Source organism: Equus asinus, chromosome 28 (genome assembly GCF_041296235.1).
Source record: "Equus asinus isolate D_3611 breed Donkey chromosome 28, EquAss-T2T_v2, whole genome shotgun sequence".
Taxonomy (NCBI): Eukaryota; Metazoa; Chordata; class Mammalia; order Perissodactyla; family Equidae; genus Equus; species Equus asinus.
Genome location: NC_091817.1, coordinates 31269967 through 31342055, shown reverse-complemented (window position 1 = coordinate 31342055; position 72089 = coordinate 31269967). Strand labels below are relative to the sequence as shown.

Below are 72089 nucleotides of genomic sequence, written 5' to 3'. Positions count from 1 at the left end.
CCAGAAAAAAATTTTAAAAATAGGATGACGTCAGAGGGGAAAGATCTTAGGCCAAAAAGGATAAAAGCGGCCACGCTGGAGTTTCTCTCTCTCACCTCTTACTCTTCCTGCTGCTTCTCTTTCTCTTTCTCTGAATGGAAGCCCTCTCCACCATCTCTATGCGGTCAGCATATTTTACAGTGTAGGCTCTTGGATCTGTCTGCTCTGAGTTCAAATCCTGACCTGACCTCTTATTAGCTGTGTGACCAAAGGCAAGTTCAGTTCTCCAAGTGTCAGTTTCTTCACCCTTCGAGTGGGGTTAATAACAACTGCCCCAGCTGGTTTTGTTTTAGAAGGATAATACGGTACCATAGGTGAAAGCCAGTGGAACACCAGGGTGGAGTAAGTGAGAATGTTCTGCCCTGAGTGCAGGGAATAGGAAGTATGTTGCTCATAGGGAATTTAAAAATAATAACACAACTGACCTTTTTTTTTTTTTTTTTTTTTTTTTTTTGCTGAGGAAGATTGGCCCTGAGCTAACAGCTGTGCCACTCTTCCTTTGTTTTGCCTGTGGATCGCTGCCACAGCATGACCTCCAACAAGTAGTGCAGGTCTGCACCTGGGAACCAAACCCAAGCTGCTGAAGCAGAGCAACCTGAACTTAACCACTAGGCCACAGAGCCGGCCCCACAACTGACTTTTTAAATTATGTCAGTGGTACAACATTTCCTCTCATCAGGGCAGATGGCTCCCACTGCCAACCCACCCTGCCTTGTATACAACAGGAGAAGACCCCCTCTATGTCTGTCTCTCTTGCATGTGAAATGCATGTGTTCTCTTTCTCTTTTTCTGTCTCACTCTCACACACACGCACGCACATTCACACACACACGCTTACACCTGTATCTTGAATTTAGTCATTTCAGGACAACTTAACCAGAGGTATTGCACATGACCGCACATCTTATTTCTTATTCATTTTACTCAGAAATTGCCAAACCTCACAGCTAAATTATATATGATAGAGAGTCATCATTTATTGTTGTTTTGCAAAAAGAAGGCCTATTGGTCTCTGGCTAGAGCCTTCCTCTTCTTTCCAAAATATCCTCAAATCCTCCAGCAGGTTCCAGGACTGCTTCCTACCAGAAGGCATCTTGCTATGAGTCAGGAGTCAAAATCTGCCAACAACTGACCACAGGAGAAGTGCGTGTGGCTGAGCCCATAGTCTGTATTGTTCCATACCCCTTTCTGAAGTGGTACCCAATCCCCTGGCATCTTTTTTTTTCCCTAAAGATTGGCACCTGAGCTAACAACTGTTGCCAACCTTTTTAACTTTTTTCTGCTTTTTTCTCCCCAAATCCCCCAAGTACATAGTTGTATATTGTAGTTGTGGGTCCTTCTAGTTGTGGCATGTGGGACACTTCCTCAACGTGGCCTGATGAGTGGTGCCATGTCCACGCCCAGGATCCAAACCAGCAAAACCCTGGGCTGCTGAAGCTGAGCGTGCAGGCTTAGCCACTCGGCCACGGGGCTGGCCCTCCTGGCATCTTTATATGAAGTAGCTGCTTATGTTATAGCCATACTATCTAAATAGCTATTTTATATCAACAGAAGAACTGAGAGTTGTTTAGTTGTGCTAAAAACAAAACAACAATAACAACAACAAACAGAATTCTGAATGGTACCTTTCCTTTTTCGAAGGGAGACATGTGTCTTCACACAATATTGAAAAGTCTAAACCCTTGGCATGAGTGATGAATCTTTTCCACAGACTATTCCATATTGGGATTTCACATAGGAACCTCTTCAGTCTAGATGGCCAACGATGAAAGAAATAGATGGTGGTGTGTGCTTGCACGGTGTGTCATGAAGTTATTAAAATGATAGCTATCATGGCCATTTAATAAAATAGAGGTATTTGATTATATCATAAGAACAGAAAGAAGCAAAATCTTATGTTATATAATATATGTTTAACAACCGACAAGAAAACAACACATCTAATTATGTCTGATAATGTTTAAAACTTAGCATACTCACACAGGAACGCCTTTGGAAAGAACCCTTTTGGGAGGTAGGCGGGTGTCAGATTCTCAAGCCTATATCCCACTAGTTTGGGCCTGATTTGAATTTTCCATAATTAACAGAACAGGTTGTATGGAACCTGGGGTTGAAGGGTGCGATCGAATTTAGGATTTAACAAAGGCAATCAACACACGGGTTAGCACGGTTGAACTCAATCTGAAATGAAAACTTTATGGAGCTATTTAGACACGTGGCATACCCATAATTCATGGGACCTTTAAATTTAACAAAGCAGGGCCTTAATAAAAAACTCCAATTTCTTCTTACCAAGACACGGTAAAATTCCTAGCTTGTTTTGACTAAGAGAACTGTCCATTTTTGCCCAGAATGCTCATTTTTGCCATCTGAGTTCTCTCTTCCCGCCATTCTGGACACATGTAGCTTTGCACCAAGGTAACATGTCTATGAGGCAGGCCTGTGATTGTGAGTTGCAGAATCTTCTAGGCTTCTGTTACTAAAATTGTTCAATTTGTAGCATGTGAGTAACAAAGTTATTATGAAGTCATGTTTCAGGGGCATTCTGCTTTCCTCCCACGTGGTCCGGCACACGCAGTCATTTCTCTCCTCGGGTCTGTGCAGCCTCTGATTTGTGCATCCTCATACGATCGAATTGTTTTGATGGCTGTGGGGTGGAGTTGTGGAGGGTTTTTGGTAGTAGCAATTATTTTTCAAAATGGGAAGATGCAAATAATAAAAGGAATATCTCAGCTGCCAGACTATAGATCCTGCAGCTCTTGCTAAATACCACGGTTCAATGCTCCCACTAGAGTTTGCCTCGTGAGTCACTTCACACCCACAGCCACAAGGCTCCACATTGAAAAAGAGGCCTGGAAGGAAATGTATTAAGATGTTAACGGTGACTGCATTTCAGTCTTGGGATTATGGGAATATTTTCTTCCCTTGTTCTCCAAATGTCCTTTGATGACTTTGGTGGAAAAAAAGAAAGTTTTTTCAAAAAACTATAATAATCATGCTACTTTTTAATGTGCATACCAAACCTCCTGACATCGTATGAGCTAATTCTGTTAATTTCAACATTTTTATCGTCACACCTGAGAAACTGAAATATTAAGATTTGGAGAGGACTAACAAAAAATTTCTCATTAAAATCATTACCATATGCTGGATGCTCGTAGGAATAATTTTTTAATTTAAAAATTTGAAAAACATTTATAAACTAAAATAAATAGAATAAATAGAAAGATATGAAGAATATTGCACATGATATTAAAAATATAAAGGTCTGGTTCAATCCATTCCAATTCATATTTAGTCACTCATTTATTCATTCAGCATTATGGGCTAGGTCATTGGATTCACTGGTGAGCTATGTACATAGTCTCTATCTTCAGGGAGCTTGTAGTCTAGGTTAATTTCCTATTAGAATAAAAATATTCTAGGATTAACAGATACTAATTTAAAAGTAAGTGGAGAAAAAGAAAATCAATAGATTGCAGAACTATATTTTGCATGCATGGGAATACGTAGGATGAAAATGTATTCTCCGCTTCACCCAATACACACACACATACACAAACAGTCACAGTGTCTCCCTGGCTCAGAGACCAGGATTTATCCCAATCATAAAAGTAGATAGTCATTTATTTAAAGCACTTGTTCTTGAAAGGGGCAGTTGACTTCCCCACATCTTGCTCCGTCCCATCGATATATATTCGTAGAAAATAAGAATGAGCATTGAGGGTGGGCAGGACCCCCTTATATCTCAAGGGCCACAGAACCCCTACAGGGAAAGGGCTGTGATGGAGTAAAGACAGGAAGTCCCTGGCAGCAGTGCATACAATAAAGGTGACTCCTGTGTTTCATTGAGTCGTTCATTTAGACTGTCAGAGAATCAAACAGATGGATTAGGAGATGCTCTTGCCTCGGTCCAGCAGTACCTGGATGGAAGAACACCTGTTACAGACTAGCAATTCCATATGGTACCATTTAAGAGTGTTCATCACAAAACACACGTCAGTGGGAGTGGGTAGGAACACTGTAGAACAAAGGGAAAATAGCATCACCCTCAAAATTATCTGAAATGGAGCTGAGAGATACAGGAAAAGGTTAAAAGGAAGCTAATAAGAGGTAAATGCTTAACTACTCACAGTGAAGACAGAAAAGATCAGAAAGTCAAATCAAAGCTGAGGAAGATAAACTCAAAATCACATCCACAAATGGGTCCCTCCTTCTCTCTCTCTCCCTCCGCACCCTCCCCTGCCTCCCCTTCCTTCTTTCTTTCTTTGTTTCAAGACACATTTATTGGGCATCCAATATGTGTCAGAGAAATACAAAGAAAAAGATGAGAAAAGAATAGAGAGACAGAATGGGTATAATACACATACGTTTTAGATATTTCTAAAGATTAAAAGCAAGTAATTGAAAGAAAACAATCATCAAGGGTATAATTAGACACAATTTTCTTAAGCTGAAAGGATCTAAATATGGAGATCAAAAATCCCCACTATATTGTAAGAAGAGATAATGAAAAAATGATTTACGCCTAGAAGAGTGTAGTAAATGCCAGAAAATGGAACTTTACAGCGTTTTCAGAGAAAAGTGTGTGACCCAAGAATGGTATAACTAGCCAAATGGCCATTCATGGGTAAAGGAAAAAAACAACACAGCACAAAACAAAAAACATATTAACTTTCAAAATATGTTACCCATAAAATCTTATTTGAGAGAAAAAGAACTTGAATATGATCTATACACAATTGAGAATTGACCTGAAATCGAAGACTCAAGAATGGGAAAACCACGGCATTAAGACTGACTGTGAGGGGCTGGCCCCGTGGCCGAGTGCTTAAGTTCACGTGCTCCACTTTGGTGGCCCAGGGTTTTGCCGGTTTGGATCCTGGGCGCGGACAAGGCACCGCTCATCGGGCCACGCTGAGGTGGCGTCCCAGATGCCACAACTAGAAGGTCCTACAACTGGAATATACAACTATGTACTGGGGGGCTTTGGGGAGAAGAAGGAAAAAAAAAAAAGATTGGCAACAGATGTTAGGTCAGGTGCCAATCTTTAAACAAAAGAAAAAGACTGTGAAACAAGAACACAAAAACTATGAATATCATTCCAATTTAATTCGGATACCAATATAGTTCTCAAAAGAGATGGTTCTCAATTATACAGTACTAATCTAATAGAAAATGGATTTAGAAAGGGGAGATGAAAAACGTAAACTCACTAAATTGTTCATCTTACAAAAGGGTGAGAGTTGACATTAAATCTTGTGGATCAGAGAAAAAATGATTCAAATATGTAGAAGTCAACCAAAGCAACATTTTTAAAAGAGTGAGTTTCTTCCAAACTACTGGGAAAAAATAAGCAAAAACAAGATGTAGACCAAAAAATAAGTAAAAATAAAGTTCAGGGGGGCAACGGTAAACCAGTATGAAAAACAGATCAAAAATGAGATGCAGGAGTCAGTCCATGATGTTAGCAAACTCTTGCCTGCGGTTCCTATCACTCAAGGGATCTATCTCAGAACCTTCTGGGTGCTTCGTCGCCTCATTAATCCTTTTTTACAGATGAGTAAACTGAGGCACAGATGTTTTAAGTACATCCAGAGTGCTGAGAGTAGATCTCTCTGCAGATAGCATTGACTCCTGCCATAACCCATAGCACTGTAGACGGGCCAAGTTCCTGTGTGAGCCTGCGTTGCATAGAGAATGCTATCTAAAATCTAGAATATGAGTTTCTCTGGTCTTTTGCAATTTTATTCTCCTACCAACACGACTCTGTTATGGCTCCACTGTTATGTTGACCGTACAGGAGAAGATGGCGGTGGGAAGAAAAATTCTTGGAGCAGAACCTGATAAATAATATTATTATGGCAAACGCTGAGATTTTACCTGGTAGTAACGTCTCATTTACGTCTCTCATTTTCCCAGTGTTCTCAGAGCGCTCAGCTGATGCTGCAGCCTCGAGGCAAACTTGCTTACCCAAGGCCTCCCAACCAGTAGCCAGGAGTGAAATGAGCAAGGGCTGACATTCACAGCTCTGCCTCCCCGAGGAAACCACACAGAGAGGGGCACAGGGGCTGCCAATGGAAGGTTTCTACCAGCAGTTTTTAGATCATTTTAAAAGATTCTATATCATTGACAATATTTTCCAAAAACTGAGAAGACCAAAATTCTCTTATTGTGTTCACCAGTAAATTCCCATTGGTGATGAGTAAAACTACAAGACAAAGAGAGTTGAAATAAAATTGATTAAAAAATATTACCAAGGAAATGCAAAAATGAAGACAGCAGGGCTGACAACATTAGTTGCCAGAAACTTTATTCCAGGCCAAACAATACTGGAGAAGACAAAGAGTATCATTTTACAACCCACAGTAAAGATAAAATAGTCATGAAAATTTATCTGGTGAATAACATAACATCAAAATATATAAAGCTAAAAATGTTAGAAATAAAATGCGAAATTTACAGAAACATGTTTGTTTTGGGAGACTGTAACATGCCTCTCTTACTCTTGGCAGATAAGATAGACTAAAAATAAGTAAGTAGTAGAAAAATTTAAATAAAATAATAGGAATATTCATATATTAAAATAAAAATGTTTTCTAAGCTTCCATGGAAGATTTATAAAGTTTTATCTTATTCTGAGGCACAGCGATAAGCATAATAAATTCCTTAAGGCAAATATTTTATAAGATCAACTCTCCAAATTTAATGTCAGATAAATACAAATTAAACATAAAACAAATAATAATGAAAATTAAAATTCCTCTGTAAATAATTTTGAGCTAAAGAATAATGGGATCTCAGTTACTAATTATTTAGAAATAAAATAAAAGCAAGAATATCTTATTGGAAATGCATGTTATACTAACAAATCTTTACTCCAAGGCAAATTCATAACAGTAAATCAATTTCTTATTCAATAAGAAGTAATAAAAGTAAACTGATCGGTCTCTTTTAAGATGTTAGACTAAGAAGGCAAAACCTAAAGAAACTAGGTAGATGCTGATGGTGAAGATAAGAATAGAAATAAATTGAAGTAGAAAATAATTAGAAGATAGAAGAAATAAATTATTCCAAAGTCTGTCTGTCTCTCTCTCTCCTCCTCTCTCTCCTTTATTGAAAGGAAGTAAAACCAGTCAACTAGATCAGCTTCTGGTAATCTTACTAAAGAAAAAAGCAGGAATCACCATTCATCTTTAAGGAAAATTAAAGAGAGACATGATAATTCCAAATACGGAGAAGGTTTAAAAATAAAAGAAACAATTAAAATTTGACTCTGGATTAATGCAGTGGTAAAATTATTGGTAAAATTTATTTAGAGAGGAAATAGAAATAACAGAAATTCGCTCAAAAAAACGCCCACTAATTCACTGAATAGACCAATTGCCGTGAAAGAAAATGAATGCCTACTGTCTAATATGGCAGGCAATTCCATGGATGGGTTCTCTCAAGCTATTGTAGATCAGATAATTTCTATGATTCATAAATTCTTCCCGAGCACAGGCAAAATGTGAATATGTACTTCTAAGTTAGTAATGCCACAGACTATACACATTTTGATATACCTTTCTATTAAAATACCTTTGATGAGGCAAAAAACTAAACTAGCAGAATAGCATAAATTTAAAAGAAGAGTGTAGGCCCATAGGCTGCTGGGTTTATGGAATGAATTGAGAAGCACATACTCAGAACTAAACAGGCCTTACAGCTCAAAGAACATATAGAAAAACAGTCTCTGAGTCTCTCTGTCAAGTTCTCTCTGGCACGCTCAACTCTCTCTTTTTTCCACCTATGTATTCCTATGCATATACGTATATACATGATCTCTCTCTCTTTCACACACACACACACACACACCCCTTTGAGACTGACCCTCCTTGTCTGATCTTAACTGGAAGTCCCAGTAGTTTCACTGGTGAGAACGACAGAAGACCATCCACAAACATTGTGAGAAATTCGTTATAAACCGAATAGTTCTGGAGCCCTGCTATTGCTTGAGTTTCAATTAACTTCTCTATTACCACTTTCTTTTAAAGACATGCAAACAATAACCCAGAGAGAGGCAGAAATAAAAGTGGTGGCAAGAGAAGTGTGTCATTCTGGATGATTTATTTGCATGAGAAAAAGTTGCATGAATAACGGCAGAGAACCCAGTCACTGGAGCAGGAGAAAATGAAACCTAAGCCCAGTGAATGAATGGCTGTGGCCAATATTCCAGGGAAACAGAGTGGTGACTATGGACGCTATTTACTCTTGTCCTAGAAAGCATAGGGCTTGGTTTTATTCCTCCCAATTTGGGATGAGGAAAACAAATAATTTAAAAAATGACCAAAGTGGGGAACTGTGTGTAAGAGAAAAGAAGCATTGCTCTGAAGACTTAAGAAAAGTGTATCTCTGAAAATTGTATTTTCTAAGCTAAGTTAAAATGTAATAAGTCTATGGCATGTCCTGGCCAGCTCTTATGGTCCAGTGGTTAAGATTTGGTGCTCTTATTGCTGCAGCTTGAGTTCATTTCTGGTCAGGGAACCACACCACCCATCTTCCGGTTGTCATCTTCTGGTTGTCATACTGTCATATGGGGGTTGTGTGTTGCTGTCATGCTAAAAGCAGTGCCACTGGTATTTCAATACCAGCAGGATCATCCGTGGTGGACAGGTTTCAGTGGAGCTTCTAGACTAACACAGACTTGGAAGAAGGACCTGGCCACCCACTTCTGAAAAAATTGACCATGAAAACTCTATGAATAGCAGCAGAGCATCGTCTGATATAGCGCCTGAAGGTGAGCGGATGGTGCAAAAAAGACCGGGCAGGGTTCTGCTCTGCTGTACACGGGGTTGCTAGGAGTCAGAATTGACGGGATGGCACTAACAACAACAAAAGGCATGTCCTGGAAACAATCAGCCTCCTTGAAACAGAATCAAGGTGGTGCAAGAGAGGCAAGAGGTTAAGATGAATGAAGAGATGTAAAGAGAGCCCCTTGGGATAAGAACAGAAGATGAGAAATCTCAAAATGCCATGGTGAAATTTTAAATTTGCATTGGAGGCAGCAAAGAACAGAACAGACTTCACAGAAACTGGAATCAACGATGTGGAGGAGGACTCCGAGAAATACACGTTGTCATCTTCCGTACTGTCTTACTAGAGGATTCGGGACACATTTCTATTTTATTTTTTGCCAATTTAGAATTCCCCTTTTAATTTCCCAGCTTTTCACTCTGCTCTAATATAACGATGCTTTTAGAAGCTGTTGAGCATATGTAGACTCCTGCTTCTGTGTGAAAGTATCTCAGTGTGCCGCACCGTTCTTGAGTCATTCCTGGTACGCATCTTCTTCATCCTCCTCTCACCCAGTGCTCCAACTCCTAGAATTTCTTTCTGAAGAGGGTATTCCATTCTTCCATCCCCTCCAAACTTTATCCTTTAAATGTACATCTTCTAAGCTCCTATGTACCACAAAAGCAACCAAACGATTTTATTAGAAGTATGTAAAAGATAATTCCTAATAGACATTGCATTTTTAAAATGGTGCTGCATGGGGCTATGAAGAATTCTTCTTTGAGAGTCAGTTAAGAGACATTAATGATCATTATTTTAACTCCTCAGGGTTTTTTTCCCCCTAGTTCTTCTATCTTTATTCACTTTCTTTCTAGATCGTAGATTGATTCAGTTATTTGGGTGTTTCTGTATGTAAAGTCATCTTTTTTTTTTCTCACTAATTTTTTTATTGTGGTCATAATAGCTTATAACATAGTCAGATTTCAGTTGTACATTATTGTTTGTCATACACCATATAAGTGTGCCCCTTGACCCCTTGTGCCCACCCTCCACCCCTCTTCCCCCCAGTAACCACTAATCTGTTCTCTTTGTAAGTTTGTTTATATTCCACATATAAGTGAAATCATATGGTGTTTGTCTTTCTCTGACTGGCTTCTTTTACTTAACACGATGCCCTCAAGGTCCATCCATGTGGTTGTGAATGGGATGATTTTGTCTTTTTTATGGCTGCATAGTATTCCATTGTGTATATACACCACATCTTCTTTACCCAGTCATCCATCGATGGGCACTTGGGTTGCTTCCATGTCTTGGCTATTGTATCTAATGCTGAAATGTACATAAGGGTGCATGAGTCTCTGAATTGTTGATTTCCAGTTCTTTGGGTAAATACCCAGTAGTGAGATAGCTGGGTCATATGGTATTTCTATTCTTAATTTTTTGAGAAATATCCATACTGTTTTCCACTGTGGCTGCACCAGTTTGCATTCTCATCAGCAGTGGATGAGGGTTCCCTTTTCTCCACAACCTCTCCAACATTTGCTGTTTTTTGTCTTGGTGATTATAACCATTCTGACAGGTGTAAGATGGTATCTAAGAGTAGTTTTGATTTGCATTTCCCTGATGATTAGTGATGCTGAGCATCTTTTCATGTGCCTGTTGCCCATCTGTATGTCTTCTTTGGAAAAATGTCTGTTCATATCTTCTGCTCACTTTTTGATTGAGTTGTTTGTTTTTTTGTAGTTCATTTGTGTGAGCTCTTTATATATTATGGAGATTAACCCCTTATCAGATATATGATTTGCAAATATTTTCTCCCAGTTGGTGGGTTGTTTTTTCATTTTGATCTTGGTTTACTTTGCCTTCCAGAAGCTCTTTAGTCTGATGAAGTCCTACTTGTTTATTTTTTCTTTCATTTCCCTTGTCTGAGTAGACATGGTATTCAAAGAGATCTAAAGTCATTGGAATGAATATTGATCAAGGCACATGTTTGTGCAACAGCCTTGGAGGTATCTGTAGAATGCTAATATGCTAAGGTCATTGGGTTTCTTCTAGAACAGTTGACAAAGATCGGGTGACTGTTGTGTTAACAGACGTAGTTACTATAGCAGTCTCTCCTTATCTATGGTTTCACTTTCCGTGGATTCAGTTACCCACAGTCAACTGCGGTCCAAAAATATTAAATGCAAAATTCCAGAAATAAACAATTCATAAGCTTTAAATTGTGTGCCATTCTGAGTAGCATGATGATATCTTGTACTGTCCCACTGTGTCCTGCCCAGGACGTGAATCATCCCTTTGTCTGGCATATCCACGCTGTACACACTATCCACTGGTTTGTGGCTTACTAGCCTCTCGGTTATCAGATCTACTGTCTGGTATTGAAGTGCTTATGTTCAAGCAACCCTTAGTTTACTTAATAATGGCTCCCAAGCACAAGAACAGTGATGCTGGCAATTTGGATATGCCAGAGAGAAGCAGTAAAGTGCTTCCTTTAAGTGAAAAAGTGAAAAGGTGAAAGTTTTTGACTGAATAAGGAAAGAAAAAAATCATATGCTGAGGATGCTAAGAGGTATGGTAACTTTTATTACAATATGTTGTTATAGTTGTTCTATTTTATTATTGTTGATCTCTTACTGTATCTAGTTTATAAATTAAATTTCATCATAGGTATGCACGTGTCAGAGAAAACATAGTATATATAAGCTTTGTTACTATCCACGGTTTCAGGCATCCACTGGGGGTCTGGAATGTATTGCCTGTGAATAAGGGGGGACTACTGTAGTGTCTCAATTGTAGGAATAGTTGAAAGGATTAGAGATGAGGATTCACTTAGGACATTTTCTTTAAGGTTCCTGGGAGCTGGGATGACCCTTCCACCCCCAGCCCCAGTTGTTCTCAAATTCAGGGAAAGCCTGACTTGTACCTTCTTCCAAGCTTCCTTCCTGAAGTGGAACACAACTTCAGGGGCACTGATGGCACCAAGTCTTTCCTCTGTTGTTTCCATGCCTTGAAATTTCATTTACGTAGTCATAGGGCCAGGAGGGGTAGGACGCCTGTGCATAGGAAGTGACGGGTGCCTCAGTGGAACCACCGCCTCGAGCCAGGTTATTTGACTCTGTTCCTATGTGGGGCTTCCTGACTTCATGTTTCAACTGTCTTGCTCTCTAAAACTGCACAGAGCAGGCTGGGGATCTGCCTGGGGGGCAATCAATCAACTTGCTCTCTGACAATCCAAAGACTAGAAGATCCTTGTATGGGCGTTTTTTGTAGTTCCCACTGAGATAGGTGAGAATTCTGAATTTTAAATAAAATAGTCTGAATTATTGGATAGCTGGAAAGTTGTTCTAGGAGCCTTGTATTTTAGCTCTTTTGTTTAGTGGTTTATTGGGTGATATCATCCACTTTGCAAAAAGAAGGGAAAAAAAAAGAAGGAAGAACGGGTTGGCCCACTGGCATCGTGGTTAAGTTCACGTGCTCTGCTTCGGCGGCCCAGGGTTCACACGTTTGGATTCCGGGCACAGACCTAGCACCGCTTTTCAAGCCATGCTGGGTCAGTGTCCTACGTACAAAATAGAGGATGGATTGCCACAGATGTCAGCTCAGTGACAATCTTTCTCAAGCAAAAAGAGGAAGATTGGCAATGGATGTTAGCTCAGGGCCAGTCTTCCTCACTAAAAAAAACCAAACAAACAAAAAGGAGGATGAAGAGAAGGAAGAGGAGGAAGAAGAAAGGGAAGAGGAGGAGGAAGAGGAGAAAGAGAAGAGAGAAGAAGAACCAAAATACGAGCATCACTTTTCTCTTGGGAGAACTTTGGCTCCGAGGCCCACCCTGACTCGGCATCCACCCTGAGTAATACGAAGAACTTTCGTTTCCACACCCCAGCTAAAGACTGAAGAGAAAATAAAACAAAGCAGACAAACAAACAGAACGAGTTTTTCTCCCTTCGGACTGTGAGGACTGGAAAGTCAACTCAACTCCCGAGCCATGAATCCTGACTCAAGGCATATGACACATGGAATTAGGATTTTAAACCAGGAGGGATTTTGGAAAATTTTGACTCCAACTCTCCACTCTGGAGAAAGACATATCCAAACCCTTCGACAATGAGTCTTTATGCAAATGGCTCTCAGTCTGACCCAGAGCAGAGTCAGAATGCACGGCCTGCCTCCGCTGGCTTCGGTCTTCTGTACTCCCCCAAACCCACAAAGGGCAACAGTGATTCCGTTCTAGCTTCTCGTTCTTCTCGTTTCCGCGTCTCTTTGTCACTCCTGGGAGCTGGGACAGACTCTAGAGAGCATATTGGTCCTGAGTGCAATTTGAGCGTGGGAGGATTCATGAAGTGGAATTGCTTGTAAGGCACTAGAGGACTAAGGTAAAGCGAACGCCCCAGGTGAGAGCGGGTTAAGAGAGACACGAGAAAATCAGTGTGGTGAGAGCAGGAAATGCAGGGCACGCTCCATGGCAGTCTTGGAGGAGAGTTTAACGAAGATGCTCATTATCAAGGTGTGAGTGGGGTATAGGGAGACCATAAGGGAGAGCGCAGTGCCCAGGGACTGGTAATAGTGCGGGGAAGCATTGTCATCCTCACGCCTAGCAGGGCAAAGAGAGAGAAGGTCACCAGTACCTGGAAGGAGAGATTGGCAAGGAGAGGGATCTGTGACGAGATTGGTGGCAGGACACAGTCAGCTTGAGGAAACTCTGCAGGAAGGGAGTCTGAGGCACAAGTACCCTGACTTCAGAGTTCCCTGCCCTCAGGGCCTCCCCACTGGCCACATCCAAAGAGATGCCAGAAGGCAAGTGAGTCTCTTGATGTAGTGCTAATAGGTCAGCCCTCCAGGAGAGAGGAGACGGAGGGGGGAACTTGGGGGATGCACAGCTCAAAAGTGGAGGTGCAGGGAGCCTGTCGAAGTCTTACCGCTTTGACCCAACTGCTGTCTTCCAGCATCCTCACAGCTCTCAGTCACAGGGACCATCAGTGTGAAAGGGAAGAGGTGGGAACCGAGTTCTCTATCTTGCTCTGCCCATTAGCCAGATGAGGAAAGACAAGGGTTGACCCCAACACCGTGATGCCTCCTATGGGACCAAACACTGATGCCCCACAGAAAGCGCTTTCCAGATACACACCATTCCGTGGACTAACAGATATCTCAGACTCAGGAAAACACAGACGCACATTTTGCAGGACCATTGATGGCCTGAGAGTCACAGCAACTCATGAAACCCCATCTGTTTCTGGTGCACGTGCCCGAGAGATTGTGGGGATCTCTTCCACCCTTTGGTTTCAGTGGAGCTGTTTTCAAACGGATGCAATCTGTCTTTCTCATGTCTGGGAAGAGTGGTTATTAACTATGGAGAAACTGTCTTCAACAAGAGGTCAATTAATTACTGCACTTTAAAACTGCTTCTTACAAAACAGCAATTAATTTCACTGCATTTCTGGGTATTTCTTCTCCAAACTGTATCCATTTGAAATCACTGCTATTCTGGGGCAGATGTGGAGACTTGATTATTTCTGAGAGCTTTACAGGAGATGATATTCCATTTTTTTTTTTTTAATGAATGAAGGGATAGAATTAGGTTTTAATTATCACTGGTACATTTTCACTATTGGAAATAGACTGAAAAAAGACAGAAAAATGGGAAGAGTTCACACTGAAAGGAGAGTTGATAATACTCAGAAAGACTATTTACCCAAACACATCTTCAAGTCAAAACGCTATCTGATAAGAAAAAAAGATGGAATCCAAACACAATATGGGGTGTTTCAGTTTACTTATTAATATTCCTTGCACTTTCCTGGTCTAACGGGTTAGGACTTCATAGGCTTTTTTCTGGGTGAGAAAAAATCAGAGGGACTATTTTCACCTGTTCCCTGACCTTTTACCTCAGCCTCAGCGGCGCTGTCTTCAATGGGTTGGACCTGCTGCCCTCCTAGTTGGTTTCCCAAGAAGCTACAGAGAACTTGACTGGCTTTTGTCAGAAGGACAGCGAGCAATAATTTTTCAGTGCCATATATTATCCGGTTGTGGGAACTGGCTCAATCTGGGTTTAGAGACTAAACCCAGTGAGTTGGGCATTTCACGCTGACCTTGCCAGACTTTCCTGTGAATGTCTGATTTTGAGCAATTCTTATAGGTCTAGACCAGCGCTTCTCAACCTCAGCACTTTTCACATTTTTGACTGGATAATTCTTTGAGGGGCTTGTGCATTCTAGAATGTTTAACAGCATCCCTGACTTCTACCTACTAGATACCAGTAGCAGCTCTTTTTCCCTCAGTTGTGATGACTACAGATGTCTCCAGACGTTGCCAAATGTCCCCTGGGGGCCAAAATCATCCATAATTGAGAACTACTGGTATAAATACAACTATTTATGTTTATAGAGATAGATAGATAGATAGACTATAGATAAATATACATGGGCATACATAACATAGCTCAATAATATAAGGGTTGTGGGTTTTGGAAAGATTTTGTGTATCACTCAGGATTCTCCAGAGAAACAGGAGAGAGAGAATGAATGAGTGAATTTATTATAGGATTTGGCTCATGCAATTATGGAGGCTGAGAAGGCCCACAGTCGACATCTGCACGGTGGAGCAACAGGAAAGCCGGTGGTGTAATTCAGAGTCTGAAGGCCTGAGAACCAGGAGCACCGATGTCTGAGGACAGGAGAAGATGGATGTCCCAGCTCAAGCAGAAAGCAAATTCCTCCTTCCTCCAGCTTTTTGCTCTGTTCAGACCCTTGACAGATTGGATGGTGCCCACCACATCTGTGAGGGCCATCTTCTTTACTCAGTCTACTGAGCCAAATGCTAATCTCTTTTAGAAACAACCTCACAGACACACCCAGAAATAATATTTACCAGCCATCTGGGCATCCCTCAGCCCAGTCAAGTTGACACATAAAATTATCCATCACACCTAGTGATGTGTCTTTAGGCACGTCTGGATTTCAGTCCAGGCTTTGTCAAAAACAAACTCTGAGATTCTTTCTCATCTCTAGAGCCTAACTGTTGACCTCATAGGTTTTGGTGGAGAACAGATGAGCGAACACTTGCAAAGTGCTCCCCACTGAGCCTGGTATACAGTCGGTGCTCCAGGAAAGCGATTTCCTCCCCACAGGCAGAAGCAGTTAGTGCTAAATAGACTGATAGCTGAACTGGAAGCAGAAGAGGCATTCCATTCACTGACAGATGTTTCTACGCTCCTTGCTCTGTGTCAGCTGAAAGACATGTCTGTCTTTGTTTCATGTCATAGACTAGCTCGTCGCTTCACAAAAAATTGCTTTGCTTTAAAAAACTATGTAAGCAACGTACAGACACATTCTCATTGCAAAACTTCAAACACCACAGATAAAGCTTGAGTCTTTCTTGACCTTTTACCCCAAGGCCACTCCCATCCACAGAGGCCACCACTGACATCCAATTTAGGCGTATCCTTCCAGACTTTCCCTACATTTTCATACCATTATCATCTTTTGTGTGTAAACATGCATGTTTTTGTCTTGTACATAGTGACATGTTCCCTTTTCTCTGCATAGACCGTTAGTATACGCAGACCTGGCTCATTTGTTTTAATTGTTATTCAACACTTCATAGTATGGCACCCAAATTTTGGAGCATTACAAACAATGCTGCAGTGGGCAGACTTACATCTCATTGTGCATGTATCTGCAACAGATACAAAGAAGCAAAATTGTTGAGACAGAGAGACTATGCAAATTTTAAGTTTTAATAGGAAGTGCCGGGTTGCCCTTCAAAGTGGCCAGAACATTCTATCTTATCAGCATCCAGAAGCATCAACTCTAATTTTTTTTTTTTGCCAGTGTCATGAAAAAAAATCAAACAAACAGAAATCTTGTTTTAATTTGCATTCCACTGATTACGGTCAAGATGAGAATATTCTCTTATGTTTGCTGGCCTTTTTTTCTTTTGAGCTTTGCTTCTTCCTTTCTTGTGCCTGCTTCGGTATTGGGCTGTTTGTCTTTTTCTTATTGATTCGGATGCTTGTTTTTTATATGTTCTGCATATTAATTCTTTACCTGTTACACATGTTGCACAAGAAGAGACTAAGATGCTGCACAGTGAGCATTTCAAAGGGCAGCAGGTTAAAAAGCTGCTGTCTGAGATAATTAGTGAGCTTTTTCTAGCTGTGAGGTGTCCCATCTCCTTGTCCCTGCTCTCCCAATTAGGGATCTGGGCATCCACTCCCAATTACACGTCCGATATTGTCTCTCATCAGCTGAAGGTGTCCCCCCCGACCTTCCGGATCTCCTGCATCCTGGGCAGTCCCCACCTCCCTGCCTCTGAGGTCAGAGGCCACGGCCTATGCCTGCTCAGGATAAGCATGACAGTGCCCCTTGCAAGAGGTCTTTTCCTCAGATTAGCAGTCCCAAATGGACAATGCAAAACACTGTCTATGGCATTTTAATAAACATTGTAGGCAAACAAGGTTCATGACACAAGCTTGCAAGACCCTTGGTGGAACAAAATTAAATAGCTTTTTTCGCTTTAGGCCATTTTTTTTCTCAGAGCCTTTCTTTGCCACCCCGCACTGTGACCCTCCCAGAGGGGAGCAGTTAGCAGCACTCCCTAGATGCATTTGACAAGACAGAACTTTGTTGCTATCACCTCTCTTAAGACCGCCTCACCATGGAAGATGGTGCTTTAGGGCATTTTGTTATGGTGCATGCAAGAAGGATGCGGTTTGACAGCTGTCACATGTTCTTTCCAGAATTTTATTTACTTGTTTTTTGTGGATTATTCTGTGTCTTATTTCCCTTACGCTCTGTGTGCACCTACCACATGCAGGGCATTGCAGGCAGTAGAAGTTCCATAATAGCAGCTAAATGATGGATCCTATCAGGATAAATGTGTGAAATCGGGGTGGGGCCTCCCAGGAGAGTGCTGTCTGCGAGTTTTCAGGCCAGGGTTTGTGGAGACTCTCTTCTGCCTCCGTGGGTGGTAGTTCACCACTCTACAGTGGGAATGATAATATCTGATTTTCATGAACTTTAGGGAAACTGGAATGAGATAATGGATGCACCGGCATAAAGCAGATGCTCAGATGTGTTGTTACGACCATAACGTGTGTCTGCGGTTTGAGTCTTGGCACAGAGTGAAGTGTCTGGGAAACCCAAAGTCTCATGTATTCTCTGATGCCCCCAATCCGTTCATTTTTAAGAGAGATAACAGCACTTAATATGGAAATAATTGGGGGTGAGAGAATACAGTGGCTCACGTCCTCTCTCATGGTTCTTCCTATGGGTGTCCTGTCAGTTTCCAGATCCTTCTTTGCCCTGGCAGGAGAAGCAGCTGATCACACCTGGCAGTTTTTCAAGACTTGCAGAACCTGTTCCACCACACCCCCTCGAGATAGCTGCCCCAGCCAGTGGGCATCATGTCCTTGGAGGTCTGCATCCCACCTCCATAGGCTCCCACCCCAGAGCCTCCTAATTCCAACCTCTTCCCTGTTTTCCCAGCCCGAGGGGCAGAAGCTAATCCTGCCCTTGGTTGAACTGTGATGCCCTTTGGTTCTCTTTTTACCCTTTCAGTTACATAGCTATCAACTTTACTCCTGGTGAACAAATCTTTACATTAAATTCTCTCTGTTCAAATAATTGGGTTGGTTTCTGCCTTCTGACTAGACCCTTACTGATAAAGGAAAGAAGGAAGAATGGAAGGAAAGAAGGAAAGGATGGACTAGAAGGAAGGACACAAGTCACCAGTCTTCTAAATCGACATGTTGCATTCATTCCTGGAACTCTCAGCGGCCAGCCAGTCAAGGAAGTCACCCTGCCATCTGATGGAAATCTGAACACTCAGTGCGTGATGCCTCCCCCTAGCACAGTAACCCACTTACCATAGGTTAGCTGGTTAATCATCATATGTGTCTTGTTTGCTCATGGGATTGGCTGCTCAAATGTGTTTTTCTTTAAGGGGATGGAAAGTCATCAGTAATTCCTTGAAATGTTCTGGTGATGTTGATTGCCGTTATAATGATTATTACGTTGTTGTGTTAGGTTATAGGTATTAACATTGTCTCTTTTATGGGAAACCGTTGATGAGCCACATACACTTCCAGAAGACACTATGAGCTCAGATGCAGACGGAGGACTTTTCTAGTGCTGGACTCAAGAGTGTGTGCTCTGGGATCAGACAACTTGGCTCTGCCTTCTCCTTGCTGTGGGGCCCTGGACGATTCACTTAGCTTTCCTATTCTCTGTGTCTCCAACTCTGAGTGAGGAATAATAATAAATAACAATAATAATAATAATAATATCTCCTCATAGGTTGTTGGCGGATTAAATAAGATAGTAGAGCTTAGCACATTATCTGGGGGTGCCCAATATGTATCATTACTTCTATGAACAGTTCCACGCACAACAACTGTGGAGCCCTGAAGCCCTTCTCTCTGTCCCAACCCCAATTTTTAGGCTGATCTTTCTCAGCAGGTACCCGTTAAAACAAAGAAGTGGATGGACTTCATCTTTGTGTGTCAGCGCCTGGCCCTCAGCAGGGACTTCGTAAATGCCCACTGAATGAATGAGTCTACTGCTAGGCCCCAGGCTTGGGGTCATAAAGACTGAGGCTGAGTCTACCTTCTGACTCTGCTTAAACTGGACAAGACATTGATTCTTCCTGGTCCTCAGTTTTCTCATCCGTCGCCAGGGATGATAAACACCCATCTTACTGTAGGAGTTCCCCAATGAGAATCCCTGGGAAACTTGTTCAGTGTGATGCATATTCCCAGGCCTATCCCCAGAGATGCTGAGTCAGTTGTCTGGGATGGGCTCTGATGCTTATGTTCCAACAAGCTCCCAGGGAGACTGGGGTGCCATGTGGGTACCCTGAGGACCATGCTCCAAGAAACGCTGCATTGCAATTCATTGTGAGGACTTCAAGTGGCTGCAGGCAGAATGCACCTGGCTGGGGATCAGTCCATTTTAACCTTCCCCTTTCATGGATTGGGAGATCCTTTGGGGTGGGGTGCCTGCTGGATTTCATGTCAAGACGTTTTGGCTTGAACTTCAGACTTGCTAACAAACAGCTGTGAGAGATGAGACAAGCTGCTTAACTTTTCTGGGCATCACTTTTTTTCCTCAGCTATATGTACAGATTCAAAGGCATCTTTTCAAGAGCATCACATGAGATACTGTAGGAGGAAAATGCTTTGCAAACCATAAACTGCCTTTCAAATGTTACTTTTTTCAGTTTATGGATTTATTTTCTTTTTTACGATGAACCCCTATGTCCATATCCTTAATCCTAAACAAGAAATGATTTTTTTTTCATGTAAAGAATTGTTTATAAGGTGAATTGGAATTAAGTTAGCTCAGGGGCCCACTGGTAATCCACAAAGACAGGGATGAAAGGGAGCATGGGTATCAATGGCCTGCTCAACCCCTTAGGTGCAGGGCCTGAGGACATTGCAGGGTGACTTGCCTGAGTCCCTGGAACCTGAGGTCTGGCCTTGTGACGCTGCCCAATGCTCCTCCTCCTGCCCCTGCGGAATGCTCCAGACTGGTCCACACCCCTCCCTCCCCATGCTCCACTCTCCATCTGTATACCTCTCTTCTCCTTCCCTGCGCTCCATAGGGTAGTGTCAGGGAGGGTGTCACACCTTCCCTGTCGTCACCTCCACATTTCTCATTATGATAAGAAAAGTCCACATTTCTGGAACACAGATCCTGGCAACTGTCTCTGATTTAACAAGAGCTGATGAAAGGGAGAGTCAACACATTTCTGAGTGAGACAGACTTCAACTCCAATCTGTGCCCTGTACGTTTTCTGTCCTTAATATACCCTTGCAGCCTCTGACCCTCCCTCTGTTCCTCACCTAGAAAATGGTGCTAAAGGTAAGTTCCTACCTTCATTGATGTGACAAATAAATGGGAATAAGGAGTGGAAGAAACAGGTGTTAATTAAGCACCTACTGTGTGCCTGACCCTTTGGCTATGTGATCCGCTATCTCCCAGGCCAATGGTGTCGGGTTATTACTGTCCCCATCCCACTAGAGCCAAGGGTCCTGTGTGCAGGAACGTCTGACCCTTTCCTTCGCTAGGGCATGCCAGCACCCAGAACATGGCAGATGTGCAGTGACGTTTTCTCCCTTCGGTAGGGAAGGGATTCTACCAGAAATGAGAATATCCGCAATCTGCCGAAGGTGGCACTGCCTGGAAACGACAGCGAGGGAGCTGGACTCCAGCTGTCCGGTTCTGGAGCCCTGACGCTTTCTGACTCACTCGTGCGCGTGGCCCAGCTCTCATGTCGGGACAAGCTGGGCATCACTGCGATGCTCTGGACCTGGGGGGACCTGCGTGCCGAGGGACTGCTCTTGTCTCCCTTGGCTCTTCTTCTTCCCCCTCACTATTTCCCAGACTTTCCAATCACCTCATTAAAATGCCATGGCGTGATTCATCAACATTGTAGGAGAGAGCAGAGAGATAAAATAAAGGGAAAAAATTAGTATTCACAAAGACAAATAATATCGAGCTTCCCACCTCATCAAGGGGCTAAATGCACCTGTGTTAAGCCGACCGCCTTGACCGCCAGAAATCCCCTGAGGGTGGAGTATTTTTTGTCTTTTCAGTCTCTTATATGATCCATGATCTTTACATTTTGCCCACAGTCATGAAAGCTAATGGCATCATTTTCATGCAGGGACACGGGCCTGCCACCTGACAGTGGTTACAATTCTTATTACAAATATATCTTCTAATTCCCGAGCCAGAATTGTAAAGATTTTCTATAGTGACACTGAACCAAAATACCGAAATTGCTCAAGCCTTTAAAGAAAGCAGCAGCGAAAGGTTGCGGACGGCCTTTTAAGTGATGCCGTGGGGCTCTCAGGAATACAGATAGGATTCTGCCTGAGCTTCCCTGTCACCTCAGATCAACCGCGAACTCTGGTTCAAAACTTCCAATGCCTTTCGCAGGAACTGAGCAGAGAAAGAGAGGGAAAAAAAGCGAGAGGGAGAGAGGGGTCTTTTTGAAAAGTAACTTCTGCACCGTTTTGATTGTTGCCACTCTGAACATGGAGAGCCCTCTTTGGCGGTTGCAATGGAAAGGATGAAACAGGGTGTGTATGTCAGATGCAACCTGTAGGCCTATTGCTCGAAGGCATTCACCTCCCCGTTCTGGGGCCACATCCACTTCAAGACACAATTCACTATTCATATTCCTAATGAGGGCACCCCTTCACTTCTTCCCTCCAGCCCCAGGTTGGCGAAGGGTGTCCCCTTGGGGCTCCCACTGTCTCCTGTTCTTCTTTCTATCACAGGAAAGTAAGTGTAGAAAATCGGGAAACATTCTGCTTTGAAGTTGGCGTGGGCTTCCATTTTGGGCATAAGATGTATGATTTAGTGCAAGACATCTAACCTCTCAAAACCTCACTTATTTCAGCTGTCAAATGTGTTAATGATATTCGCTTCAAGGAACTGTTTGTGGGTTAAGAGGATAGTGTTAGCATCAGCATGAAAGACGGGTGCTACTTGTATTTTTATGGCTTTCATCACGTGTGATTTTGGGTAGCTCTCTTCCTTAGGAGTTATGGCTCCTTGAGGCCCCAAGTGGATCCACAGCTCTAAGGATGTTGCTAGGACTCTGCCTCTCTTCCACTGTCTTAGCTCTGTCCATCTCTGTGTGTTGGCTCCTTCCTGCAGGCACACTCTCACTGTATGGTTAGGAAGATGGAAGATGGCAACCCTAATGTAGAATCTCGTCCTCACGATTTAGCATTCCGTGGGGGCAGGCTGCAGTGGAGTGGAGGAATCTTTTTCCCCTGTGATCCATATCTTAATCCCGAGGAAGACTGGCTGGCATGCTTGCGTCACATTTCCACCCACAGATCAGGCGTGGAAGATGGGAGAGTACATGCCAGAGTATGGGCTCCCACTGGCTCCCGCCCTGGTGTCCTGGAGCGGGGTGGGCAGTGTGGATCCACCCAGGACTGCGTGAAATGGTCAGGGACAGCTATCCGACGGAAACAGACTGCTGGCACCAGGAAACGAGAAGGCCTCCTGGGAAGTCCAAACCAACAGATGTACATTGCAGTCCAAACACTGCTTAATAAGAGGATTAATCAACAAATGAATGATGGTGGGTTTTTGTGCAAAGTGCCCTGGTTTGGGAACAGGGCGAATGAAGTTCAAGTCCCGATGCCTGTGTTAACTTGCGCCATTTTGAACATTTAGACCTTGCCTCTCTGGGCCTGGTGTCCTGGGCTCTAGAATTTTCTGGTTGGATTAGAAGATCTCCAAGGCCCTTTCCAACTTCACATGTCTATTATCTCAAGCTGCTGCTCGTTAAGAGAGAATTGTAAGTTAATTGAAACAGGGCTCGAGGCAGGCTCTGGAGAAAATCATATAGATATCTATAGGTTAAGGAGAAGAGAAGAAACGACAGGCTTTCCCTGGCTTAGGGGAAGAGTAATTCAGAAGATGAAAAATAAATAAGACTAGCCGTCCTATTTGGGGCAGTGCTGTGCTCTCTTCAGGGAAAAGCACAGACGGGAACAGACGTTCTGCAAATTGACCAAGGGAGGGTCAGCTTGTCCAGTGGGAGGGGTGAACTGGGGCCCTGGAGACAAGAATAGCACAGGAAAGCACATATTTGTTACCATTCTTAGGATTAAACACAATTTGGTGGGTGATTACTTAGTATTCCATTGAATAGATGAGGAAACAGGGGCTCAGAAAAGTGAAGGAACTTGGCCTTGTCACCCAGCCAGGTCTGGGTCAGAGGCCCTGTGCTCCACTCCTCGGGCCCCATGGAAAGGTCCCAGCAGCACATGCCATGTGCTCACCTTAGGTCGGGGATGGGGTGACTGTAAAATGGAGAGCCAGTGTCAGGCTACTCAACGTTCAAGGCCAGACGGGAGGGAGCAGAGGCCCGGGCAGCCCACCCTCACCAGCCGTCTGGGGACGAGGTGGGGGGGGTGGTGGAAGAGGTGAGGCGGGGTGGGGGGTGGTTGTTGTCTGGTGCCTAGAGCCTGGAGTTCACCTCTCCTTCCTACCTCCCAGCACACCCGACAGGGGACTCAGAATGCCATAGAGGAGCTGTGCTATCTAAGGGTTTGAGTAGAACTGAATCCAAGGGACAGCAGCTGTTGGTGGCCCAGACTGGAGTGGGAGGGCTGAGGGCTCAAGGCCCTGGGGAAGGCTGGGCCCTGTGCCTGCAGGTGCTGAGGCCCAGCTGGCTTTCTCAGACCAGCCTTCCTGACTACTGGTCATTTTCTTCTCTTTCTGCTTCCTCTTGTCTATGTCTGCCCCTCTCTGAGATTTTTTTCTTTGATTTCATTTATCCCTTATGACTCCATTTGCTTTTTTTGGTAAAGATTGGCACCTGAGCTAACAAATGTTGCCAATCTTCTTTTTTTGTTTTTTCTCCCCAAATCCCCCAGTACGTAGTTGTATATTCTAGTTGTGGGTCCTTCTAGTTGTTCCATTTGCTTTTGAGTTTCTCTTTCTCTTCTACCTCTCTATTCATTTCCCTTCCCATCTGCTGCCCCTTCCTCTTTCCTGCCTTGCCGTGTCTTCCTCTGCCTTGACTCCCTCTCTGTGCCTCTCTCCTACCCTCTCGGTTGCCCTCACTGGCTCCTGCCCTCTTGCCTTCTTCCTGAGCATGGCCCGCTGGCCTCACGCAGAGCCCAGCTCCCTTTCCAGCTCAGGCCTGTCCCACCCTGGATCTGTAAGTACTGGGTAGCTCTTGCCTGATGGCCCAGGCCTGGCACCTGATGGAGGACCTCCCCCTCTGGGCCTGGCCACTTGTCCTCAACCCCTCTGAGGTCCTCTCAGCCTGGAAGTGTTGGTGAAGTGCCCCCTTCCCCCCAGATGGGGGCCTGGCTCTCTGGAGAGTGGAGGGGGCTGCAGGGCAAGAAGCCAAGATGTGAGGCCCCAACCCCAGCTCTGCTCTCCACCTGGGCCAGCAAAGCTCCCCTCTGTCTGCAGGCCACCCCTTCCAGAGGATTCCACCTGCCCTCACCTACCACCTCTGACAGTGCGTGTGAGGGGCCTCGGGGAGCCAGCTACCTGCATAGTGTTCCCTGTGTCCCCAGCCATCTTCCTGTTGTATTCCAGGGGCAGCCCTTTACCTCTCTGGTCTAAGACCATTCATTCATTCCTCATTCCATGAGCATTTGTTGAGTCCCTACTATGTGCCTGGTATTGTGCTCGGGGCTGTCCTGACACCTATATAGTGGGGAACAAGCTGGCATGGCCCCTTTGAGCCCAGGGCTCATGTTTCATGGGCAAAACTCAGACAATCAAAGGAGAACTGATGATGCCAGGGGGCGAGGGCTCTGATGGGGGAAGCGCAAGACACTGTGGGCCCCGGGGGCGGCGGGGAGGGGGTGGTGGGTGGAGAATCTGCCTGGGCTGAGACTGGAGGATGTATTGGATTTTCCTGGTAAAGCTGTGGGTGTATTTGATGGTTGTTGGAGGGGCTGGAAATTGTCCAGGTAGAAGAAACAGCCACCGGGAAGGCGAAGATGTCAAGGAGAACAGCTCTCCCCTTACTTTATTCCCCAGGAGAACACACCTGCATCCTTCAAGACTCAGCCCCTTCTGGAACCTCCGTCCTCCTGAGCCCCTCCCCCATTCCTTCAGAGAGCCTTGTGTAACGATGTGACAGTGAGCCAGGTCCGCTCAATGGACGGGTGTCATCTCTGACATCCCAGAGCCTGGTACCAAACCTAGAATGTAGTCAATTGTCGGTGTTGTTGAGTTCTGATATATGAATGGATGGATGAGTGGATGCATTAAAAAAAAAAAATGAGCTCTAGGCGTGATCTGAACTCTGACACTGCCAAAGCTTGCTCCATCTGCCCGAAGTCCCTGCAGAAACACCATTTCTTTCCAGTGTCCTGGGAATTTTGAAAAGGCTGACCCATCATTATCTCAGGCTGCCAAGAGCTCCTTTTTCTCCAAGAAATCAAACTAACCCCCAAATGGTGGGTGTGTTTGTGTGTGTTTCCTGCAAGCTGAGGCCTGGCTTTCGAGAAGTAATCAATTCCAATTGATTGGCAAAATCTGACTTGCGTTCCCCGGGCCTGTTTTGGATGGTAAAGTTCATTAAAAGCGGGCCTCTGGCAAGCCGACACCCCTCAGCGCTACCGTAATAAGGGCTTATTATGCCAAGCAGCGGGATCTGCCCTAAAGAGGCCCTGGCACGGCTTCGTGGGGACTTGCCCATCTGCAGCAATGTTTTTTGTAAGTGAGTAATTTGACCATGATAAAAACCCATGAGGAGTTTTTCTGAGCTTGGCGGGTGAAGGGCTTGGAGAGAGCTTGATGGAGAGGAGAGGGAGCTGTTTGCCTGCGGTGGCGTGGAAACCCCTTCCATCCCTCCCTGTCCTTCCTGCTCTGAACCCCACTGCTCAGACAGAGATTTTTTTTGGCACCACCGTCAGGAAAGTGGTTTGGTCCCTAGAAGACGAAGATGCTGCTTTTGAGCCCTGCGGCCCTTCCAAGAGGTGGGGGACATGTCTGTCCCATACTTGTTTGCTTTCAGAGGCTCCAAGGGCTGGAGCTTGGAAGATATAAATTTTCTGAACACGCACAGGGCAGCAACTTCTGGAAGTCATCAACTCTGAGAGCAACTGGCACAGGGCCCCCTGAGCGGGCGTTCCAATCCCAGAGGAGGAGTTTGCTTTTTGCTAATATTTATGGGGTGCCCGTCATGTGCCAAGCTCTGAGTTGCGCTCATTCACACGCATCGCCACCTTCACATTCTTGACAGCAACCACCAGGGCTGGACATCATTGACGCTCTGATTTGAAAGCAAAGCATGGTTTCTTTCTTTTCCATTTTAAAATGTTCGTGTGGAAGTTCTAAAATGTTATGTGAAAGAAGTGTGAAATTTTTTTTGAGAAATGGGGCTAGGGGATTAGGAGAAAGCTTGGAATTTTCACTTTACATCCTAAATATAGTATTCATAAATTTAAGAAGCAGTTATTAAAAGACTTGTTATAGAAAATTTGGAAAATATTAGAAAAGTAGGAAAGAAAACTATGCCACCTGTTAGATATGTAAACTAAGCCTCAAACGAACCCAAGTTCACATAGGTAAATGATGAGCCAGGGTTTGGCTTAAATTTGATAGTGGTTTCTGCCTTATTGGGGTTTCTGTAGTGTTTTCTCCCTAACCCTTGGTCCTAGGAGAGTGTCTGTTAGAGAAAATGGAAGAATGCACACTCAGATGAGACTGGGATACGGATGGTTGATTCACAGTCAATTTGCTTATAGTGTTTACTTGCTTATTAAAGGCTCTGAGAAGTCCTGCAAACTTATGAGTGAAGAACCCTCACCCCCTCCAACTCCTGTAAGCCTCCCATGGAATCTACATTCCACCAAACTAACTTGGGAAAATGCACGCTCCTTCTTGCCCCTGCCCGTCCAATCCCCTCCTTCCACAAGAGTCTTTGGAGTCTGTGTGGGCAGGTGGGGAGACCATGGTAAAGGCAAGAGAGAAGAAACCTCAGAAAGTCACTGCTGGGAGGAGCAGTGGGAAACTTACTGGCTGAGCCATTTTTTTCTTTTTAACAGATGAGGAAACTGAGGCAGAGAAATGAGGGTGCCTCCCCCAAGGTCACAGAGGAAGTCAATGACAGGATTGGGATTTGAACCCAAGCCTCATGAGCAGGACCTGGGGTCCCTAGCAGGTGTGGCCCCCCAGCATAGCCCTGAGGCTCAGGCCAGGTTCTGGTATGAGGCAGGGCCTGGCTGGCCTGGCTGTGGAGCGGTGAGAGTCTCCAGCAGAACAGGATCATGAACTCCAACAGTCAGCACCAGAAACGTGCCGCCCTGCCTGACTGCTGTTACTCTTTTTGCTACAGAGTAGATGTCATCTGTGGGCCTTGAGGATATACGGCACAGCTTCTGTCTGCTTTTCTTAGCAGCCCCACCTTTCTTTCCCGTGGCACATCAAATTGGGCCACAACAGAGACGGAACTTGTCCTGGGGCCTCCTGGGGCCTGGGTCCCGTGCCCAGAGCTTTATCCAGCTCCCTCAGTCTGCCCGATGCTCCCGTGGGGCGGGCAATCCCACCACTCTCACACTCCAGAGAGGGCTGGGGCTGCGTTTTCACAGCTGAGAGCCAGGGCCCAGAACGCACTCCCCGTCTCCACGAGACCCTCACTGACCAATAGCTTTGAACGCGCAGCCGCTTCCGCTGCCTCCTGGGGTTAGAGATCCCCAACCCGCCCACTCACGGATTTGCTTTGCCATCTTTCATTGAGCATGAACCAGAGGCCAGAAACCATCTAGGCACAAGAATCCAAAGATAGTCAGACATCTACTGGGGACAGTAGGACCACTGATCACGCTAAGTTCCAGGTGCAGGGAAGTTCAGGTGGCACCCCCGTGGAAGGGACAGCTGAGACGGATATTGAAGGACGAGGCAGGCTCAACACCATGGAGGCAAGAGATTGGCTTTCTTTTCGGTGGAAACAGCTTAGCTAAAGGGGTGGGGGTGTGAACAGCACATCTGGAGCCCAGAAAAACAGGAGCCCAGGAACAGTGTGGATCTGGAGGGAAGGGAATACATGCAGCCTGAGTGGTGGGCAGGGGTCAGAGTGTAAAAGACCCCTCAAAGGTCAAATGGGTGGAATGGCATGAATACATGCACCTCTAGACAAGCTCTTCCCTCTGCATTGTGGGAGGATGGATTGGAGGGCCTCAGGGAATGAGAGAGAACCAGGAAGCAGACAACTGCGCCCTCCTGGTGAGGCCTGGACAGTGGAGTGGCACGGAGACCGTCGTGGGAGGGGGGCATGCCTGAAGGCAGGAGCCAGGGAGGGTCAGCTCAGGTGTGGGGCTGAGGATGGAGGCTCCCAGTCAACTTCCATGTCTCCAACCAGCTTGGCTGCAGAAAGCAGACCGTGGTCTCAATTCCACAGGATTTTATTCTTTCCACCGAGAATGAGCCATTAAATGCATAACTAAATATGATTTGATAGGTAGATCTTTGGAAGTCTTTTCCCAAATGATAAATCACCAGTCACTGTTTTAGGTGAGGTCTCAAACAGTAGCACACCAAGGGCAGGACGAGGGGGATGGCCCGCACTGGGTGTGGGTAATGACAGTGCTTTGTCGGCAGAGAGTTCAATAAAAATCGGGCGACTTTCTGCTCTCAGCGTGTGCTGGCAATTCTAAACACTGTCAGGGATACACTACCCCTCCCCAGCAGGTGGACTTCTCCCGCCACTGACTGGCTTTAATTTTGGGGTTTGGACATTCGGCCACCAAATTTCCCGGCTGGTTTAAGCTAATGTCATTTAGAGAGCCTTGCATTTTTCGAGCCCTGGAAATGGCTCCATTTAGCAGGCTACTAAGTCTAGATTTGATGGCTTTTCAGCCCCTTCCCCAAGAATATTTTTAAGGTCCTCACTATCCTTCTCTCTCCTCCCCTTTCGACTCCAGAACAAATTGCCTTGAAGCGCCAGGAGAGCTTCTGAGCTTCTTGTCAGCAAATCTTCGGGCACGTTAGTGACCAGGGCCTCTCCCAGCCCGTCTCCAGGGCCCTAAATAAACCTCATAAGTCATGCAAACGTTCCCCGAAGGAACCTGAAATGTTTGGCCTTTCTCTGGGGGCAGCAAAAATGATTCACAAGGAATATACAAAGTCTTACCCGTGGTGGGTGCTGTGGCAGGGCCTCTGGGTATTAAGGCTCTAAATAAAGCTGTGAGGTGAGTGGAGTGCGACTGGGGGAGCAGCTGCGATGACCTTCTGGAAAGGATCTTTGGGGCACCTCCTGAGAGGCCAGAACCCGGCAGCTGGCCCGGAGGAGGGCCGAGATCAAGGCTCTTCCCAGGCAGGGCTCGAAGGCCTGGTTGTAGATTGCCCAAGCTTGGGTGGGCCCGAGGGAGCAGCCAGCAGCGTCCTCAGCAGTTCCTTGAGCTGAGGGTCTCTTGCCTGTCTGCCTTAAGTTTTCAGGAGCAGATTCTGGGGGTCTGAGTTTGGAGCGGGGATGGTGGTGGGGTGAGGATGGGCCAGGAATCCCTGGACATGGCACCTGGACACAGGGACACGGCACCCTCCAGGAACGATATTTCATATGTTCCCCCTCGACCAATGTTACTGCTCCAGAGAAAAGTCAAGCTCCTGCCTTGACTCTAGGCCCTGGTGCCTCAGCTTGAGGCTGGAGTGCTGGGCCACGCCCATCTCTCCGGTGTGTGACTCTAGTCCTTGCCACCTAGGCCCAGGTTAGAAGCTGCAAATGCAACAGTTGTCACCTGCAGGTGTGAGATTTGCATTTGATGGTTATGGGCAAACTCCTGGGTGAAGCTGCTCCGCTGGTGTTCCTTGCGACAGCTCAGCTCAAGCGAGACCCGGTCCCTTGCCTTCACCCAAACTCCATGTTGATACACAACTGCTTGACCTCTCATAACCCTTTGGGTGAAAATGGCACCTTACCGTGGCTTCAATTTTTGCTTCCTGGTTACTAGTGAGGACAAATACTCTTTGATGCGCGTTGGCGGCTGGTACTTCTGTTTCCGTGAATTGCCAACTCAAATCCTTAGGTCATTTTCTGTTGGTTTGTTGCATCTTTTCCCTATTGATTTGTAGACATTTTTATACATTCTCATCATTAATCTTTTTTATCATTAATATTGTGTCTGTTATATACTTGGAAAATATTTTTTACTCAACTTTGTAATCCAGGGTTGTGTTCCCTTCACTGCATTTGTGTTTAGAAGGCTTGACTTACCCCAATGTTATAAATACATTTCTCTGTGTTGTCTCCTAATTATTTGATATTTTTATTTGTTCAATGCTTGACAATTGAATTCTGGAACTTCTTTTTGTGAATGATGTTAGGTAGGGAGTAGGTTGGAATCTATTTGGTCCCTTATGTCAAATGAATAGCCCAATTGTTCTCACGCCATTTACTGAGCTGCCCAACGTTTCTCAATTGTTTTGAAATATTTCCTTTGTCATGGAGCATGTTCCTATGCATGTGTGTTTTTATATACATAGGTGTGGACGTGCATTACATACACATATGTATATATCTGTATATCTGGATTCTCTACATTTATATAATTTTAATGGAAAACTTGGGGAGGGTAAAGGACGCATTGTGGCTCTGGTGCCATTTTTGAGGGCATTGATCAACAGCAGTATAACAAATCTTTGCTAAGTCTATATGGCCTAGTACATATTTAGCAAATTGCTCAGCTTGTGGCTGAACATAAAGATCTACGTTTCCTGGCATCCTTGCCTTCTGGAAACTCTCATGGCCTCATCAGTGGGCAGACGTTGGACATGTTTTCAAGGTTGAGAGACTTACAAATAATTAAATTGGCGTCTAAAATCCTAGATTGGATCCTGGAACAGACAAAGACATTAGTAAAAAACTGTTGATATCCAAGTAAAACCTGTAGTTTAGTTAATAGTCTTGTACCAATGTGAATGCTTTAGTGTTGACAAACCTCCATGATGATGGAAGACATCAGCATGAGGGGAAGCTGGATGAAGGGCATATGGGAACTCCCCATCTTACCTTTTCAACTTTTCAGTAATCTGAAATTCTTCAAAGAGAAAAAAGTTTGTGTAAGTATTTTTTAAAAATTAGCATGTAAAGTTAACGCAACAGTGGATGTGCCATCACCAGCTTCTCCCGGGCAGTCAGTGAGTGTGTCCCCAAAGGCAGAAGTGTGTGGCTTCCCAAGGAATCTTCACCCATCTGGAATTTAGTTCTCGTTCTTCTCATCCATGAAACGGAGGAAAGGTGTGGGATGATCTCCAAAGCATCTTCCACATTTCGGAGATAGGGTTATTTGCTCTTTTAGGAAGTCCCTCAACTTAGACTTCTTCACACATGGGCAAATTTCGCACTTGATAGATGCCTAATCACTCTTGTCTCCAAGCAGGCATAGGTCATCAAGTTGTAACTGAAAAAGCAGGATCTCAGGTCAGAAGAAAATAGTTTGAATTGCAGGTCAACAAAATGACCAGCTGTTGTCCTTTGTTGTGGCAATTAAGTTCTTAGAGTCTCGCTTTGCTTGTCTTTAAAATGGGGACTAAAATTCTGAAGCCACCGGGTTGGCCCGATGGTGTGTAGTCATTATGTTCGTGTGCTTTGCTTCTGTGGCCCCACCCAGGGTTCGCAGGTTTGGATCCCTGGCGTGGACCTAGCACCACCCGTCAAGCCATGCTGTGGCAGCCTCCCACACAAAATAGAGGAAGATTGACACAGATGTTAGCTCAGTGACGATCTTCCTCACACATGCATAAAAAAGCAAAACAAAAAAACTGAAGCCTCCCAGAGCTGCAGTGACAACAGAACGTGGTATGCATGTGTATGGAAAGCACACCTCTCAGTCCCCGGGGTGTTGTCAGTGCTCAATGAACACAGCTCGCTCCTTCCTTCCGTCACCATTGCAGCATTTTCACTCCCATTCAGATTAATACAGCCTCAAAGGAACCTTGGTTAACAGCCAAAATCCCATTTAGAGTTCTTCACTGGCATCTCTAAACTGTCATATCACTCAGTGCTTATGTTTCTTTCCCAGTGCTGGGGACAATCAAGCAGGCAAGATGCTTTCTCAGGAATGCAAAATGTGATATGTTGCATGGGGAAGACATCTGAGTTGAAAGGAATTTTTGTAGGCTCACTGTCACCAATGGGATAACAGGAAACAAAACAAGTAAGACTCAGGCAGTACACGGGTGGTGTCAAATTTCTTAAAAAGTAGGCACATAGACCTGGCAGAGGTCTAAATATCAGCCCTGTCCTGGGGCACAAAGCAAAGAGGTAAAAGTGGGAGCTTTGGCAGGGCCCCACTGCATCCCATAGCAGGGGACGGAAGGCCTGCTTCCTATATTCTGCCCACAAATGGCGCCTCCTGGAGCTGTGCCACTTGCCGCCTCCAGAGGGCGCTAGGCAGTCCTGGGGCCACACCCTGGCTCCCTGCCCTGGGGAGCCAGCTGAGCCAAAATCGCTTAATCCCTTTAGGCTTGACATCTGTTTGTAGAATGGGGGCGGGATTAAATGAATCAATAGGATCTATATCACCCACTGTAATACAATTTTTTTTTTCTAGATGTCATTAAAATTAGTTGCATAGAATACATCGCTAGGTCAAATTCCCCTTTGCTTGGCATTACTGAGACTGTCTGAAAAAATAGGGGATAATGGGCAAAAAGCAGAGTGTATGAGGCCATGCATGGTATGATGTCATCTTTGCAAAGCACATAAATAAGAAAAACTAAACAGTATAGTACTAAGTGATACCTAGGTACGTAATGATGTGTGCATATATATGATGCATGTCTATATGTCATATCTAGACAAGCCATCTGGTGATCTAGGATTGCACAGTTCAGGATGAGACTCCCTCTGGCAGGGAGAAGGTGGAGGTGGGCCAAGAGAGGAGGCCTCAGTGCTTTAGTAACCACGCTGTTTCCCAGGCCCCGTGGGTGCACCGTGGGAATGGGTTTTATGATTTTGCGTTATATCTTGTGTATACCTAATGTATATTTCGTTATGTCTCGATTATTACATAGTTTAAAGAAACCCAAGGCAACCACTCTGAAAGCAAGTTTACTTTAAAAGGTTTATCAAAGGGGAAAAAAAATCCAAAGCACATTATCAGCCACCAGATGTAGAGAGATCAGCTTGACACCGACACTCCATACGACGTCAAGCTTCCAGGCCCGTTCTGTTCATCTCTCCCTTTCCTTCTCAGGCACACAGGCCGTACGTGGAAATCTGCATCCACCTCTCCCTGCTTTGCCCGGGCCATCATTGACTTTCTGCTCTGTCTGTCTTCTCCCTGGAGCTCTGGCCCTGCGGCAGGAGGTGGAGGGTGTTATTTTCACAGGAGGTTCGTTGTCTGCTTTTCTTTCTTCTCACTTTTTCCATCTAAGGAGGAGGAGCAACACACCCTGTCCGGAGGGTCTTTCCGCACACTGAACCCCCATGCCTCCCCTCTCTGTTATCTGCTCCTACTAGATACGGTTACCTGTATAACATCCCAGCATTGGGCACTCAGCAAATACTTATCTCCTCTTCCCCTTCCTTGACATGCTCACTCTCAGTGTCTCCATCCCTAAAATGGGGACAACAATACCTACTTCAGATGGTCATTGTGACAATCCTGGAAGAAAGTCATTGTGGTCACCCCCAGCATGGGACCTGGAAGAGAGGAGACAGTCTAGAAACAGATTCTTTTCCCAGCCGACTTTGGTGTGAGCAGGCCAGTTTGCCTTTTTCGGCCTTAGTATTCCTGTCTATCGAGTGGGGATATCCATTTCTGCCTGTTTGTGGGGCTCATAGGCAGTGATGGAAGGGGAAGCGCTTGGACAGATTAGAAGCATCCTCCGGAAGTTCCAGTAGAGGAGTGTAAGTGTCACCAGAGATTTGGAGCATCTGTCCAGGCAGCTATCTGACGGTCCAGGTGTCCCTCATTGGTCAAGGAGACTTTGGTCGCGACAGCAGCAGTTTCACGTGGTTCGGGGCCCTCATGGCCCAGCCACACTCCTTTGCCTTCCCTTCTGCTCGCCTGCTTGGCTTCTAGTTGAAGGCCCTGCTCGCAGGCATGGGACCCGACAAGATGAAGGCACTCTGCAGGAATCTGTCATCCCTGGGCCATGGGTCACAGGAAGGTCCTGGCCTCTTCCTCCTGTTTCCTCTCAGAGCTGAGGGCAGCTTCTCTGGCTTCCATGACCTGCCCCGCAGTCTGGTCAGCTTTAGCTGGGGACTTCGCCTTGCACCACAGCTGTGACACTTGACATGATTTGCAACATATGGAAATCAGCCCCTGGCCACCTGGCCTGTGAGTGGTTTTCTGGTTTCAGGCCCCAGAAGGGGTTGGGATGCAGACAGGTCTCTCTCCTGCCCCAGAAAGCAGACGGTGTTCACAAAATGGCTTTTGAATGACTTGTCAAAATTGGGCAAGAGAGGACAGCAAGGGGCTTGTGGCCGCAGAATTCAGGGATGGGCAATGGGCCTCAGCCTTTGGGGTGAGAGAGCCAGGTGCTCTTTCAACCCTCTTGTTCCTGCTCGAGGGACCCCTTGCTCACTAGGCTGCATTCCCTGCGGCCCGTCATGGTCCTTTTGTTTTCTCATTCCACCTTGGCCAGGTTTTAGCTGCACGACCTTAGACAAGTGACATAACCACCCCAAACCACAATGTCATCTTCTGTAAAAAGGAGAAATGATGCCTTGCTGACTTATTGGGAAGATTAGAGCTAATGCATGTGGAATCCCCAGCAACCTCCCAAAGGCCCAGAACATTCTACTTACTCTGGAAGTTCTTGCTCTGTAGCATTGTTGTATCGTTAGCACATAAAGCCTGCCTTGGGGCACAATGTGCGTATTTCATGACTGTCCGATTATTGTTTGCATAAATTCTAAAATCTTAAAATGGGAAGCTGGAAGGAGTAGAAGTTTTTAGCTGAAGTCTCTTTGTTCTTTTTCAGTTTGAGAAACATTTGCTCATTTTTTTTTTTTAGATTTTACTTTTTTCCTTTTTCTCCCCAAAGCCCCCTGGTACATAGTTGTATATTCTTCGTTGTGGGTCCTTCTAGTTGTGACATGTGGGACGCTGCCTCAGCGTGGCTTGATGAGCAGTGCCATGTCCGCGCCCAGGTTTTGAACCAACGAAACACTGGGCCGCCTGCAGCGGAGCGCGCGAACTTAACCACTCAGTCACGGGGCTAGCCCCCAACATTTGCTCATTTTTAAGATTCATGGCATTGAGTGAATTTATTTCTTCCCTCTCATCATGGAGGTCGTCCCACATCTGCTTGCCTAGTGGCCTCTGAAGGCTGCGTCTCCTTTTCTTTGTTCATCTCCTCATTGGGGGTTCATCTCAAACTCACCCACGGCTCCTTGGGTCCCGGTCCTTTGGACAAGCTGGATGCAAACAGCCTAACACCCAGTCAAGGCTGTGTTCCTGCCTCTGACAGATGAGGTCAGGCTGCACTTGGCATATTTAAAATGTGTTTTTCCTAACTTGCTGCCTCATAACAAAGGAAAAGCCAAATCACACCCTCATTAGCTTCAAAGAGAAATACTGATGTTTGTTTTTTCCTCTTTCTTGCATTGGCAAGAGATTTAGTTTTGCTTAAAGGAAACACAGATGACGCTAATGAGACCGCAGTGTCTTAATTTGCATATTAGATGAGATAAATATTGAGCTAATTAACACCTAGGATGAATTTTCATTGCCTGGGACAATTGTTCAATGGTGAGAGGGGTTCTCTGTTACTTACCCAGGAACGGAACCATTTGAAGGGAGAATCTCATCCCCAGAAATACTTCAGGCCAACCCAAAAATCCTCCCAGAAATGCCATCCAGGATCCTTATTCTAATTTGTAATAAATCCCAGATCCCCTTTCGAGTTAACCCTGATCCTGTTGGCCAGAGACACGACACAGACAGGTCTGCCTGGGGCCAGCCCGGTGGCCCAGCGGTTAAGTGTGCACGGTCTGCTTCTCGGCGGCCTGGGGTTCACTGGTTCGGATCCCAGGTGCGGACATGGCACCGCTTGGCAAGCCATGCTGTGGCAGGCGTCCCACATAGAAAGTAGAGGAGGATGGGCATGGATATTAGCTCAGGGCCAGTCTTACTCAGCAAAAAGAGGAGGATCAGCAGATGTTAGCTCAGGGCTAATCTTCCTCGAGGAGGGGGAAGAAAAAGTTCTGCTTGACAGACCAAAGAAGAGCTGTGTGGGGTTTGGAGGAGCTGGGGGCAGGAGAAGTTGGTCTGTCCCCTCCAGGGTTCTGGAAAAGGGCGTGGAAAGGACAGCTTGGGTTGGACAGTCATTTATTCTAGTAGGAGGACTGGCTGCGTAATTTGCTGGGCGCAGTGCAACATGCAAATGCAGGATCCCTTGTTCAGAAATTAATGAATTCAAGACGGCAATAGTAGAACATCAAACGTGGTAGAACATCAAATAGTAGAACCAAATGTGGCCCTTCTAAGCGGGGGACCTGTCCTACTGGGCAGCTCCCATGTTCGTGAAGCCCGCCCAGTCTGCTGAGCGTAAGCTTTATAGAGAAAAAAGAAAGAGGAAACAAATTTTTAAAGGAAATATTTCTCCTCTAGCTCATTTCAATGAATTAGACAAATTTAAATGATTATAAATAAAATTAAATGAAAAAAGAATGCTCAGCCCAAGGCCTGCCCTGGTTCTGGAGCCCCTCCCCTCCCCCTCTCCTCTTTGCATCTGTGTGCATTTGTGATTTCGCTGAAGAGGGCTCTTGATTCTTGCTCCTCCTCCCACGCTCTCCAGAATTGCTCCCCAACCTTCAACAATGCTTGCTCAACTTCCACTTCCAAGTGGTAAGCTTTGCTCTGCCTATTGTATTTTAATTGCTTTCTCTTTTGCTTTTAATGAGCAATCAGGGCTATTTCTTTATTGAGGACCTGCTGGCCAATTTCAAGCAGAGTGTGTGCCTATGAAAGGAACAGGTGAAATCCCCCTTCTAGGGCGGGAGTAGCTGTGGGGAGGCCTGGAATAGTCATCTATCTAAGGAAAAATGTCCACTTAACTTGCAGCCTTAATTCAAAGGAAATGTCAAGTGCTCAACCAACTATATGCTTTGTGGCAATTGCAGAGAAGCTGGGAGGGAGGGTGGGAGAGAATAACAGTGACTCCAGCCACTGTGGGGGAAATTAGCTTAGGTAGGTGTGCGGGCCTTTGTGGTGGTGCGCCCCTCCGTTTAATGCCCAGTGTTGCCCATCAGAATTAACTCCCTAGCAACAAGTAGGCAGGAAATAAATGCCAGAGTATTGTGGGCTAAATAAGAGAGGCATAAACTCCTCATTATAGGGTAAGGAGCTGTATTGTGTAGGGCACACTACATTTTGGGATTGCCCAGAAGGAATGGTCCTTTTAGCCCCAAGTCTTCTTTCCTTTAGTGATTCATAATGTTGCCAGTGGGGTATTTGTTTCTTCGAATTTTGCATTTTTCTACAGCCACCTTGGTGCCCTGTGCTCAGCTGGCTGCCAATACAAGCCTGTTGATTGACTGACAGAGATGTAGGAAGCCATGAAATGAGTCTTCTTCCTGAAGAAGTGGAAACCACATGCCCTCAATTACTGCCTTTCCTCTTGGCTGGAACTCTTCAGTATGACAAAGGCATCAGGTTACAAAGGGATGTGGGGAATTGTCCTAGCAGTACCACAGATGTCACATGCATCCCAAACTCTCGGAGACAGCTGAGCTCAATGATAGGAAACGTGGCTGTGCATCTGTGTCCTTCTCGTGGGGCTCCCTCATGCCTTGCAGGGTAAACTTTCCAGGTTAGACCTTTAACAGCCTTTGCCCCAAATGGGAGCAGGATCTTCACACCTGCCAATTTGATGACTTAGGTCAAACTGAGCAAGTATTTTGTGTGAGTTAATTTTTTTTTAAACTAAACCATTCAAATGACAAATTATAACACTTTATAAAGGCAAGCTCCCACCCCTGACTACCCCAAAACTATTGAAAAATGATTTGCTTCTTTCAAAAGGGAAGACTGGACATTTGGAAGGTTTGAGCATTCATTCCATGATATCAGCCATCAATGTGGCTGAGTGAACACGTCATATGTTGTCGTATGTCTTTGCATTTGTGCCGGTGTCCTGCCGTGGGCTTGCTGGTTTTCAGATTGATGCACTCCTTGGCAATATGAGATATCTCAGATTATGTTATTATTATATTATATTTCATATATGACTGTGGACCATTGTGTTAGTCTGCTAGGGCCGCCAGCACAAAATGTTACAGACTGGGTAGCTTAAACAACAGAACTTTATTTTCTCACAGTTCCGGAGGCTGGAGGGCCAAGAACCAGCTGTCAGCAGGGTTGGTTTCTTCTGAGACCTCTCTCCTGGGCTTGTAGATGGCCCCTTCCCTCTGTGCTCACATGGCCTTTTCTCTGTGCGTGTGCGTCCCTGATGTCTCTCCGTGTCCCGATCTCCTCTTCCTGTAAGGACAGTAGCCATATTGGATTAGGACCCAACCGAGTGGCCTTATTTTGACTCAATTACCTCCTTGAAGGCCCTATCTGGAGATCAGGGCCTCAACATATGGATTTTGGGGGACACAATTTGGCTCATAATGGTTATCAGGTCCCTTCGCTTCACATTACCAAGTGCAAATTGTTCGAGGTTGGCGATTAATTGAGGGCATTTGAAGGGATTGGGCAAAGATGCTCTCGGGGGCAGGGAAAGGATGGAGCTGTGTTTCTTCTTTCACCACAGGCCTCAGGCGTCCGTCAAGTCACCACAGCCCTGCCCCTCCTCCTGTGGGTGCAGACCCTGCATGGCCTGGCACTAGACGGTGCAGACTCCACCAGCCTGGGCTTTTTCTGCTCCTCTCCTGCCAGCACAGATGCTCACAGACCCTCTGTTGCTGAATTTTACTCTTTGGTTGATATTGTTATTATCAAGGTTTTATTAGTGATGACATAGATATAAGGGGATGGAGGTGAGAAATGTAGAGACTGGGGGAAGGTTAGGGCTCATCACTGTTTTGTTTTGCAGTTTTGGTCTTTGATCCATCACTCTTTCTGTCTGTCTCCTGCCCCCTCCCCTCCAGGTGCACTCTCTGAGGGCAGAAAGCCTCTGACAAGCAGAGAAAGTAGAAAGGCAGCAGGACTTTGGCCTGGGCCCAGGTGGCTTGCTTTGCTCAGCTTGGAACTGCCCATTGGCTGCTGTCAGGTGGCTTGTAATTCATGGTTTCTGGTCAAGAAGGAAGGGCCAGGAAGCCCAACCTGCAGCCCCCCAGCTCTGGGTCCGTGCCAAGGCCTTCCATAGCTTCTCTCTGCTGGGGAAGCCTTGGGGGCTGCAGCCCTCCCATGGAGCCCACTCCCCCAGCAAGCCCAGACCAGTCTCTCTGGCATCTGTGATCTGGGATGGAGCAATGCCCTGCTTCTGAAGGCCATCTCGCATGTCACTTCTTGCCCTTTGAGGTCCGAAATAGCTGTTCTCAGTGGCGATTTCCCTGCTTGGTTCTGTTCTTCCATAGAGATGATAGTTCATGCTTGAAGAAGTCATGCCTAAGAGAAAAACTCTGGGCGAGGAAAGCAGGAAATTTACCACTCATACAGCGCGTCTGCCTCTCACCTTGCTTCAGCATTGCTCTCCCTTTAAGATCCACTCACCCCTCTTCTGAGAGGTCTCCCTGACGACGCCAGGTACATGGATCTCTGAGCACCCCGGAACTCCTCAGCAGCACCCCTGGGACAGAGCTGCTAACCCTGTGCAGACACTATTTGGGGCAGAGCTTCTGGCCTCGAACCTGATCTTCAGAACCCAGCATGGAGCTGGATACACACAGTCATTCAATAAATACGCATCGAATGAGCAGAGTGAAGTGAACATCTAATAACAGAGCTCCTCCCCCCCACACCTGTGCAGGTGTGACTGCTTCGGGGAGGCCACCTCTCCTTCCTCTGCATAGCCTTGCACGTTTGTCTAACTTTCGTGTGCATAGTACATGGTAATTATTTTTATTTACATCTCACCCTCCCCCTGACCCTAGCAGAATATGGCCCATTCTTCTTGGTATTCTCCAAACCGAGGGCCAAGTATGGCCCTGTGAAGGCACATGACATGACATGACTGCTGAGTTCAAGTACGCTTAACTAGGAAGAGAAATGATCCTGTTGCTTAAAGGATTCTGGATCTGGCTTTGGCTAATTTGGAAGCAATTACTTAATTTATTCTCTCATTTTTTATGGAGCAAGTGTTATGTCAAGGCAGGGTCCCAGGCATTTACAAATGAAATAAATGTGTATTTGTTGAGTTACTTCCACGAACTAGCAACTCTCAAAGAGGCAACCTCACTACATCTCACTTGAATAGGATCAGGGATCGGGTCTGTTTTGTTCACTGCTCAGTTCCCAGTGCCTAGATCAGTGACTGGCAAATATCACTCCACAGTATCGGTAGACTACATGAGTGAACAGCCTGTGACATAGATAGTATTGTAGCATTTTACAGAGAAGTGAAATCACTTGCCAAAGCCCATTCAGTTATTCCCTGGCAGAGCCGTGATTCAAATCTGGCCTGTTGGACTCCATGGGACATGGTGTCTCCATGTCTGTCCATCCTCTCCCAGTCTTGCGTGAAAACAATGTCTCCAGTGTCATCAACTGAGGGCACAGATGCTGTCATATGAAATGGGCCATGAGTGTGGTCCAGAAATAGTTGTAGGTGGGACTGGACAAAGGGTGGGTTATTATTAGAATTATTATTAGGTTTTTCTGCAAAATATCAGCGGAGGACTCAAAGAGAGGGCCATAATTAGCTGGGCCTCATAGAATTAGAGACTCATAACCTTCACATGATGGTCCCCAAAGGAACCTGAGTGGTGGGCACCAGGCCTGTGGGAAAGGCAGAGTTTGGCTTGACCACCACTTGTTTGCCTGAGGGAATTAATTCATCAAACTTATATCGAGTATCTAGTCTGGGCCTGGATCCTGGAATGGATGAAGCATGGCCTGGACCCTCAAATAACTCATGATCTGCTCAGCGAAACAGAATCAGTCTTACAACTTGGCCACGTGGTAGGATGATGGTCGCTATACAGCCCTGTTGTGTGGGGGTCCTTTGGCGATCTTGTGGTGGTGGTATTATCTGGATGTTTCTCTGGGAGAGAGTCCCAAGTCTGAGGGTGTTTATTGGCCAAAGGCTGATGAATGGAGCCTTTGTTTTTCACCCAAGTAATCATCTCTAAATGAGCAGGCACCCAGCGCCCGCTGTCAACCCAGAGCCGAGGAGAAATTAAAGCTCTTGATCTTCAATTGATCAACTATTAAAGTCACAGCGTGGCATGTTTCTGTGCTTTGTCTTTTGCTTTGTTTAATATTTGCCTTCTTGGTTGGAGTGGCACTCCTTCATTGGAGACACATGGGACGTGCTTCTTGGTGATTTATGCCATGGAGGCTCCAATTTGTGGGATAGATAACAGGTGCTCTTTAGGGAGCGTTAAAATGACATTGTTGTGGAATATTTATGCTAATGAATAGCTCAAGTGATCACTCCTGCGCTGATGGCTCAGGAGTAGCTGTCACTGCTTGAGGAGTAGGTTATGGTGTCAGCCTCCTCGATGTCCATATTCCCTGGCCTTTTATGAAAAGGGAAGAGAGGCGAAAGACTCTCACTTATTTATCCCCAATTGTGGACCTGCTTTTTAAGATATTTTAACTCATTTATTTAATTCCACTGGCACCTCTGCAAGGAGCCATGATTTACCCCATTCTGCAGATGAGGGAACAGAAGCTCAGAGAGCTTGAGCAGCCTGAGGTCACACAGCTTGTCAGAGGCATAGCCTGATTTGTCTGGTTGGAAAATCGGTGTCTCTTTTCCCTATAATACCCTCCAACGCTATAGAATTTCACTCACTGGTTTTCAAGATGGCTTGCTTTTGTGCATTTTCTGGGATAGTTGGAAAGATAAAGTGTTGAGAAAGAGCTGGGTCTAATCCGACAGATGAGGTGAGGTGGGCTCCTGTACACCTCTCATCCCCCTCTCCAGGCTGGCCTGATTCAAAAAATGTGTCTCAGGAACCCAAGTAGCAGGGCCTGGTGGAGAGACTGGGAGCAATTACTATGCCCTAACCATTATCCTGTACACTTTATACGGGCTCACTTTTTTAACTCACAGAACAACCCTATGTGGTATATACTGTTCCTCGCATCCTCAGAGGATGAAACAGAGACATAAAGATGATAAATGAGTTCTCCAGTGTCATCCGACAACCAGGAGACAGGCCAGGGATTTTAAACCACTGACATCTAACTCCAAAATCCATGCTTTTTCTATTCGTTCACCAGGTCTCCTATTTGGGCAAATGGAAAAGTAAAGAAACATTCTGAGGGAATGTGAATAAGTGAGGGTCATGGGAAAGGAGCAGTTGTGTTTAGAGGGGGCGGGCCATTCTGTGTGAGGGGAGTCAGGACACAGGAAGTGACCTTCTGGGAGGCAGAGCTGGCCTTGGCTGCTGGTCTGTGGAGAGCAAACCTTTGCAGTTGCCCAATGTAGGAGAGGGCCAAACTTCTCACTTTGAGAAGAGGGTAAAAAGGCCCTCTCCCCCTCTGTATAGGGCATTAGAAAGACTGAACTAAAGATGAAGGGTGTCCTCTCTTTGAGATTCCCATGTACCTCATGCAGGAAATAAAAAGAATGAAACAATCATCATATTTGCCCTAAATATTCTCCTCACTTCACACTTCCCATCTCCTTTCCAATATCCTGACAAAGGTTGTGGTGGTGGTGGTGGTGGGGGGGTGGGTGGTTGGTTTTTGTTTTGTTTTATGATGGCCCGCAACAAAGCCAAGTCTGGTTAGAAAGAGACACATCCATTCCGCTTTCAAAAGTGGGACTGAGGAAGCAGGAGAGTCTATTTTGTGTTCTGTTATCTCTGATATTTGGGACAAAGTGATCACAGTCAAGATTGTAATCAATGGTGGAAGGGGGACATTTAATAGTGTTACACAGGCTGGGTCATGGCTCTGGCGGGGGAAGTTTAATAGTGTTACACGGGGTGTGCCCTGGCTCTGCACTATGGGCTTTGGATGGCAAACAGGAAGTGATTCCTGCTGGTAAAAGGGGTTTAAAAATGCACAGGGCTGAGGTAAAAGTAGAAGTTTGCCCCAGGGCTCACGGTGCAGCCCCAGTTGCGGCACAATGCTGCCAATCCTGAGCTTTGCCTACAAAGGCCAGGACCTCCCAGGTTGGGCGTAGAACAGGCGCCAACTAATAAGCAAACTTGAAGAGTTAGGAACATGGTTGCTGAAGCCAAGAGTAGACAGTCCAGGGCGTAAAGAGCACGGGGAACAGAGTCTCAGGGCACTCAGTCATTCATTCACAACGTGTTCACTGCGGGCCTGCTAGAGAGGGGATGAAGAGAGACTCATCGTCCTCTTAGAGCCCACATCCGAGGAGCTGTGATCTGGACCAGCAATGAGCTGCACCCTCCCCAACCTGGGCTGCAGATTATTGGACACTCTTTAGAGCAGTGATTTTCAAATGGGGGGGTCTTGTTAAAAAGCAGATTGCGATTCAGTAAGCCTGGGGTGGGGCCCAAGATGCCGCGTTTCCGTCAAGTCCCAGGTGCTGCTGATGCTGTGATCCTGGGTCTCCCTGTTAGGAGTGAAGCTTAGGTTCAAAGGCCACCATGTTTTCTACTGGGTCCATTTATTTCAGTGTGTGGAGTAACACGAACCGAGTTCTCCTTGCAGAGCACAAACTTCAGCATCTTTGATAAATCCATTCATTGTCTTGCGGAAGAGGCTGGAGATAAAGATGCCCTCTTAGTGGAGATAGAGACCTCCAGAAGGCACAGTTGTCTGAGTCTTAGAGGCAACACTCTTTTGCCTGGCGTGGAACAGGTTGCGGGAACAGGCCTGACTGCAGTTTGATATTCTGCTTTGGCTGGATTTCAGGGGCTGCCCCTAATTGTGTGGAACTTGAACTTGGTCCAAATATATAACACTTTTATCACTTTGTATTTTTAGAAGCAGCCCCCAAGCCACAATTTGTTCTTTTTGTCTCAATAAAGACAAATCTTTTTCTGGTCATGAGTGTCTGTGTTATTATCCACACATATATCATCCACACATATATACTCTCCATCGTTTCTGATTAAAATTTTAAAATCGGCCCACATATCAGCAACACGTGGGCCACCTTTAGCCCCCAAACTCCCACCTCCCAGTTCCAGGCTGGGATTTCAGCAGTTCCCAAACATCCAGTTTGGGGAGGCTTGGCTTCCTACGCATGTTCTGTTGTGACTTCTCTATAACCAATGCACAGAAGCTGTGAGGACAAGGACGTCAGGGTGGGGAACTGAATAATGGCCTCCGAAAATGGGAAATCTATTTAAAGTGGGAGGCCACCTCGTCAGCACCCTTGGTAAACATTAAAAGGTGGAGGCGTTATAACCTTGGCATTAGCTCGGAGAGACAAGCAACAGAGTGCAGCAGGCTATCAGGAAGAGGATATGGTGTCTGGAAATGAGGGCCCACTGCCCGACGAGGAGCAGAAAGTCCAGGCCTTTTTCATTTGGCCAGAGATCAGCAGCTTCTGCTCACAAAAGAGTTCCTGCAGGGATGAAATTTCATCGGGGAGAAAGGGGACCGACACACAGCCGGCAGAGGCAGACGAGTTTCCGGGACCAAAAAATGCAGTCTAGGGCAAATGCTATTTACTCTAAAATATGAACTACAAAGAGGGTAATTGTTTAATCATCTGGGGCCTTTAAACAATTCACTTTTTTGCTGTTCTCTTCATTCTGGCACCATTACCTCTGTGCGGCCCACCTGTTCCCCTGCCAAATGGGTATGTAACCAAGTTAATGATGCTATTATCCAAAGTGCATTGCAAAAAGAGGGGAAATTTAACCTGGGACAAGGAGCAAAAAAAAAAAAAAAAAAAAAACCCCTGTTTTGTGGACTTTTTTTTTTTGCTCAAAAAGTTTGGAGTAAATGGAGTTGGCCATAACAAATGGCAGCAGAGGGCAAAGCAGTATTTACTGCTTTTCTCCAATGGATGTGATAACAGTCACGCACAGACTTGCTGGAAACGACCGGACTCTTAATTAAAGGGCCATAGATCTTTAGATTTCCACATAATTAAGGATTAATAATTGCCATGCATTGTGCCACCAGCACAAAGCAGTATTTAACTTACTGTACTCGTGTTTCTTTTAAAACTCACCCAGAAGTTTCAGTTCCAGGCTTTGCTTTTATAAATGGGATTGCTGGAAACTGTACATGCAAAACCATTTTTCTTTTTTTCTCTAAGAGCAAACATAATAAGATGGCTACACGTTTTGGGATTCCTGCGCCACATTTTTAAATCATGCAGGTAAGGGAAGACTCCATAGGTGCAAGAAATAGAATAAATATTGGTCACCTTCATTTACCTGCTAAATTTTAGGAAGAGAGAATGGTCTCTGGGAGAGGCACACATTGGTTAGCAAGCCGGTAGGCACTTTCTAATGACGTCTCGGTAATGATGGTGGGCAGTTTGCTGCAGTTGATTTTGAACACCAAGGAGCTGTGCTCATTCATTTGTTTGGTATTCACCATCTATCAACACCTGTGCTGGGAGGCCATGCTAAGAAGAAAGCAATAGCCATCACAAAGACCCAGCTCCTGCCCGCTCAGTGTTTCCAGTCTATTGTGAGACAAACACTAAAGAATCAAATAGAAAAACATAAGATGACAACCGTGGTGTTTTGAAGGAGGGTGATATGGTTCTATGAGAGTAGGTAATGACGGAAATTGACCGTGGAAGCTTCTAGAAGAAGAAGTGATACTAAAACTTTCATGTGCTAAGCATAACTCCTTAGTTCCTTCAGTGTTTAAGGGTTAATCTCACCTTTTCTGAATCCTTTTCTACTCTGATCTTCACAATAGATAAGCAAGGCAGAGATTATAGTTCCCATGTCACAGACAGATGGGGACATTGAGGCATGGAGGGGGCAAGAGCAGAGCCCCCCCCCTTCCACTAGAGCCCAGTCTCTGATGTGTCCTGGGGCTTTGCACCATCCTTGATGTCAATCAGGCTGTGTCTGTTTTCGTCTGCTTCTTTCTGGATTATGTTTAACATATTAAGTCTGATCAGATTTAGCTGAGGCCAGCCTCTCAGAAGTGGTGAAACTCTGAGTCACTGAAATAAAATATTTTTCAGCTGCTCCTGTCAGCTGGCCTCCTCAAATTGCCATTCCTGTGTCTGTGGGTAAATCTCCGCTACAGCCCTCTGCCTTCTCCTAAGTTGTGAGCTTCCCCTCCGCCTGATGCTTCCAGAGGTAGGATCGTGGCTGCCTTCTGAGGCGTCCCTCATCTTCAGACAGCTGCACATAGGAGCAAGATCGTTAGAGTAAGCCGGTAAAGTTCTTGCAGTGTCTTTTCTGCTTGTTCAGTGTCTTCTGGAGCAAGACTTCGTGGCGATGGGGTGGAAGAGCGTGCAAGTGCTAAGGTTCGCCTCTCCTGAGGTCTCTGGTGGGGGCAGAGGGAGAGGATTTGGGACCTTCTGGAACCCAATATTGTGACAGAACAGGACACATGAAATTGGCTCTAAAACGTGTTGCTAGTTGGTGCGTTCAGGGATAGAATATCATCCATCCCCACTCCCCATCCAGACTAGAACTATAAACAAAGGGGACCTGTGTGTGCCATGCTGGGTGGCCTCCCGCCACATGGAATGGGTGTACCCTCTGCCCGTCCACCAGCACTGTTTTCTGACTTGATGTTTCTACATGATCTTCATCAAACAGTGGACTGTGAATTACATGAAGGAGGCCCTGGAGAGTCCATGGGTGGCTCAGCTCTGTGTCCCCGACTCTGCTGGACTTGCTGCCGTGGCTGGAGCCCACTCCTCTGAGCCACCCAACCCCTTTGACGTTCTGCTTCTAGGATCACTGGGTGTCCTGGAAGTTACAACTGGGAGTCTGAAGAGCTGGGAGGCCCCCGACCTTTCTTAGGAGGTTATTACTGCAGATCCTCCTTGTCCTCATAAACACACCATTCAAACAGCTAGGGACAGAGGGCAGAGCAGGCAGGGACTGCTCCTCAAGGAGCCCGGTGCTCATCCGCAGGAGGTGTGATCAGATCAGGAGAGTTGGGGAATTCACACTGCAAAACCTCGACTCCCAAAAGGAGAAGCCCTTTGGCTTTGTGTAGGGAGAGTGATGATGTCTCAGGAAGAAACTGTTCTCTTCCAAATAAGCAGCTTGAGGCCTCATGCCTTCCTATCCTCCCTGGCATCAGGCTTGGCTTTTACAGAATTAGAAAACAAAAACCCTACTGTGCTCAAGAGAGCGTTTGATTCAACATTCAACTGATCAGGCCTTCACTAAGCTCTGCTGGGGAAATAGCATTTCATTGCTACTCTATGCAATGTGTCACATTCAGTGTCTCCAATGCTCAGGGATAGCCTGACATGGGGATATAACTGTGCCCATTTTGCGGATGGGAAAAACCAGACAATTCAGAAGAAGCCGTATAGTTGGGTTTGCCTGCCTAGGAAGCCCTCTCCTTTTTCATGGATCAAGTTATCTCCTTAGGAGGCAATGCTTTGTATTAGGGCCTGAAGATGTGTGCAGGAAGCGGAGGGGTGAAGGAGAAAGCCTGAGCTGCGGGCAGGGTGATTTGTGCTGCAGTAGATGGTCAGTGCAATAGGCCAAACAAGACTAACAGCCAAGAGACCAGGAGGAGGCCTGACAGTGGGATTTGACATGATGTGAAAGAAGGACCCTACCAGTCGGAAGACAGGTGCTATAGACTGAATGTGTATCCCCCCCAAATTCATATGTTGAAACCTAACCCCCAATATAATGGTATTTGGAGGTGGGGCCTTTGGGAGATGATTAGGTCATGAGGGTGGAGCCCTTGTGATGGCATTAGTGCCCTTATAAAATAGACCCCAGAGAGCTCCCTTGCCCTTTCTGCCACGTGAGGACACAGTGAAAAGACAGCCATCTGTGTACCAGGGGCCAGGCTCTCACCAGACCCTGAATCTGCTGGCACCTCGAATCCCAGCTTCCAGAACAGTGAGAAATAAGCGTTTGTTGTTTATGCCACCCAGTCCCTGGCATTCTGTTGTGGTAGCCCGAATGTCCTAGGACAACAGGCGCTGCTGGTGAGGCTGTCACTGGGCAAGGGCCTGGAGGAGGAGTGCTCAGGGAGTATTCAGGCAAGGCTCATGGGCCCTCTCACGGTGGCCTGCAGGTGGACCCGGGCATGGAGTAGGGAGGGATATGAATGTGGCCTGTCCGCTGCAATGTCTCTGACCTGGTGTTTCTGGACCTCAACACTGTTGACATTTTGGGCCGAGTAATTCCTTGTTGTCGGGGGCTGTCTTGTACATTGTAGGATGTCTTAGCCTCCACCCCAATTGTGACGAGCAGAAATGTCTTCAGACATTTTCTGAATGTCCGCTGGGGGTCAAAAATCGCCCCTGGATGAAACACTGCTCTAACTCCATCTTCTTGGTGGTGTCAGCAGGTGACTTCGCCCTCCTTTAGGCTGATGTAGGGAAACTGAAGCTAAAGGTTAAAAAACTTGGACCTGGGAGGGTGGGGTTTTGAAACCACATTTGTTCTGATCCTGTATACGACTCAGCCTGACCCCTGAAGGGAAGAAGCTCCAGGGCCACCTCCTGGGCTTGATTGCCCTGAGCTCCAAGCTGCTCTCTCCTGTGTTGGAACTGGCCCCTGGCCTGGCGTGATGATCCAAATAGGCGGAAGCGCCCTGTACAGCGTAAGAGCAAATTGTGGGATTTTAATCCCTTTAGGTGTGCCTTATTAATGCGCTTCTGTAACACACTGTGAACGGATTCATCCATTCTCAGACATTTCCTGAGCTCTGACCATGTCCTTGGCATGATGCTGGGTGCTGGGGAGAGAAGGCTGAGCAGATCACAGCCTGAGCCCTGGTATCACAGACTTGATATTGTAGCTGGAGGCAGACCACAAGATGATAACCATCAACCACACGCCCTGATGAGAAATACTGGGATGAGAGACCCAAGGGTCACCCAAGGTCTGAAGGGTGAGAAGGACCAGCTCGGCCTACGGAGGTGGGTAGAGGGTGTTGGAGGTGGAGGGAACAGCCATTGCAGAGACTCTCAGGTGAGAAATAGCGTGTTCTAGAAACAGCCAAGAGGTTTGGGGGGCTGGATATGCAGCGAGACCCAGCAGCCTCACACTGGCAGTTGACCACTGCAAGTTCCAGCTAATTACCCTACGGACAAGATTTCCAGAAGGATGGAGACTTCAGTATGGAAGAGGGAGTGGAGCTGAATTTTTCTGGAGGGGCTCATGAACTCCCAGCCTGACAAACTCTGAGGAGACACGTCATTGTCTCCCTATGTGTCTGTTTCTTCCCAGGACTTTCAAACCTGCTTGGGTTGTCTCATAAATAGGAGTGGCTGGTCCTCAGTGGCAGCCTCTGGGACTTCCTGTTCCCGGGCTCCCTCAAGCCGAGAGCCCTGCCTTTCTCTCTGCTGCATGGGCTCCGAGGCTCTGCCACTGTCCGGCCCCTGTGAGGGGGCCCTCCTGTGCCTACAGCTGTCCTTCACTCCCTGTTCGCTTCTCCGTTTTCTCCTCTCTAGGATTCCCCACTCCGTGCTCTGAAGATGTGCTGGTCTTCGGAGACCCCCTGACTTTTATCCACCCACCTGCTCCTTTCTCCAGGGGTGAAGCCCTGGGCACCCCCATCTCCCTTTTTTTTCTCCCCTGACTGTCCCTGGATGGATTCCTCTCCCACCCTTCTGTCTCAGAGTTTGCCAGAGCCGGGGCCTCTCTGTAACGTGGGTACATTTAAAGCCTGTTTGCCGCAGAACCTGCAGCCTGAGCTTGCCTGGAGCTAAGCAAGCCTAGGGGATCCAGGGAAAATTAAGCCACAATTCCTGTCTCCAGGAACTGGAGGGGCTTGAAGGGCCCAGCATTTCTGGGGCTGGAGGCTACCCAGTGGCACAGGGAGACAAGGCTGGGACGTGCATTCAGAAGCACTGAGCTAGGGTGCTGGAACCAGAAGGCAGGAGCAGTGGAGTCTCAGTAAGTTCCTCAGCCTCCCCGAGATGTGGTGTGCTTGTCTGGATGTGGGCCGGATGCCTGACCACCGCATCAGGGAGGGGGTTCCCGCCCTTCTTCGCAGGAGTAGGTTCCTCAGGGTTTTTCACCTTCAGAGACCTGGTGGCAGTCTGTGCTCCTCCCACGCCCACGTCTCACTAGCATCTCTCAGATGGATTGCAGATGGAGAGTGCTTCTCCTTGACTTCAGCTCTCCGGTGGCTCAGTGCTGGAGAAGAATGGAAGCTTGGGCAGGTCAGTGTGGCTTCACAGCTCCTTGGCTGTGTGATTTCAGACAAGTGGCTCAGCCTTGCTGGGCCTCCTTTTCCTCATACGTAAATGGAGATAATGGCTCCCTCGCGGGAGTGAGTGAGAAACAGGGAGGGAAGCCCTCACCCAAGGCCTGGCAATCAGGAGGCATCTTGAACATTGGTTTCTCCCTCCCTTTCTTCCTTCTGTCCTTCCTTGCCCCCTCCCCTTTTCTCTCCCTCTTTCCTCCCTCCCTCCTGAACGAATGAATTCAGGACAAGATCACTTGAGGATATACATCCTTTGTCTTCCTCAGGGAGCCCCCCTTTCCACCCCACCCCCCCCATGTAATTGTCAGCAACAAAGTTGGAAAATAAGGACGTCTGAAGCAGCTCTCAGCCCACAGCATCTGCACCAGACAAAACTCGAAAAGCCCTCGATCCCCAGTCATGAATGCACTATAAAAACAATGTGGCAGAAATGAAAATTGTTCCATCATAATATTTCACAGTTCTTTTTGACAAAAGCCGAGCCGCCCTCATGAATACACATCTCCCAGCATCTTATGCATTATGCATCAGCCTATAGCAGGGGACCTGGGAATTGCCAGTCCCTAGTAAAGGGCCTTTGGAAGTGCCTATTTTGTAAACAAATGGAGCCCAGGCCCAGCACTCAGCCTCTTTGGGTAATTTAAGACCGACTCCAGTTGCCCAAGTGGAGACCAGCTCTTCTCAGGGCCATCCTTGGCAGAAGTTTCCAGGGATCACAGGAGGGCGAGGGGAGCTTCAGCAATGGGGATTCTCATCTTCAATGTCATAAAATCCTAGATGGCCATTTGGAAGGGCAGGAACAGCTCCTGCCAGAGTCAGAGCCAAATGTCGCCAGAATGCCAAATGAACCCGCCAAGGCTGGTTTGCTGGCTGGGCAGTCAGGCAAATTAGTCAGGACTTCTGACTCCTGAGAGCCTCAGATGGGATTGTGCTTTGTGATGGAGGATGCTGATGGCTGGAGGGGACAAGGAGGCCCAGGCACAGTCACGTTGGCCCGTCTCAGTGGGCTTGTAGGGGGCATTTTCGTTTGCCCAAGTTAGGAAATTGGAAGTGCACATTATCATCAGTTGGAGGTCCCTTGAAGCTTCTTAACCAACCCCTGTGTTTCAAGGATGGGGAGACTGAGGCCAGACATTTTAAGTGACACGTTCAAGGTCACACTTGTCAGTGAGCAGCAGGTCCAGGCCTGTGGGAAGCTGCTCTTTTCCCAGCACCTCCCACTGCCTCAATCATGAATTGGCAGCAACTGAAAGGACCAGGGGCAAAATGGTTACTGATTGCTACGATTTGAGCAAAAGGCAAACTGGGATCCTTATAAGAGCTGTGGAAAAGGGCATAATGCAGGGCTGTTTTGTGCCATTTGCAATCTGTCCTCTGTGGTCGCCTTATTTTAAATGGTGACCGATGTATGATGGATATCTGCTCACGTACCTTGTATCTGTTGCAATAAGGTGGTGATTGATTCTTTGCTAGATGTATTTATTTCATAAAAATGTTCAGCTCACATTAGGGTGTATTGCAAATGGATTTGAATTGAACAGAAATTTGGAATTCCAGCATTGGCTCTGCCCCGCTCCTCCCTTCTTTGGACCTCAAATTCTTACTTGTAAAATGAGGGGCTCCAGAAGGACAATCTCTGGGTCACATCCCAGCCGAAACGTCCCACCTGCCAGTGGATGAGTACAGGCACCACCATGCTGAGGCCACGATGAAGTCAGGGAGGAGAGTGGCCCGCCTCATGTGCTGTAGGACGCAGCTGCAGGGGTGGGCTCCGTGATGGGGGAGGGGGAGGTGGAATCGACCCTAGTTAGGGGAAGTCAAGGGAAGTTCCTCATTACAGTGCCTGGTCTTCTCCAGGTGTAGGACCCGCCTGCTGATTGGCGCAGTTTGACTAATGAAAGCAGCGACAGCTGAAGACTGAGTAAGACCATGTGGCAACTCATGACTCCTCACAGACACCTGGAAGAAGCTACTTAGGCGATGGCTGCTTCTCCATCCTCCGCTGACCCCAGAAACAAGCTGGCGGGGCGGGGTGGCTGGAAGGGAGAAGTCAGGATCATCCAGGTGCCTCCTAAACCTATAGCCCACCCATGACTCTCTAAGCCTAGAATATGGGAGGCTCAAACTGCTGTTGGTTTTTGTTAAAACACTCCCCACTCCTGAAGTTTCTGATTCAGTAGAAATGTGTGTGTGGGTGGTGGGGGGAGTTTTGTATTTCTGAATTCCCAGGCGGTGCTGCTGGCCCAGGAACCACACTTTGAGAACCACTGATAGAGAAAAAAGAATGTCTCCAGATCCCCCATTTTTTCATATCTCAGCATCTTCAGACTTCTCAAAAATACTCCCAAATATTTGTAAAAATAAACAGTTTCAACTTCTACAATGGGCACGACAGTACGTAAAAAGTGTCCTTGAGTATCATAAATAGTCATTTCTTTGGTTTCAAACCGAGAAATAATTTCCCTTGAATTATGAAAGTAAAATATCCAATTTAGAAGCTTTAGAAATTCAGAAAAGTATAAAGATGAAAATAAAATTAAATGAAAATGCATTGCAGAGAGAGAACAGCTGTTAACACGCTCGCCCCCCTTCGTTTTTGCCCAGTGAATATGTGCACATGTATATGTAGGTCTTTGCACTTGTCTTATGCAGTTTTCCTAAATTGGGACCCTTGGGATGGTAAGTAGTGTTATGAGCAAAATAGCAAAAACAAAAACAATAAAACTAGAAACAACAACAACACAAAAGGTGTGTAGTGGAGGCTGATCTGAGGTCAAAATCTTTGGAAAATGCTGTGGTAACCCAATTAAAAAGTTGCACAGTTTTCAACTGCAGGAGTGAAACTCCCATGGGCACTCAATATACTAACGGCACTTGGGGTGGGGATGTCCCCTCTTCTCCAAATCTCCACCACTCCCACCCCAAGTTTTCTAATGGATGGAAGTTCTTAGCCCTCCCAGAAGAAATGCCTGGAGAATTGTAACAAATTCACGCTGAGTATAAAATATATAGTTTAAACCTCATTTTACACCATCCTTTATCATTGGTCATTTTACGTTTCCAAAAGGAACTGCTTTATTTTGTTGAAAATTCAATGAGCAAGCAATGGTCATTTCACCTCTATTACCCCTCTCTAGATAATCAAGAGTCAGGATTCAAATCCCACACTTTCCATGGCCATGACCTGAGCCGGCTGTAAGTTCTCGTCCTCTTCTTAAAAGGGCACCGATTCCATCAGGAGGGTCCCACCCTTATGACCTCATCTAAACCTCCTTACCTCCCAAAGGCCCCACCTAATAATAGCATCACATTGGGAGGTTAGAGCTTCAACATGTGAATCTGGAGGGCCACATTTAGTCCCTAAGGCAGCTTTACTTCGAGCAAGCCAACTCAACCCTGAGACTGTTCACATTTCTAAAAGAGGGATGGTGATGTCTGCATAATTTACAATCTCTACTCCAGCCACTCTGAGGTGAGTGTGGTGCAAGACTCACCGCGATGCTGCCTGCCTCCCTGCTCTAGCACATGCCATTCCCTCTGCCTGGAATAGCCTCTTCTCCGCCCCCTCCTCATTCACCCATCTCGTTCCTAGTGGCCCTTCCAGACTCAATGGTGTTTCCTTCAGGCAACCTCCCTCCACCACAGCTTTTACCATATTGCGTTGATCCATATCTCCCTCTTTTCCACTGGGCTGTGAGTTGCTCCCTGAGGATGGAGACCGTAGGTCCCACCTCACTTTTATTCTTCAGTGCCTTAGCAGTCTGCCTGGCATGTTGTGGGTGCTCAATAAGTGTCTGCATCAATGAATATATTGAGGAACACTGCACAGAAGGAAAGAGTTACTGTGGATGTATTGCCACCATCACTGGTGAAAGAGACAGCAACATACCAGCAGAGAATATAAGGAAGCAATTAAAAGAGTGATAGGATGGCATACAAATGTTTAAACGAAACTTCCTACCACAAAGGCCTGATGGGGCCCAGCCAGAGGAAAGCTCCCTATCACGATGAGGAGCCCAGGACGGGTGCTCAGAAACCAGCCAGTTTCCTGTGAGGGTCTTATGCCAGCTTGAACGTCCCACACACACAGGTGGATCCCAGTGGAGCAACTGTGTCTGATAGAAGCAGACTACCTACAAATCACGAGGCTAAGAGTGAGCTCGAGCAGCTAATGATCATCTTAATTAACCCACAAAACTTTATGCATGGCCAGTATTCAGCCAACCTTTTGATCCTAGACAGAAACCTATTGAAGCCAGTTGAAAGAATGAAAAGACAAAATCTGATGAACATTTTTTCACGTTGCTGGATATAAGAGTTGGCCAGTTCGATGACTCTAAGAATGATCTATTTGCCAATAGCAATATTACATTAAGTTGGGGAAAAATGCCATTCCCTTAAATGCTAGCTGAGTGAGCCCTGAATAATGGCTTAAAATTACATGTATCCAGGGCCTGTTGAGGCTGGAAAGGATAGAATTAACATTCCTGCTCTAAGAGGAACACATTTTCTCCAAAGGAGCACTTTCTAAGCCTGTTTTGAGTCAGGAACTAGTTTGAGAATCTGTTGAAAATGGTACACTCCTTCGTGGAATAATGCAAGAGGTACATGCACAGAGCACTTTATGTTTCTTAGGGGGCTCGTGGATTTCTGAGATGTCCATCTGTGGATTCCAGTCATGAATCTTGCTCCTGGGAGACTGTATGGGCTGGTGCACAGGTTTCCAACTGCAAATGTGAGCAGTCTTATCAGAATCCTCTTTGAAACTTTTCATAATACACATTCTCCCCACTTTGTATGATAGTGGATCACTGCAACCTTCCAAGAAGGGAAATCAGAGGGGGCGCCGAGACGTGGGTATTTTGAAAAATACCTTAAAGTTGTCTTGCCCTCCATCCCTTGCCCCATCCATGAGCAGGAGTGAATAGGTCAAGAGGAGAGAGCAACAGGTTTGGACATGGGCTCAAATCCCAGCTTCTTTCCTTACTAGCCTTACCATCTTGCTCAAGGAAATTTTCCTCTCTCAACCTTCATTTTCTCATCTGTAAATGGTTGTTGGAAAGACTGAGTGGGAGGGTATGGAGCTTATGACCCACCTTAATTCCCTTTCTCTGTGTAAAGGAAAAATAAAGGTACAAACCAGGAGATTCATTACAGGGTCTGCTCAAGGAGGAAATCCCAGACAGAGGATGCTCTGTGTTACATTTAATGCCTGGTCCAAAGCATAGCTAATGATGGGAATTCTCCAAGCTTTTCCCAAGGATCTGAGGTGTTGGGAAAGTGTTGCATTTCTTGAAATCTGCCGTAAGGGAATATATCACTTATAAAGGGCTCAAGGAGATTTTTCATGGTGAAAGTTATGAGCGAGTGAATATTGCCAGTATAGATGGGAGTATTTCGCCATATGGTGGCTTTCCCTGGTTTAGCTTCCAAGGGCATTCTGAGTCATCAGAAAAACATACAAATGTGGGTGATGCTGCGAAAAGCCCGTCTTTTGGTTAGAGTGGGAGGATGATCTAGGTGGGCAGGTGCTATGGGGCTCCAAGGTCTGGAGTAACTGGAGGTATCCTAATAGCACATGGGTCTGGAGGTGAGTCTCTAGGGCACTCAATTTCCCTGAGTCTCAATTTCCAATCTCCACCATGGGGATAATTCATATGTCACAGAGAAGTTATGAGGGTTCAAGAGATAAGCTGTGCAAAGCACCTACCCACCAGGTATTAGGTGTTCAATGAATGGTAGTTATCTCGGTGTCAGCGGTAGTGCTACTAGTCTACTGGTAGTGGTCAAATAAGACTCAGAGGTTTCAGCTGGGGAACCAGTTCATAGCACACAGGGAAGCCTCAAGACCTAATATGAAACAGAGCCAAGGGGAGGAGGAAGATAGCGACATTGGGAACAAACAAGAAGGTAATCAGAGGTGGAGTGAAACACAAAGTCCAGGCTGACCTCAGGCTCTCAACCTTCTTCCACTCCAGCCAGGCCTGCTCAGCTGCAAAAGATGATGTGTCCCACATATGGTGACCAGTTCATCCCAGTTTATCCAGGACTTTCCCACAAGAGCAGAAAAATCCCTTGTGCCTGGAAACCCCTGAGTTCCTGGGAAACTGGGACAGTTGGTCACCCTACTCCCACCTGCATTCTCCAGCCTATGAATACCAGGCCAGTCCTGTCCAGATGGCTGTCGGGTGATGCTTACTGCCCCCTCCCTTGGTACCCATGACATCAGCCTTTCCTTGCTCCCACCACAGGCTCTGGGGGTTGTCGAAAAGGGCCTCAGCTTTAGCTTCAGCTTAATACTTGGGTTCCTGCTGAGAATGTAAGGGATGTTGTCTAGTTCACTCTATCAACAGCATGTTGAAAAATTCTGGCAATAGGAAGATGCTTGGTAGTGTGTGTTGAATAGCTGTGTAGAGATCTTGCCCAGAGTTCCAATTTGCTTGGTTAGGACCCCGAGGTACTGCTTACATCTAAGTAGCTTCCCCTTCACAAAATCAGGTCACACTGCCCAGATCCTCCTCCAATCTGAATGGGCCATTCACAACTGCATAATCACATGCAAATCTTTGGTGCTTCCTTGAAACTCTTTCAGGATGCTCAGTCCACCATGTTGGTGCATGACACACATTAGAAATTTCTTCTTCTCCTGTAAGTAATTAGAAATTTCCTCTTCCCCTCGCAAGTTCAGCAAACCTTCAGTCAGAGCCCATTTCAAGTCATGAGAGGAACAATGGGCAATGTACCAACATGTTTTAAATATTCCCCACCATTGTTCCTGTACATCTTTACTATTTGAGACATTCCAGTATGTAGGTACCCATACTCTATCTTCCACCCTGATTCTCAAATTTGTAAGGGGTGCATTCATTCTTTGGTGGGCCAAGGCAGCAAGACATGATTCTTTCTTTGAAATATAGGGTCACAGTGGCTCTATTTAGTTTCAGAATTACTGGAAGAAGACAAGATGACCCCTGCTTTGCTTCTATTTGCCATTTTCAGAGAGGTCTCCTACATTGATGGTTCATCCATTGAGATACTCACTCCCATGTTGAAAGTTGCAGGAAGAAAAGGAAATAAGTTGGGTGTGGTTGCTGTCCCTCCAGCCGTGAATGACAGGCAGACACGTACCCCATCAAGATCGAAAGAGGCTTTCATCATGTCAAGAGATAGGTTTTGACTCAGACACACCTGAGCTTAGCTCTCAGTCATACAGTTGATTAGATCTGTGATTTCCTTATTGTTGTTTTGTTGTTGTCATCATCATCACAGCTGGTGCAACTCAAAGTAAGAGTATGGCTAATTTAGTCAAGACAAGTCTTCATTGAACAATGGAGGACATTTTGTATCCTTGCCCCTCACTCATAAGGGCCACTTGTGTCTCCCAATCATAGTTATGATCCAAGGGCTCTACGTACCTTTCCAAATGTTCCGTTGATGGGGCCTGTCCCCAGTTGAAAGCTCCTTGAGGTAACTCAGAGAAGAGAGACAATGGAAGGTAGAGCTGTGATAGAAACTTGAGAATTCTGAGCTCTGGGAAGGTTGAAGCAGTTAAGGGATGATTTTGCTCATCCTCTTTCAATGATACACTCACTGATGTTTAGAACAAGCTCACAGCTCATTGGTTCGCATCTAAGCTCTTAAGGACTCAATCTGTTTTATTCACTTTCCTAGGGGGCCAAACTTGCATTTCCCTTTTTGTAAACTTCCTTCATTTGCTTAAAATATTCTTCTCTACCTGGAACGTCCTCTCTGCCCTTCCAAATTCAACTCCTCATTCAAGGTTTAGCACCTAAGTCCTCTCTCCAGGGATCCTGTTACTGTATTCACTATGTGCCCATCAGGTAGTTATTTTTCTGTTTATTTTTCATCTCTTGGTCCAGACTGTAAGATATTTGAGGACAGAGGCTGTGATACCTGCTCTGGTCCCTCTTCAGCACTGAGCCTGGAGTGATGTTTGCTTCTAATCTTTGGGGCACTTCTGCTGGTTTGCTAGGCAGCAAGACCCATTCCCTGGTGTGGGTGTGTCTTGCCTTCCTTCACGGCTTTGTCGAAATTTCCAACACATGTCAGGTCCCGAGAAAAGGTATTTGTCTTGACAGAGCTGCTGGGCAGAGGTCATTGCTTTAGACGAGGTTTCTTTTCTTTCTTTTTTAATGAACTTAATCATTTTTAATATCTTTTCCAGAGCTGAATACATTAAATGACCCTGACTTGGCTGAAAGCCGTCCCTCGAGTGCTTTGGGAGGATTAGAGGAAGTTCTTTGGCAGCCAGTTAGCATGACTGGCTGCCTTTTCCTTTCTCTGGGTTATCAGAGAGTGAGACTCGACCCTAATTAACAAAGAGGGAGCCCTGAGCCTTGCAGTTTCTGTTCACCAGGAGAGAGGCAGGTGCTCTGGAAAAGTGAGGCTGGTATTTTCAATGATTTCACCTGTGTCTGAATGCAGGCACTGATACAGATGCTGAGAACGCAGCTTTGGGAAAGCACAGCAGACCCCAGAGAAAGGGAGAAAGCATAAGAGGCAGGAGAGAGAGCAGTTATCCTAAGAGAGTTGACTCCGGCAGTGGGGACCATCTCCAGCACTGATGGAGTCAGGATGCATGCTGTACAGCACAAATTAAAAGTCAGTGATGACATTTTTTTTTTTATTGCACAAAGATCATAAAATGAGAACAAAAAAATTGGGACAGATGAATCAGCAGTGCTCTGAGAATGGAAATAGTACAAAATAAAGTTGTTCTGTACATGGCATTCAAATTCCTGGCTTGCTACCTTCTGGCAACAGGAGGAATTGGTTCACACTTGGAGAGGATGGTGGGAAAAGAAGGGTCCATTTCAGATGGTTTCCACTGGATCCCACAGAGATTCTCTTTGGCTTGTATTTGTTCCCTTGTTATTTCTGCTCTAGGCCTGTGATTTAATCTCTCACAAAAGAACAGGAAATAAGAGCGAGGCATACTCTTGTTTTAATTCTTTCCCTCCATAGCACCCAATAAGGTGCTGGCCGTGCAGTACTATTTAGAACTTTAGAGGAGGAAGCAGCCATTGGAGACAACACCCCCACACCTTACTGTCAGAATTCATTGATTGAGTGGCTGAGGTTGATTGAGATTTGCTTGGAGTTGGCTGATTGGTGAATCCCTTTAGCCACGCTATGCAGACTCAGAAGCAAGATGCAGATGCCTATTATCCTATCCTTGGTCTCTGACAGTGACAGCATGCCACTGGGAGACCTCGAATACAGCAACTGTATTCTCAAGGTTTGCCAGTTGCATCACTGGGTTGAGCCTGCATCTTTCTCAGAACACGGCATTAAAATATTCTGTTCAGCCGCTCTGTGCTCCAGAAATACAATAAATAGCAGCACTATTTTTAAAGGATCATTGAACTTCATTAAGTAAAGAGAGGCTTCTCTTTAACATGGTTTTGAAGATTCACTGTCTAAACAGAGGGCTGGGGTGTTGATATCCTGGCAGAAGTTTTTCAAGTGTGTATTAATAGGCCTGGCTGTTTCTGGTGCTGCCATTCCCTTCCTGGGTATTCTTGAGCCAGTCATTGCAACGTCTCTGGTCTCCACTTTCTCATCTGTATGCACAGTGGGGATAAAAACTGTTCCCCAGTTTATTGTGAGGATGAAATGCAATGAGACAGCTATACAGCCATACAAAGTGCTCATCAGTTCTTCCATTCATTAATTTGGGGCTGTCAGAGGATGCTTCGGATGGATATTGTCATTTAAATCTCTCTCTTGGTTTCTCTACATCATTAGGATCTAACAAGGAGGTTAATAATTAAAAATCAATCAGCTGAAGCTAAAGCACTTCGAGTCACTTTCACCCAGACCATCATAACTGTCGAACTCTTGTCCAGGATTAGAAATTAGGTAGAATTATCTTTCCATGGAGAGGAGAAACAGGGCCTTGCTCAGTGAACTATTCTTGCAATCAGACAGACTGATTCCAACCCCAGATCTGCTGCAGACTGGCTGCATTTAGGCAAGTAAGTTATTCCCTCAAAGCCTTGTCGCCACCATTTGTAAGGAGGGACAATAAAACCTGTATTAGAAGTTCTCATGGGACCAAATAAAATGACGCCTGGACTGTGCCTTGCACAACCTACACAGTGGAGGCACACGCAATGGGCGCTCCCGCAGCAAGAACAGAGGCTGTTGAGGTGGTGGCCTCAGGTGACCAGACTGTCTCTGAGTTCTTTTCTTCTCTCCTACATGTGCCCCACCTGCACTCCCACCTCCCCAAGACTACCGTCTCACATGTCATCAAACCTCTCTCCGGAGGGGTGTGGATACGTCCCTTGTCCTTCATGGGTTGGACTGGGTGGGCTCCCTCTTCCCAGTGGGCTACACCTGGCACCTCTTTTGGCTTTGTGGGATCAAAGACTGTTCTTTGTGTGAGGAGTTTTAAACCCTGGGAACCCTTAAACGTTTTTTTATTGAAATATATAGAAAACTGTATATATTATTAGTGTATAGCCCATTGCATTTTGCAAAATTAACAAATCTAGGTCATTAGTGCTCAGATTAACAAACAGATCATTGCTGGCACCCCGGAAGCCCTCTTCCCCATTGTCCCTTCCAGTCACCCCACTCCCCACTCTCCAGGCTACTTTTGCCTGCTTTTGTACTTTATGTAAATGGAATCACACAGTAAGTACTTTCTGGCTTCTTTCACTTGACATTGTGTTTGTGAAAACCATCAGTGCTGCTGTGCGTAGTTGTAGATTGCTTATTCTCATCGCTGTATAGTGTTCCATGGGGTGCATATGCCACAACTTATATGTCCCTTCTACTGTGGAGGGGCATTTGAGTTGTTTCCTTTATAATGCAGTGGCACAACTTTCTGTGATGGTCGTGGAGCCTTTGCCCCAGAAGCCACCTGCCTCACCTCCCCACAAGCTCAGGGCTTCCCTTTGGGGGGACCTCAGGACAGTTACAGAAGAAGTGAGATTTTTTGCATGAACTTGAATTTAGGACCTCAACTTCCCTGGGTGAGGTAGGTAAGAGCATCCCCATTATAGACATGGTCAAACTATGGCTGGGAAAGTTCAGGTATTTGCCCGAGGCAACAGATCTAATGAATACCAAAATGGAGATTCCAATCCAGCTTTTAGCTTCTCTAAAGATTCTACCTTTCACAAAATCACATCATCTCTTAGCAAGATTGGATGAAAAGCTCACATCAACTGGGGGTTAAGGGGAAATAGTTTTGTTCCAAAGTGTCTGTAAAAGGCTTGGCCAGGGCACTGCCCTCCTGGGCTGGCCACCATCTCTTCACCTTTCAGAATAGAGCAGTAGAATTCATTGCCCACAGGGAGTCTAGGGCACGGGTGAGTCTCAACCCAGACTGTAAGGTTGAAATCTTTTTTTTTTTTTTTTTGGCGGGGGGAAGATTAGCCCTGAGCTAACATCTGTTGCCAATCCTCCACTTTTTTGCTGAGGAAGACTGGCCCTGAGCTAACATCCGTGCCCATCTTCCTCTACTTTCTATGTGGGATGGCTACCACAGCATGGCTTGCCAAGTGGTGCCATGTGCGCACCCAGGATCCGAACTGGCGAACCCTGGGTCAGGGTAGTGGACCGGGCGGACTTAACCGCTGTGCCACCAGGCCGGCCCAAGGTTGGGATCTTGACTCACCTACTCATTAGCTATGTGACCTTAGGAAAGTTACTTGCCCTTTCTATGCCTCAGTTTACCCATCCATAAAATGATGGTAATAAAAATTGCTGCTTCAGAAAGCTGCTGTGACTATTAGATGGAAATATATGTAAAGCACTTTGCAGAGTCCAGGCACCGAGCTGATATTTCTTGGGCACTTAGTGTTCTAATAAAATTCAAACCCTTTGGCAGGTCTGACATTCTAAGAGCCAGGTACTGTCATTTCAGCCAGCAGTTTGAATCAAAGATCTTCACCAGCTCCTAAATAAATGTTACATGGCTGCTGCCACCAATTCTCTTTTTGGAGATGTCTATTAAAATTATGATTCAATTGTCAGAAACAAAATATTCTTAAGATGTCTTCAACCATACCCTCAAATTATATGACAGTGTCTGGCTTTAATACCCATCTAAATAGTTATCCTGTTGACAGGTTTCGGGAGCCGCGTTTGCTCTTCCATTCCTCTCATTAACTTATGTAGCAACATCATAACTCTCTGGAAGGACTGAAAAAAAAAGGGATGCTGGCATATTCCATCTGAATTCATTTCATATAGCGTCTGTGTCAGAGCGTTTGCATATGAATGAGATGCCCTGACGTTCGCTCATTAACATGGGAGCATTGCAGTGACATGTTTTAGAGTTCAGGTTCAAGAGTTTGAGGCAAGACAGGAAGAAAGGCTGGGCACTCAGTCCATTTGAGATTTATCGCTGTAGTAGCCTGGTGTACAATCTTGACCTGAAGCAGACTGTGCTCTGGAACCACAGTTCCAGTTCCTTCAGGACTGCAAGCCCCACATCCCCCCATCCTCTCCACATGCCCAATGTTCTAGCCACGCTGACGTGTTTTTTCATTAGTGTCTTCAAGACTTTGTATGTACAAGCTGCTCTCTCTACTTGCTTGGGCTCCCCTCTCTACTTGGCAAGTCCTAGTGATTCTGCTGCACATCCAGGTTTTCCTGAACCCTCCTCAGTTCCTCCAGGCCAATTTACCCGCTTCCTCTCTGGGCCCCAGCGCCAGATCGTCCTGTGTGGAATGTCCTGGGCCTCACATTGCATGTCTCCATTCTGCTGGACTCCGAGGTTTGAGAAGGAATGGAGTAGAGCTACCTTCTTCACTCCTCCAGCCCCGGTGATCAGCATAGAGTAGAAGGCGCTCAACAAATGTTTCCTAAATGGATGAATGTAGAAAACAAGAATAAGACACGCTGAGGCACGTCCTGAGCCGCTTTCTCCAAGGGAATGAAGTGTTTAAGCTGTTCCTAAATGTCAGTAATGGGCTGCCAGTCTCTCTTCCCCAGAAAATGTCAGCTCTAGTCGACAAGACTCAGGCTCAGAGTGGGCCCTGGGGTTCCATCCGAACTGTGTCTCCTCTAATCACGAGCTTTGGAAAGGGGCTGAGTATGTCCCCCAGCCACCTGGCAGCCCATGGCTTGTTATGTGACCTCATTGTGGACCATACAGACCTGATGGTAATTAGCATGAGTGCCGAGCTGTGGCTCCCTTTAACATCTCTTGAATTGGGAAGATACGGGTCTCAGCAGGTGAAGCCTGGGGGATGACAAAGTACCAGGTGAAGGCACACCAGATGGGGTGATGGTCAGCCGTATCAGGTTCCAAAGGACCCATAATGACCTTGTAGTGATCCTACACAGATATTCACTGCAGTGGCATGAGGTGCTTACAGGGACAGACTCTGAAGTCAGATTGCATAGGTTCCAGTCCCAGCTCATCCTCCTGTCAGCTGTGTGATGTTGCCCAAGTTTGCCAATCTTTCTAAAACTCAGTTTTCCCATCTGTAAAATGGGCACAACAAGAGTAGCTCTGGCATTGGGCTGTTATGTGCTCCTTCATAGAGTGTCAAAGAGTCTGTGACACACAGAAAGCTTGACTCCATAGAGGGTAACAGTTGCTAGCTATTAAGACAAATAATTCACATAGAAAATCTCATTTGATTCTCACCTAAGTCTTGTAAAGTTATTGTCATCCTTATTTAGAAAATGTAAAAAGTCCTGCATTGAAAATAGGAATGTAAAGTAAAAGCTCGTTCAGGCCATAGATCTCTTGTCTGCAGGCCTGGAACACTTCCAGGCAGCCCAACACCCCTCCGCCTGGTGCAGGAAGGTGTGCTGGAGGAAGGGCCTGGGACCCTGCCCCTTTGGGCCACTCCACCTCCATTCTCATCCCCCACCCCATGGATTCTGGGTCTGCCCTAGGTTTCTCAACCCTGAATCCTACTTCTGGCCTTCGGGACTTTTTGCTTGAACTATGGCTCCTCCCAGACTTATTGATTTGTTTGCTCACCTCTGACTCTTTGGTTTATGCCCTGTGCATCTTCTTTAAGAAACTCTCTCTCTGGTTCCAACCCAGACACTTTTGGGGAGGCAAAGGTCATGGGCTCTGATTTCCAATAGGAACAAATATGAATTCTGGATCTTCCCTTTCTGGATGTTCCCACTGGTCTTGTACACAATAGCCAGCACCTCCATCTGCCCAGCTAAGAAACCTGTTTTCTCTACAGGGACTTAGCGAACACCTGCTATGTGCCAGGTCCTCTCATCTGCCCTAGGTAGAAAATTTGAGCAAAAACAGACAAAATGCCTCCACTGGAATTTACGTTCTAGTAGCGGATAGTCTGGATAATATGTGAGATAAATGAGTGAATTAAGTATCATGTTAGAAGTGAAAAATGTCACACAGAAAAATAAAGCTGGTAAAGGGAGTAATGATGTCCTCCTTGTAAGATCATCATGAGGCTTCATGAGAATGTGGTTACTGCCTGGCCCTGGGCCTGCCCATCATAAGTGCTCAATAAATGGCAGCCATGATGATAAAAGGTGAGTGGAAGAGGGGGAAGTGAAAACTGCCCCCTGACCTCTTCCAGAATGGCCAGCCCCAGGACTTTCTCTTCCTCTGCTGCATGATGTGGAAGGATCCAGACTACTGGATGCACTGGTTCCAATCTTTTGTACTTGACATTCTCTGCCCCCCAATTCCAGCCACTCACCCTAGCACTGAAGGTGGGGAGTTCCTTGCTCTTGACCTGACCTGATAATGTATGCTCACAACAGACATTTGTCTTTTTTGGCTCCCCAGCATCTGAATAGCCATTCTATTGTGGAGGTGGGGGCGGGGCGGGGGGCGGGCAGAGCTTAGATTTCCACTTCGGGAACCCGGAGAAGGCAGGTGGTTCTCTCCTGGTACCCTGCCTCTTAGCGAGCAGACTCAGCAGTGTCACCTGGAGGCTCCAGGGTGGGATGTTGAGTCTGGGATGAGTGGCAAAGAACAAGGTGACAGTTCAGGATTCCTTGCAGTGGTCCCTGGTGTCTGGTAGCCATTATTCCAGCTGTGCTGTACCGCGTTCAGTGTTGATGGGATCGTAGCGCATTTGGTAGATGAGAGACCTTCCTACTGGATTCTGGGGCCTGGTCGTGCTGTGTCTCTTGCAGACTAGCCTACCTTATCCCTGCCTACTGTCTGAGCCTTCTCTCCAGCCTTCCCAATAACTGTGAGCTGATTCAAATCTTCCAGTAAGTTCCTTCTTGGTTGATGTTACCAAAGTTGATTTCTATTGTATTCAACCAAAAATTCTGATGAGTTTATGGTCTTCCACCCATGGTAGTGGTCCCCACCCTTATTTGCCCCATGGAATGCTGGGAATATTTCAATATCCTAGTGCTCAGGACACACGCCCTGGTAGTTAACTCAGAACCGCTGATGGAGGTACCAGGAGGCCGTATTCATTACAGACCCACAGTTGATTTCATAGTTTAACCAAGGTTGAGAGCAAATGCTCTAACTGGCCACACACTTTCTTTTCATCACTAGTACTTGCATTGCCATCTAAACCAAGCTCAGATGAGCCTCTGGGAAGCTGTCTCTGCCCCTCCCCTTCTCCTTGGGTTCGGGTAAGCCAGTGGTTCTCAGTCTTGACACTCCATTGATGCAGTCTGGAGAGTTTTAAAAATCAGAAATTCTCATTCAAATGATCTAGAGTGTAGCTTGGGCCCCTCTTCCTGTCTGTTAAATGTCCATACACCTCAGATGAAAATATATATGCTCAGGATCTTTGACTAGACAGGCAGATTAACAATGACTGTTTTCCTAGGTGGTATACAGGCATGATTGCAAGCTGTACTCCAAGAATTTTGAAAAAGAAGGGAGAATAGATTGCCCTTGGAGAAGTAAATTAGTAAACGCTGCACACAATTGATTAAGTTATCCACTGCTAAGAGTTGTTGACACAATTCTTCCCGCGTCCATGAAGTAACTTCTGCTCCTCCTTCCCCAAAAGTATTGAAGCAAGCATATGTCCTTCTCCCCACACCTTTCCCAAGGAAAAGAGCACAAGTCACCAGATTCCTGAGATGGAGAAGGTCTCCTTCCATTTCTTAGGGGATTCTCCTGTTTTGCTCTTCTCCAGGTGTGAGCAGAGGCAGAGGGAGCTGATATCAAGGTGGGAGGCCAGAAACCTGCCACCTTCTCCATTTCCGGCTTTGCCAATTACAACACTGGTCCTGTGTTCTGATCCCCAAACGATTCTCTGTGGCTGTCCCTGATTGGCTGGAACCTTTCAGTTCTTAGAGAAACAAACCAATGAGCATCCATAAAGGCATGATTACAGAGTTTGGGAAAACCTCAACCTCCATCAAAGGGACTTGGGGCTTATCAACTGTGGGCAGGACTGAGGTACATGGAAGACCAGTGAGTTGTGGGTGCCTCATTGGGAAATTTGGCGCCAACAGCAGGATTTGGGGTGATTCCATAAGAAGCAGGATAAAGGGTAGTTGAGTTAGGCAGAGTTTGGCAGGGCCCAGTTGTGTTAGTTTCCTGTGGCTGCTATAACAAATTTCTACAAATTTAGTAGCTTAAAACAGCACCCCTATATTCTCTTACAGTGCTGGAAGTTGCAAGTCCAAAATCAGTTTCACAGTCAAGGTGTCAGAAGGGCCACACTTGTTCTGTAGGCTCTACGGCAGAACCTGGTACCTTCTTCAGCTTCTAGAGCTGTGCCCCTTGCATTCCTTGGCTCCTGGCCCCTTCCCCGTCTTCAAGCCAGCAGTGTAGCTGCTTCAGTGTAGCATCTTGCTTCAGTCATTACATTGCCTTCTTCTTCTGTCTCTGCCATCGAAGCTCCTCTGCCTTCGTCTGATAAGGACACTTGTGATTGCATTTAGAGCCCACCTGGCTAACCCAAGACAATCTCCCTGTGTCAAGATCTTTAGTACCATTACACCTGCAAAACACTCTTTTGCCATTTAAGGTAGTACTTACAAATCCCAGGGATAAGGACCTGGGTATCTTTGGGGGCTACTATTCAGCCTATCACACCAGCCAAGCAGTTACAGCTGGAGTCTGAGGGGCTCTGATCCACCAGTAGTTGGGCCTCTGGGTTGACCTTCACCTACTGTGGACCCTCAGCTTGGCCTCTGCTCTGATTTCAAGCTCATCAGTGGACCTTTTACCTAGCACGTATAGGATACGGACAGAACAGATGGGTCATGCAGGGAAAGCACTGGCTTATGTGGCAATTGGTCTTCTGGAGGGAAATGAATAGACTGGCAGTTCGTCTATCAGCTTTTATGTGCCTAAAATTTGGACTCTGGCTCAGAGAGATGGGCCTCTCCTTCCAGATGCTGCCCAAACCTCCTTGTCCCAAACCCCAGAGCTGAGGACCTGAGTGCTGAGCACTTGGGTGGATTCATGAATGGAAGGACCGCCTAGGATGGCTGCAGACACCTTGACCTGACCACAGACTTTCTTGGAAATACTATTGATTTTACTGGCATTTGAAAAAGTGAATGGAGCAGGTAGTGCCTCTGTGTTATTTTGTATACAGTTCTCACTCCCAGGGGCTGGTGCACCTGTTGACCCCAGTTTCAGCCTTGACACAGCAGCCTCTCCTTCAATCCTCTGAGCAGTTGGGGCTCAGCGTCTCTGCCTTTCCTGCCTTGCGAGTGAGCATGAGGACTGTGCACCATGAGCTGGCAGCCTGTGGGAGCTGCCTTGCCTCTCATCCTTTGTCACAGACACGTCAGCTATGTGACATCGGAGGTATCTAGTCATTGAATTGATTATTTTAAATTAACTTGCTCACGGAGACATTCAGACACTTAGCCCGTGGACAGAAAGTACTTACAGCCCAACTCAAGCTGATGTTCCTCCTTCTCAGCACTTCCCCTGAGCGGAGGCCTGGGGGAGACAGGCCTGATGCATCTCCTACGAATGTTCACAAGATGAGGAATGTCACCGTGTAGCTTTCCTTTCATTTTTTTCTGTTTCAAATAGAACATGTTTGGGAATCTATCTGTTCTGCCAACGTGAGCTGACATCTCAAGGCTGTCTTTCAAGAATCCCTCAGAAATCCCATCAGCCTCTCTCCTTATCTGCAAAAGTAATGAGACCCTTTCCCCAGCAAGGGTCTTTCCCAGTGTCGACTAAAATAATCCATAACCAATCTATAAATGAAAATTTGGGTGAGTTTATTCTGAGCTAAAATGTGAGGACCATGGCCTGGGGCCTCTCTTCCCAAAGAAAGAAAGGGCACCAAAGAAGTGGGGTGTACCGAGTGGTTATATACCCCCAAAAGGATGTTTCACATATGATTGAAATGTCCCTTTTATAACAGTGGAGAGACTGCTCCGTCAGCAAAGCGATTGATGGGCACAGCAGGTAGGTCTGCTGTCCCGGTGGACACAGCAGGGTGGCAGGTCTGTTGTCTCCAGCTGGGTGGTCACAGGTGAGCTGGGTGGTCAAAGGTGAGCACAGCAATAAGTTCCTAGCCTAAGGAAAGATGCTTATCCCTAAGGAAATGCCAATGTGGGGGAAGTTGCACCTTTATCTTAAGGCCATTTGTCCTTGCCATAGTAAATGTTGAAAGCAGATATGCAATGCATGCTCGATGGCCATGTCAGGCCCTTTTGGAAAAACAAAGGCCGAATTAGGTTTACACCAAATGGCTTCCTCATATACTCCAATATATCCTATTGCTTGCCATTTCTATTTGTCACCAGGAAACAGGAGCTCCCCTGGCAGTGCAGGCTGGAACGTGAAGGTCAGAAACCCGGGCAAGGCCAAGTGAAACCCCAATGCCACATGCCCTTGCCGCTGGCAGTGGGGTGGATAAGAATTGCACACGTCTTGGTGTCCATGTTTCCGCTGTTGGAACTTCTGGCAGACAGGCATTCATTTTGCTCACTGAGGTTGAAGTCATCCCTTCCATCATCATCAGCTTTTTACAGGCAACAGCTGAGCTCCTAGAAAGGGCAGAGTTTAGGTTAGACAGGCAGGTTAGGTTGGCTTTTAAACTAACGTTTATGATGGAGCTCGATATGAGGTTGTATGTGGGTTCTATTATTTCTAACAACTCAGGGAGGAGCGGTCCTCATGTTCCTCATTTACAGGGAGGAGGGAGAAGCTAACGGAGTTTAGGTAACTGGGCCATGGTCACCCAGCTACCAAGAGGGTTTGCAGGATCCAGACAGTCTGCCTTAGCAATCTGTTGTCTCAATCTGCTTGCCACAATGCACGATGCTCTGCTTTTCACAACATTCTTTGGTGTGTCTCTGTGATTTACATGAGGGGTTTTAAAGTGGGGCACACATTTCCGCTCTGACCATTCCCCTCTGACCAAACCATGCTGGGCTGCACACGAGACAACTTGGGCAAGGACCACTCACTCAGCTCAATTGCTTATGGGGTCTCCAGATTCTTGGGGAGAAGAAACCAGAATCTGAGATTAGAGACCATAGCAGGCCCTGGATGCTTTATTGTGTATCAACTTGGTTGTAAATTGTACCAAGCAGCAGGTCTCAAAGGAGGTCCCTGAACCAGCAGCATCTGGGGCCTCGTTAGAAATGCAAATTCTCATGCCCTACCCAGACCCACAGACTCAGAAATTCTGAGCCGGGGCCCAGTGATCTAAATTTTAAAAAGCCCTCGAGGTGGCTCTGATTCATGCTTAACAGGTCTTTTTTCAGAGTGTGCTCTGTCGTTCTCAGCTAACCCTTTTGTGGTTCTCAGCCGAGACTGAGACTAAACAGCAACTTCCAGGTGATGTGCAGGAGAGGACCAGCGCCCGGAGGAGCCTGCCTGATTCTTGGTGAGCATCCTCAGCAAAGGGCATCCTTCCTGGAGGAGACACACTTTTGCCTGGGAGTGCTCTGCATTCCAAGAGGCAAAACCAGAATGCTCTGGGTTCCTGGCTCCCGGCTCCGGGTTGCAGGCTGCCTTTCTCCTCCTCGCAGAGCCTCTCCCTCCTGGAAGCCTTCTGACTTCAGAACACTCGTCCAGACCTGGCTGCATGTGATGCTGATCATCAGCATCTTGTAGTTGGGATCCTTGCCTTGTAAATCTCTTTGTTCTCTCCAAGTTCAGGGGAAGGGAGGGGCAGGAAGCCTGGAGGAGTGTTCCTTTCAGCCTGTGCCTCTGCTCTGAGCAGAACAAAGCCAGGGTGTGGGGAAGATGCTTTGATCCAGACAATGAGAGCGGCTGGATTAAGTGTTTGGATAGAGGAGACAGCTCTGGCACAAAACAGATCAGTTACTTTTCTTTTTTCCCTTTTTTTTTAAGACCTAATTCATCTGCTGGGAAAAAAAAGTAAAATGTTTTGAAGGATGGTATTTCCATAGTTCTGTAAGTCTCAGGCATAACCTGAAACATCTGTGTCCTGGGTACCCAGCCCAGGGGGAAGCTTTGCATCCAGGCTGGAGGCTGCTCTCATGCCTAGCAGCCTCTGGATCTCACGCCTTCCCAAGGGCCTTGCCCTGCCCTAGGGCCATTGAGTGGCAGCTGGGCCTGGGAGATGCTGGAACTGGGAGGAACCCTGGGAAATTTGCTCATGCGTTCAACACAGTTGCTAGACCTAGGAACTCTGAGTTTAAAAATAAACAGAATAAGATAAACATTCCTGTAGGGAACGCTTCCTCTGCTCCAGCTTTAAGTATGTTACATGTCGACTCACTGAACCTCTGCCACAACCTCTGGGCTTCCCAGATTGATGACTGATGGCAATTTTAGTAATACTTATGAGATGGGTGTTATTGTTATCCCCACATTTCAGATGAGAAAAGCGGAGGCACAGAGGGGCTGGTAACGTACCCAAGTACACACAGCTAAATACACAGCAGAACCAGGTTGCAAACCCAGGCAGTCTGGCTCCAGGGCCCATACTCTTCTCTATAGGGTAAGGTTCCTGCCCAGAATGAATTCCAGTCCATCCGGAGAAGTGATGGGATGGTGCCGGGAAAGTTACAGCACATCCTGAGTGCTTTGGAAACTGCATTTACCATCACCACTGCTGTTGTTACCTACGCAGATAAACTCAGTACAGGGTCATGGGTATGAATGGTTGGGCAGAGTGTGGCAGGAAAGCAGAGGAGGGAACCTGGAGCTCAGAGCTGCAGGAGGCCAGGAAGAGGACAGCCTTTCATGATGGAAGAGGTGATATTTGAGCTGAGGCTCTAGAACCACAGCGGGTAGAGAAAGGAGGAAGGCATGTCAGGCAGGGGAAACATCTTGTGCAAAGGCATCGGAATTAGACTAGAGTGACACAAATTAGAGGCATGTAAGGATGCTTTCAAGGATGCTTTGGAAAAGACAATAATGCTGGGAAAAGTAGAAGGCAGCAGGAAAAAAGGAAGACCAAACGTGAAAAGGATCAATGCCATAAAGGAAGCCATAGGCACGAGTCTACAGAAGCTGAATTGGGCTGCTGAGGACAGGACACTGTGGACATCACTCATTCATAGGGTCGCCAGGAGTCAGAGCTGTGTT

At 46.3% G+C, this 72089-nt stretch overlaps 1 long non-coding RNA gene across 2 annotated transcripts; it reads left to right on the top strand.

The window, feature by feature from the left end:
- Positions 1 to 46497: 46497 nt before the first annotated feature.
- Positions 46498 to 55380, top strand: LOC139042379 (uncharacterized). 2 transcript variants are annotated; one of them, XR_011499068.1, is made up of 3 exons: positions 46498 to 50331; positions 50463 to 50600; positions 52502 to 55380. It is a non-coding gene; the product is annotated as an uncharacterized lncRNA (long non-coding RNA). The 2 variants fall into 2 exon arrangements; XR_011499067.1 differs by having other exon boundaries at positions 46498 to 50600.
- Positions 55381 to 72089: the final 16709 nt, after the last annotated feature.